This window comes from Chanodichthys erythropterus, chromosome 24 (assembly GCF_024489055.1).
Source record: "Chanodichthys erythropterus isolate Z2021 chromosome 24, ASM2448905v1, whole genome shotgun sequence".
Lineage (NCBI taxonomy): Eukaryota > Metazoa > Chordata > Actinopteri > Cypriniformes > Xenocyprididae > Chanodichthys > Chanodichthys erythropterus.
The window spans coordinates 503,485-575,573 of NC_090244.1; the positions used below are offsets into that span (position 1 = coordinate 503,485).

A 72,089-nucleotide genomic window follows, 5' to 3' on the forward strand; every position below is an offset into this window, starting at 1 on the left:
ATGAAGCCAGGTTCAACACTTGTTGACATTTTAGAATTAAAGGTTTTTACTGAAGGGATTTTGGATTTCACTTTTTTATCACTCAATAATTCAGAAAATACTGTCAACAGACAGGGAAAAAAAACATTTTCGCCTTGTTTTTAGGAATAAAATGCTGTATAAAATCAGTTAAATGACATAAGAACAAACCCCACAGTAAAAACCTTCAGAATATAGATATGAATAAAACTGTAAGTTTTGATGTTTGTAAGTGCTGCTGAAGTGGAGAAAAAACTCATTTTGTGAAAACAACCTTTAACGATATGTATTGAAATATACAGACGCAAACAGATAAAGTGAAATAAAACAAACACTTAATATTTTTTTAATGTTTTCCTTCTACTAGTCTGAAACAACATGTTATGAAAAGCAAAATAGCCCAAATATTTGCCTGTAGTGTCTTTTAAAGTGAAAAGACCTGCTGTATTATAGTAGTAATAGTTCGATAGTGATGTTAATGTTAGATAATGAAGTTCTTAAAGCTGACCAGTTTATCTGTTAATGCTCTTCAAGAGAATCTGAACACTCTCTTACCATCTGAATCATTTCAACATCACAGTTCAGCTTGTTTCTTTAGCTCACAATTGAACCGAACCTTTCAAGAGCTTCTCTGACAGACGTCCAACCTTCTGATTGTGAGTCTTTGTGGAGTTTGTAAAGTTTCAGCTCAGAGGTCAGAAAAATGAACTTGCACTCATGCATGTTCACATCGGCACTGGTGTGATGAGGAAAAGCTGTTCTTGTGAACATTTTAATATTTTTTGTGCTTCTCTTCACAGAACTGAGGCTTTATTCCAACACTTCACCAGTCAGACGATATTCATGTTCATGCCTAAAATTCCAGATTATGAAGCAGAAGGACATCTGAGCAAGTAGGTTTGTGCAAATAAATATGTGTGACCTTTCTAACATATGTAATGTGTGGAGCATCACAGAGCAGTGCAAGATGAGCATTTGTGGTTAAAGCGTTCACTAAATGAAGCAAGGGTGTTATAATATCAAGCTATTTTAAGGCATGATGAAATTGTTGACCACAGGGGGATTTAAAATACATTCAGTTTATTAGAGGGACAGTAAAATATCTATATTTCTCATAAATATGAAGGACTACCCTAATGAAGAGCACAGTTTAAACTACTCTAAGGTTTCAGGTGATGGTCCCCAAAACCAAGCTAAAATGTCTGTGAATGTTCTGATAATAAGTTCACATGTATAAACAGCATCTCAGTGCGTTCAGTGTGTTCTCTCTTCATTAGCATCTTCGCATTTCATATTATACTTAGTTTTTTTGTTGTTTAGTCATAAATAATTCATGTTCGCGCATGTGTCTCTGTGGGTGATGGAATGTTTTGCTTGAAATCGCTGCACTGCAAATATTTTGAAACGCTGAACTTTTGAGGAACTTCAGTCTCAGGAGCGGAGCGCGACTCAGAGGGGTTTATTTATTCATGTTCAGTCTTTGAGTCCAAATCTGTGTACAAGAAACTTTCCTAATATTGTATTAAACAAGGACAAAAGTCAGAAGTTCATCTGTAATACAGCATCCAGACCGAGGTTTGCATTGTTTTTTGTATTTAGAGTTACTCTAATTAAACCCTGCTGGAAAATCCACTGATCATCTGACTGAGTCTTATTCATTATTACTTTTACTTTTACTTGATGAAAATCAGTGCAGATTTAACAGAAACACACGAGCTGAAGGACGTTTGTACAATTACACTAAAAGACTTTTACTTGATAAACAGTCTAAACTATCAAGAAAGCATGGAGTATGACCTCAAAGTTTTGATCACAGAGGCCTTAGAAATGTGCTGATATGATGCAGGAGGATTTATACGGCAGATGTGTTTGGAGAATAGTCATTTTGGGCCAGAGCTACTGCTGTTTTTAGGAAGATTATTGCTGGTCAACCAGATAATGACCAACTTCAGCTGGATTGGGGCTGTTATCAAACTAAAGCGGCTGTGGCGATTCTGCAGTCTATCGGTTTCCTCCATGTGTGACGCGTTGACCGCATGAACGTCCACACACACTGGCCATTAGGAAGCACAAACCCCTCGGGCTGAACATGGAGATGCAGGTCTGCTTCCTCCGAACGCTAGCACACGGACAGCTGTTTAATTGAACTGGAGAAAATGGGAAACATTTCCCGTCTGTCTCAGTGGGTTTGTGTGTAATTTGTGTCGCTTGGTGAGACTCAGTCAGAGGTTGATTCGTTGAGCGCTGTTAGCTAGTAGCCATTATTTCATACAGCAGTAAAGCCATCCGCGCTGTGAGTTTTTGCTCTGAGTTTTCTGTGAAACACACACGTCTGTGAGTTTGTTTTCCAAGGAAATAATCTTTAGCTAACAGCTCTGTTATTTGGGATCGACAGCTCGATCACTGTCCTCTTGATATTGACATTTTTTGGGCCTGCCCATGATTTACATCACACTGGTTTCCTTAACAAAAACCCAATTTCATTTTTCCATTAGTTTTGGATAAAGCTCTGTGACTGACAAAATGATTCTTACATGTTTTGCTCATTGTAATCTTCACAATAAACACAACTTTTATGAAGCCTGAATACAATCGACAGAAGTCGAAAGCTAAACGTGTGGGCTATAAACGAGCTACACCATGGTCACATGACTTCAATGTTGTGTATTTAGCTATATATTCCATTTCAGATAAGAATTCTGCAAATTTCTTCAATCTTTTAAGTCATCATTTTCATTTAGTATTTCAGAATTTTGACTTTGTCATAATTTTGATTTTGTATGTCACAGTTATGACTATGTCAGTTTTAATTTTGTCATAATTTCAGTTTAGTAGGTCATAATCATATTTTTCACTTTTAATCTCATAATTGACTCATAATTTTCACTTTATGTCACAATTATGACTTAATATGTAAGTTTTAAATTTTTATCATAATTTAAATTTAATATCTCATAATTGACTCAATTTTCCCTTTTTGTCATAATTATGGCTTGGTATGTCATAACTTTGACTTTTTATGTCATTATTTCAGATTTTTAATGGGTAAATATAATTTACCCATTTAAAAGTCATTTCGATTTGCTATTTCATAATTTCAACTTTTTATTACTATTTTGACTTTTTATGTCATAATTGACTATGTAATAATTTTAACTTTTTGTCATAATTATAGCTTAGTATGACTTCAGATTTTTAATGGCATAAATATGACTTTTTAAGTTATCATTTCAATTTTGTATCTCATAATTTTTTACTTATTTTCAACTTAATTTCGTTATTATATTGACTGTCATAATTGATTATGTCATCATTTTAAATTTTGACTTTTATGTCTTTATTTCAAAATTGCATAATTGACTTTTTAAGTCACAATTTCGATTTGGTGTTTCATAATTTTAACTTTTTATTATGTTGACGTTTTATGCCATATTTGACTTACTATGTAATAATTTTGACTTTTATGTCATTATTTCAGATTTTTAATGGCATAATTATGACTTTTTAAGTCATCATTTCGATTTAGTATTTTATAATTTCAACTTTTTGTTATTACTTTGACTTTTTATGTCATAATCGACCCAGTATGTCATAATTGTTGTCATAATTTCAACCATAATTGCAACTTTTTGTCACAATTTGCATTTTTAATCTCTTTTTATCTCATAATTATAATTTTATTTAATTATTACTTATTTTGACCATTTTAATGTAATTTTTATGACTTTTCAATGGCGTAATTATGACTTGTTAAGTCATAATTTGGACTTAGTATTTGATAATTTTGATTTTTTATGTCATAATTTTGACTTACCGAAGCATGATTGTTTGATGTTGTGTGGCAGCAGTGAGCTCATGTCCTGCTGTGAGCGGAGCTGAAGTCTTCTCACATCTATATTGAGACGCTGGAAGTGCTTTCGCTGGTTGTTTTCACGCTCTCCACTATAAGCTGCTGACGGTGGCAAACATGCGTGATGTCAGACGCGTGTCGTCTCCTCTGAAGTTCATCTGACGGAGGAGCGTCTGATGTTTGTAGGTCACAGATGAACATGTTTTACAGATGTTTTCAGGAGGGATTTAAACAACCTCAGCAGCATGTTTGATTATTATTTTATCTTGTTTATTGGAGAATGCATTCAGCAGAAGAAATACAGTATATCGTCTGCTTTATGCGACAGCTTTATGCTCTTTCTGACATTTTCACACAGATATCGATTCAATATGACTGCGTTTACTTCTGTCAGACAGTCTCATGGTAACACGAGTAAACTGTGAAGGATTCATGGAGTTAGTGTGATCATGAATGAGCTTCTTATTCTTTTACATACACTGATCAGGCATAACATTATGAGCACCTTCCTAACATTGTGTTGTTGCTAAAACAGCCCTGACCCGTCGAGGCATGGACTCTTCTAGACCCCTGAAGGTGTGCTGTGGGATCTGCAGATGTTAGCAGCAGATCCTTTAAGTCCTGTAAGTTGTGAGGTGGATCATCCATGGATCTGACTTGTTTGTTCAGCACATCCCACAGATGCTCGATTGAATTGAGATCTGGGGAATCTGGAGGCCAAGTCAACACCTCAAATTCGTTGTTGTGCTCCTCAAACCATTCCTGAATCATTTTTGCTTTGTGTCAGGAGCATTATCCTGCTGAAAGAGGCCACAGACACCAGAGAATACCATTCTGATGCTCACGTGTCACTGCTGGCTCTTTCGGCGGTGGGCAGGGGTCAGCATGGGAACCCTGACCGGTCTGCAGCTATGCAGAAATATGTTTGTTTCTCATGTTTTGCCTGCAGGCTGTTTAAGAAAAATTAAAGCCAGCAAATCCAATAATTTTCTCCCAAAGGGAGTGGACTGATCGTCAACTGATTGGAGCTCCTTTACTTTAACAGTGTGTGTGTGTGTGTGTGTGTGTGTGTGTGTGTGTGTGTGTGTGTGTTGAGCTCCAGGGCCAATTACTGAACAATTACCGCTGGTAAATTCTGTAGCATCTCTTGTCGTCTGACACAATCACACCTGCTGTGACGGACACGCTGATGTTCTCCAGCTCATCGTCTGGACGTTTCATTAAAGGCGAGGCAAACCGATTTCAATCCACATCTTTAAAAGCCGTGAGTTTGTGGACATTATCATGTGCATTAGTGTCAACTCTGTTTCATTAATAGTATAGATTTATACGATCAGCCATAAAACTGAATCACTTTCATCAGTTATTGCTGTTGGCTAAAGCGTGCACAGTACTCATATTTCATGGATCATAAAATGTATGTATGGATGTGTGTGTGCAGTCTCTGCAGATTGGTGACCTACTTTGCTTTTTGCATTTTATGTTGAAAAGCTTCTGATCAATTCCAGGGTGAGCTGCTTCTCCCCAACCAACCATAAGAGTTTAAGACCAAAAACCACTTAAAATCTCTGCGCGTTATTGTGCAGCCTGACACAAAAGAGCCTTATTGTCTCAGCCCAGACTCCTCCCACCCCTGTAGCCACACCCCTCTCATGCATATCGCATCATTATTCATAGGCTGAGCTGCTGAAGGGGGCGTGTCCGCGTCTCAGAGAGAGAGAGCGCGAGCGAGCCGCTGCTGTCAGATGCCAGAGGCTGCGCGCGTGCATGCGGTCCGCGCGGCGACACACGGATGAGAGGGAGAGCCGCGAGCCGCCGCGGGGAGAGCGAGACGGCTGCCGTGTCCCTGAGCTCGAGGATGGGCTGCAATCTGTGTAGTTTACAGAAGAGAGAGGAGCACTACAAACTACTGTACGAGATCTCACAGGTGAGACACACGTCACTTCCCTGAGACAGACGGACAGCTTCAGAGAGTTTCTCATGTGCAGGAAAGTAGAAAAGACTTGGTACTATGGTAATACCATGTTTGCATTGTTATTTGTATCATGGCAGTAGCGCTGTTTTTTGGACATGTAACATGGTTTTAGACTCCTTTTCTCCTGATAATACGATGCATATTTGATTATGGTGGTTGTTTTTCACATTGTTATTTTTTTCCATATAATACTATAGGTTTTTCCTCAATGATACCATGTATTTTTGGTCATGGTGCTTACTGTGGTTGTTTTCCACGTAAAACCACAGTTTTTGGACATATACCTTGTTTTTACTCATACTATATCATAATGGTATCATGGTTTTACACTTGATTTTAATGATACAATTCTTTTTCTGATCATGATACTGTGCTTGTTTTTCAATCGATACCATAGTTTTTGCTCATGTATCATGGTTTTACAATGGTTTTTCACATAATACTGTAGATTTTGGACATGTATTGTGGTTTTACAATATTTTTTCAGGTAATACCATAGTTTATGGACATATATACCAGAGTTTTCTATGGTTTTTCCCCATAATACCGTAGTAACTGAACATGCATCATGTTTTTACAGCATTTCTCCACATAATATCATAGTTTCTGAACATGCCTCACGGTTTTACAGCATTTTTCCACATAATACCGTAGTTTCTGAACATGCCTCACGGTTTTACAGCATTTTTCCACATAATACCGTAGTTTCTGAACATGCCTCACGGTTTTACAGCATTTTTCCAAATAATACCGTAGTTTCTGAACATGCATCATGTTTTTACAGCATTTTTTTCACATAATACCGTAGTTTCTGAACATGCCTCACGGTTTTACAGCATTTTTCCAAATAATACCGTAGTTTCTGAACATGCCTCACGGTTTTACAGCATTTTTCCAAATAATATCGTAGTTTCTGAACATGCCTCACGGTTTTACAGCATTTTTCCACATAATACCGTAGTTTCTGAACATGCACCATGTTTTTACAGCATTTTTCCACATAATACCGTAGTTTCTGAACATGCACCATGTTTTTACAGCATTTTTTTCACATAATACCGTAGTTTATGAACATGCACCATGTTTTTACAGCATTTTTCCACATATTACCGTAGTTTATGAACATGCACCATGTTTTTACAGCATTTTTCCACATATTACCGTAGTTTCTGAACATGCACCATGTTTTTACAGCATTTTTCCACATAATACCGTAGTTTATGAACATGCACCATGTTTTTACAGCATTTTTTTCACATAATACCATAGTTTATGAACATGCACCATGTTTATACAGCATTTTTCCACATAATACCGTAGTTTATGAACATGCACCATGTTTTTACAGCATTTTTCCACATATTACCGTAGTTTATGAACATGCACCATGTTTTTACAGCATTTTTTTCACATAATACATTTTGCTCACAGTTCTTACTGTGGTTGGATATAGTACCATGGTTTAACTCTGTTTTCCCCACATAATACCATAATGTTTTTATCATGGTTTTATACTGGATTTTAATGATAATTCAGTTCCTTTTTTGATAATGGCTTTTTACTGTAGTTGTTTTTTAATCAATACTATAGTTTTGGATATTTACCATAATTTTACAATGGTTTTTCCAAATAATACCATAGTTTTAGACATGCGTCATGGTTTTACACTATTTTTTTTCATGATAATACTATGTATTTTTGCTCACAGTGCTTACTGTGGCTGCTTTTCACACAATACCATAGTTGTACCATGGTAATGCCATTTTGAGGCTTGGCATTCTGGTTGTCGAACACTATAATGCTGCAATAAAATCATGGTGTTTTGGACATGTACCATGGTAATACCATGTCATATTTTGCCATATACCATAGTTTTGGAATGGATATACCATGGTAGTTTCATAGTAGCTATTCTTTGGAGTCCATTTATAAGGTAATCATTTTGGACCAAATGCCATTGAATATATCAAAGTACCATGGTAAAACCATCATAGTAGTTGTGTAGAATGAGTTCTGTTGTGCAGTTGATGATTTCCTTGCTGATGAACAATCAAACGATGAGTTTATAAGAGACTAATGAATCGCTGTTGAGCAGAAGGACGATCTTCTCCTGTAGTTCCTGATTGATTCTCTGCTGAGTGTTTCATTAACTCTTATGATGCTGAAGGGCTTTAATGGCTCCGTTTCACACACACACACACACACACACACACACACACACACACACACACACACACACACACACACACACACACACACACACACACACACATGTTTGTTTTTGTGAATTGTGGGGACTTTCCATAGACTTCAATGCATTTTACACTGAACAAACTGTACATTCTATCCCCCTACCCTGCCCCTACCCCTAAACCTAACCCTCACAGGAAACTGTGCAAACTTTTACTTTTTCACAAAAACTCATTCTATATGATTTATAAACCCATTTACATTGTGGGGACCGCTGGCTGGTCCCCACGATGTAGGTGAACTCAGGTTTATATTACATCATGGGGACATTTGGTCCCCACAATGTAATATAAACAAAAGCACACACACACACACACACACACACACACACACACACACACACACACACACACACACACACACACACACACACACTCGTCACGTTCACGGCGGTCTCATTAGAGCTCGTAGAAATGATTCCAGGTCTTAATAAAACGTGAAACGTTCCGCTGTGTGTGTGACGGGAGATTCACTCGGTTAATTGCCGCCGTTGTTCTGTAACGAGGAGTTTTGACGAATGTCCTCCGGCTGGATCGTTTTAATCAGGCCGATGAAGATCAAGCTTCTGTAGGTCACGTTTCTGCTCACCAACAACACTAAATTAATAGAATTAATCCACAGTAAAATGTCTCGGAGAACTTCTGTGTTTAACAACATTAACTGCTGCGGTTTCAAATCTATTTCTTGTCATCGCTGGAGTTGATTCCTCTTCTGCTGTGGCTTTTGACTTTATCTTCCCAATATGTTGTGGGTTTATTCTTCAGCTTCTGAACGTGGTCTTCAGCTGGATCAGATCTGGAGTTTATTGATGTGTGTGTTTGATAACAGAAGCTGGTCTCCTGTGAGAAGACACCTTCACATAAGTGAATATTTGGTTTCTTTCTGCCTCTTATAATCACACAAGCTCTGCTGCTGTTCCTTTAAGACCTAATGATGTAATTCCGGCGCTCCTGAACATCTGCCATTGAGATGAATGGGAATGCTAACGGATAGAGACTCCAGGTGTTATATTGACCTCCTTTTTACTTCATAAAGAGAATTGCAATGCATTCTGGGATTGCTTTGTGATGGACACAGGTGAGAAAGTGTCTGAAACGTGGTGTATATGTATAGTAATTCAACAAGACACATCTATAATGAAGATTATTCAGTGCGATGTTGTCTTGTGTGTGATTCGGGAGCAGTCAGACTCGATGGTGTGTGTCGTTCTCTGCTCTAATTAGTCCTTCTGCAGATGCGTGTGCAACACATCGCTGCACAGGAAGTGACATTTCCATCCTCGCCGGTGTTTGTGTTCGTACGCTGCGCTGTTTAATTGTCTGCTGATGGTCTATAAGCCCCATAATGCCGAGCCCATGTCTCCAGAGACTTGAGGTTAAACATGCTTCAGTTTATTCTGCAGTGCAGGTGTTGAAGACAGAGCGCCCCCTATAGACAGCTGAACTGGTGTATATATATTTATTATTGAGACATTTTCCACTATTTAAGCTTCCTTTCCTGGAATATTTTCCATTTCGCTCAGATAACGCAGTGAATCATTTGGTGGTTGGTTCATTCAGATCTATTTGATTCTATTGACTCATTCAAAATTTAACGTTTTTCTAGTTACGCTATAAGCTCTAGCTATTGAAATCACTGAGTGCGAGTCTCTATTAAAGGGGTGGTTGATTATGATTTGACTTTTTTAACTTTAGTTAGTGTGTAATGTTGCTGTTTGATCATAAACAACATCTGCAAAGCTACAAATTTGCATAAACCCCGCCCCCGAGAACACTCAACAAAGGGGGCGGGGCCATGTTGGGCTGCTTTAGAGAAGAGGAAGAGTTGTTGTAGTCGAGTGTTGTTGTCATGCCGTCATTTTACGCCGGACTGCTTCACAAACGAGGGTCAATTCAACACAAAAGATGAACATGACGGCACATGCTAGTGGATGAGTTGAATCAACTCCACAGCAACTACATCAATTTATCCACTAACCATTCAGAAACGTCTAAAAGTTGTAACTTCTTCCTGAGTCTCTCCATCAGTGTCGACTCCGGTTTGAACAATGTAAGGCTGAACACTTTCATCATTTTGGCTGCGTGAGATTCTCCAGCTTTGTTGTTGTTGAGCTGTTAAAGCTCCGCCCTCTTCTGGAAAGCAGAGCTCATTTGCATTTAAAGGGACACACACAAAAACAGCGTGTTTTTGTAAATTTGACAAGCTATAATAAAAGATCTGTGGGGGATTTTGAGCTGAAACTTCACACACACATTATGGAGACACCAGAGACTTATATTACATCTTGTGAAAGGGGCGTTATAGGTCACCTTTAAAAGATTTTAAAAACCATATACTGTCCATTCGTCAAGAGCTACTGGGAAATTCAGGGAAATGCATTGTTTGGCAGGTTGGGTCCATTTGGAGCTCAATAGTGACTTCATGAAGTGTGTGTGTGTCTTTCTGAACATGAGAAGTGGACAGGTGTGTTTGATTAATGAGTTTCATCTCTGCTGGGATGTGTGTGTGTGTGTGTGTGTGTGTGTGTGTGAATGGCCTGAGGCCCCGTGACCGGACTGGACCGGACTGGACGCAAATGTCCCAATCCATCTCTCTGTCCGGCCGCCTCTCGCTGACTGATGGCCCACAAACATCACAGCTGGAAGCGGGAACAAAAGAGGAGAAAAATGAGTCGTTTGATTGATCTGGTGTCCACAGCTGCCGGATTACCTGCAGAAACGCGGAGAGAGCCAGAGGTGCTCCGTTCCTCTCTGAACCCCACAGACGGAGGATTCTGGCTCTCCTGATTGTTTCTCTGAGCCTCTGTTTGTGTATTAAAATGGCTCGGTCTGAGAGCATATGAAATAATAATCAGAGAAATCAACATCAGGCTTTTATGGCTCATATTTTCTGATATAGTGAGAATATGGAAGAAAAAACAGCTAAAACTAAGCTCAATTTGCTTCAGATTCTGATATTGAAATGAAATTCTGACGCTTGTAATGTAAACTAATGAGATCTCTATAACAGTATAGAGCATGCTGACATAAAATGCAATGTTTTGATCATTTAGAGGCCTTAGAAAAGACCTTATATGGTTAAAAGAGGGAATAATAATGTTTTATTCCTCATTCCGAATCTGTATCTGGTGGGATTGTGTTTAAATATGAGCCTTGTTTTCCGTGAGCCTCCAGAAAGGCCGTTGCTCCGATGGAAAGCCGGAGACGTGAGTGAATGTGTTGGGGTTCAGCGGGATCGAGCCTCCGGCTGCTGCTGACGCAATCATTTTTCCAGCTCATTCCGAGCAGGAATATGAAAAGGGAATATTTACGGACCCCCAACAGACTGAAGCTTCACGGCGGCGTTACATAATCACACGTCTATTAATAATGCATGTGTGAACGTGTGTGTGTGTGTGTGTGTGAAATGACACATCATAATCTGCCGTTTTCAGCATCAAATATTTTGACTCTTGATTAGTAAGATCTGAATATTTCCATCATTTCTCCCTGTATGAACTCGTCTCGGATCCAGAGCTGGCGTGTCTTTTGATTGACAGCTGTCATTTGTCATCCTCCAGGAGGGTCTGACTCCCGCTGATCCTCACAAACACACGTGGATCTGATGTGATTTACTCTGGTGTCATCCTCATCTCCATCTGTAGATTGACCTTTAACACGCGCGACTTCAGACGCTTTGACCTTTACAGATCCTGACGGAGGACAGAGTCTTATCACCTGAGCACAGGTGAACACGCATCACGAAGAGACACACTTTATGTTCGTGGTTTGACTGCTGGACTGATGCATTATGGGTAGATGATATAATTGGGCTGATAGATTTGGAGATTTATGAGTCGATATTGTGTTTTGGGTGATTATTCTTCTGCTGAGTTGATGAGTGGAGTATAGCGTGATTTCATTGGTAATGTAGTTCACAGCAGTGATCCGCCTCATTTACGTAATGAACTGTTTGGCTTCAGTGTGTTTGTGTGAACAGCTTGAGCTTTTGTCTTTGTGTGAATGGAAACACACACGCTGGCAGTCATGTGACCCGCTCCGTCCCGAACAGAAGGAGAGCTGGTTAATTGACTTCATCATTGAGACGGAGCCGTTAGAGGGAGAATCTGGAGCAGATCCACTGCTGGAGGATGAATGATGGGAAGAAAGCGTTTAACGCCCTAAAACATTTGTGGCACTTTCAGAACGTTCATCTGTTTGTTCGAGCAGTTATTATTATCGCTGACAAACTAAAACTGTTAAAAAAACATTCTTGTGAATTGAAATAAAACAAAATATAAAATCTGAAATGAATTATAAAAGACACATTTTATTTTAGTTGTTTGCCAAGGCAGCATTTCTAATTTCTGTTTAGTTTAAGTTGAAATATTAAAATAACAAACTGTTAAAAAAAAATTAAATATTAAAAAAAAAAAAAATTTATAATAAAAATTGAAAAGAAAAATTTAAATAAAATACAATTATAAATAAAATAAAATAAAAAAAATGTAAAAAAAAATTACTTTAATAAAATATAAAAAACTTAGTTGCCAAGACATTTCTACTTTTTGTTTAGTTTAAGTTGAAGTATTAAAATAACTAAAACTGTAAAAAAAATCGAAAAAAAAAAAAATTGAAAGAAAAAAAAAATGATGAATAAAATAAAAAAATTGAAATTAAATATTACTTTAATAAAATATGAAAAACTTAGTTGCCAAGACATTTCTATTTAGTTTAAGTTGAAGTATTAAAATAACTAAAACTGTTAAAAATATTAAATAATTAAAAATAATTTATAATAAAAATTGAAATAACAATTTTTAAATTAAATATTGCTTTATTAAAATATGAAAAACTTAGTTGCCAAGACATTTCTATTTAGTTTATGTTGAAGTATTAAAATAACTAAAACTGTTAAATTTAAATAATTTTAAAAAAATTATAATAAAAATTGAAATAAAAAAATTTAAATTAAATATTACTTTAATAAAATATGAAAAACTTAGTTGCCAAGACATTTCTTCTTTTTGTTTAGTTTAAGATGAAGTACTGAAATTGCAACAACTAAAATTGAAATAAAAATGTATGAAACTAATAAAAATGTTTTAAAAAAAACAACAAAATTACCAAAAAACTATCTAAAATTAAAATGAAAAAAAGAAAATATAAAAATAAAAACTATAATGGTATATTACCAAAATAATGCTATCGAACATGTAAAATTCGGACTGTTATTAGTTATTATTTTAGCTGTTATAGTATCGTTAAAATACTGTAGTAGTTTTATTAATATTTCAAATTTTTAATTTAAGTTGGTTTGTTTTTGCCATTTTTTTTAAATGTCTGTAGTTTTATACTTATTTCATAGTAGTTATAGTAGTTATACTTATTTCAGTTTTAGTTTATTTTTGTACATCAAGTTAAATGAAAATGAGAAATGTTTCCTTGACAACTAGCTTAAATAAAATAAGTTTTTATATTATTTCAGTAAACGTTTATTTCATTTGAAGAAAGAAATTTTTATTTTTGATGTATTTAGTTTTAGAAACCTGTGTGAAGACAGTCATTATGTTTGGTTTAGTGACTTCAGTCATGTGATTCTCTGAGATCTCTGGTGTTTATGTATTATTTAAATCACGTGTGTTTGTGGGCGGGACTATCAGTTTGATTGACGTTTGAGAATCCTGTGTGAAGACAGTCATTATGTTTGGTTTAGTGACACAGAAACACACATACTCTGAGATCTCAGGTGTGTTTGTGTGATAACAGACGAGTGTCGCGCGTCTCTGTGGGATTCTCCAGGTTTGTTATTAAGCAGATGGTCCGTGCTGTTCGCTGAGATATCTGCGCTTCAATATCCGCTCTGACATTTCCTCAAACGCGGGGGTGATCTGAATAGAGGTGCGTTATCACCTGTTAGCGGCGACCGTCTCCCGTTGGATGTCGGGATACGGGAACACAAAGCGCCCGTCTCATCCGTGAGAGGCTCGTCCGCGTGTTGCGGCCCGGGTCACGGCACAGGCTCTCTGCGGCCGCCCTGATAAGACGGAGGGTGACAGAGGGCATGATGGGACGCGTCTGGCTGGAGAGGATGATAAAGGAGGAAGGACAAAAGCAGAGCTGAATCCATTTACATTCACCTCTCCATCCACACAAGAGCTGAACCCAACTCCAACACATGACCGTAACTGAATGAAAGTGAGACATGGTTTCTTGGTAACTAGCTCAAATACAATAAGTTCATTTGTTTTGATTTTAAGTAATGGAAATGTTTTTTTAAAAGATTAAAAAAATTCTAGTAAATTTTGCAAACAATTACAAAGAATTGGCAAGTAAAACATTGAATTAAATGTGAAATATTGAAGTTGAAAGACTGAAATAGTATTTTTTTTTTGTAAAACATTCTCCAATAATCTTTATTTACAACTTAAAAAAATTTTTTTTTTTAAAGTGTAGCACATTGAAATTTCATTATAGTATTTTTGTAAATATATTCAGTCTGAATAGGCAGATCAGAAGTGTTTTTGGTCATTCAGGGCATGATGGGATTGTTTTGTCATAAAATGCAGTAATATCTACATCAGAGTATTAATTAGCTTAATTTCACTCAGTTTTTCTGTATATAATGAACCATCTGGCAGCAAAAATCAGTAAAAGATCAGATCATGTTGTTTCAGACCTGTATGAATAACATCAACAGTAAAAATTAAGCACGAAAATACTTGTAAAGGACTGTTTTGGGATTCAAAAACACTTCTCTCACATGCACAGTGTCATCTTTACTTATATTTACGGTCTTATGAACGTGTGCATGTTTATTTACGCTTAACGAACTGTTCATTGTGGAATATTTATTAAATATTTAAAAACTTCTGAAATAAATGCTAGTTTGTCATCAAGGGAAAAACGATGCTTGCAGTGGACATTATCAAAATTTCTTCTCAGATATCAGAGAACAAAGTTACGAACAAACGTTCTTCCAGTAACATTAATAGAACGTTCGTTCAAAGTTATCCGGTCTTTAATAATGTTCTCAGAATGTTTTCTCAAAGTTCTTCCATTAACGTTAATAGAACGTTCGTTCAAAGTTATCCGGTCTTTAATAATGTTCTCAGAATGTTTTCTCAAAGTTCTTCCATTAACGTTAATAGAACGTTCGTTCAAAGTTATCCGGTCTTTAATAATGTTCTCAGAATGTTTTCTCAAAGTTCTTCCAGTAACGTTAATAGAACGTTCGTTCAAAGTTATCTGGTCTTTAATAATGTTCTCAGAACGTTTTCTCAAAGTTCTTCCAGTAACGTTAATAGAACGTTCGTTCAAAGTTATCTGGTCTTTAATAATGTTCTCAGAATGTTTTCTCAAAGTTCTTCCAGTAACGTTAATAGAACGTTCGTTCAAAGTTATCTGGTCTTTAATAATGTTCTCAGAATGTTTTCTCAAAGTTCTTCCAGTAACGTTAATAGAACGTTCGTTCAAAGTTATCCGGTCTTTAATAATGTTCTCAGAATGTTTTCTCAAAGTTCTTCCAGTAACGTTAATAGAACGTTTGTTCAAAGTTATCCGGTCTTTAATAATGTTCTCAGAACATTTTCTCAAAGTTCTTCCATTAACGTTAATAGAACATTCGTTCAAAGTTATCCGGTCTTTAATAATGTTCTCAGAACATTTTCTCAAAGTTCTTCCAGTAACGTTAATAGAACGTTCGTTCAAAGTTATCTGGTCTTTAATAATGTTCTCAGAACGTTTTCTCAAAGTTCTTCCAGTAACGTTAATAGAACGTTCGTTCAAAGTTATCTGGTCTTTAATAATGTTCTCAGAACGTTTTCTCAAAGTTCTTCCAGTAACGTTAATAGAACGTTCGTTCAAAGTTATCCGGTCTTTAATAATGTTCTCAGAACGTTTTCTCAAAGTTCTTCCAGTAACGTTAATAGAACGTTTGTTCAAAGTTATCTGGTCTTTAATAATGTTCTCAGAACATCAGCACAAAAACGTTACTTAGGAAAAAACATTTTTAAAACATCTACAAAGTCAAGGTTTGGAACATTCCGAAAACGTTTTCATAACGTTGGCGAAACGTTCTTAGAACATATTTTCGTCAGCTTTGTTTCTGAACTCGGCGACTGAAGTTTTGTTGGCAGTTCATGTAAACGAATGTGAATCGGATTGTAACTTTCACAGTTGATGATATGAACAACTTTCAGACTCTGAAATCAGATCAGAATTATTCAGATTAACGAAAATCAATGTGTGTAAACAGACTTTCAGTTACTAAATGAAGCTGTTTACTGGCATTTTAATATTAATTAATATTCATGAGATGAGGTTTATAATCGATATGTCAGATTTTGACATGAATAGTTTTTACCAGTTTGTGCAGTCAGTTCAGGTGTGTGTGTGTGTGTGTGTGTGTGTGTGTGTGTGTGTGTGTGTGTGTGTGTGTGAATAGATTCCAGTCCTGAACAAAAGAGATTTGGTAATAAGGTGTGATATGAGTGATATGAATATGTGCTGATAGATACACTTTAATGAGAAGCTTCTCAATGCAGGCAGCACAAAGGCTTCTGGGACGGCGAGCTTTTGTCCGATCGAGATCGATTGTGCTCGGATCAGCTCACATGCGTTAGTAATTAATTCAGATTACAAAATCCATTCAAGCCGCCAATAATATCTGACACACGGGCCGCTTACGGCTGGAATCTTTAATAAACGACCCGTTTGTGTCGGATCTCATTTCACCAGGAACAAACGTCCTTCCCGCTTCCCTTGTTCCTCGTCCGGCCCGCAGGAAGAGGAAACGGTGGCTGTGGAAACTGGATGTAATCAGTAAACTGTGACATCACAGCACAGCTGTCAATCACAGGAATGATTGACAGGCAGGAGCGTTTCTGATTCATTGTCTGGCTGTGGTCCTCAACACTATATTAAATTGAATTTATTCCAGATTATATCACACGATTACTGGTGTTTTATGTTAATGAGCCGAACAGAGGAGGTAGATACGTCAGGTCGGCCCTCAGAGAGCGAGGTGAGACACACCTGAGTCTCTACAGGAGAAGCAGCCGTAATCAATAGCAGAATCAGACACGTGATGAGCAGACAGATTCGTCTCCTCTGGCAGGAGTCGATGTGGACGAAAGGTCAAAACTCTCCAGACGAGATCTGAGCTTCAGGGGTGAGGAAACACCTCCCCACCTCAGAGGCTCATGGGAAACCTCTGCATCTGCATCTGTCTGACACACCTGCAGGGGATTCTGGGAGAAGAACCATATAACCCCCACTACATATAAATAGAGATATGAGCTCCCTGCTGCAGTCGAGATCAGGGTCCGGGGGGAAATATAAAAAATAAGTTAAAAAAATGAGACTGACTAAATAACCAGTGAACTAACTAAATCTGATTAAAATAGAAAATAAATAAAAGTAACAAAATGTATCAGAATAGATAATATATATATAATTTTTTTATTATAATATTTAATTAAATATCATTATATTTATTTATATTAAAGATCTATTATTTTAGTATTTATTTTAATTTATTCAGTTTTCTATTTATTTAAATTATCATATTATTAATATATGTATTTATTTATTCTAATACATTTTGATATTTATTATAATCAAATGTATTTATTTAAAATAATGGTAGTATAATATTTTTGATTTATTATTTAAATTTGATAATTACATATTATATTTATTTATTTAAATAAATTATATTAAGCTTATTAAATAATTGTTTTAAATAAATAATGATTGCAATCAATGCAATTTGATTAAAATAAATATGTAAATAAATAAATAACATTGATTAAAATAATCAAATAAATAAATATGATTATATTTAATTATCAAATTAAAAATATATTTAAATATTATAATAAATTCAATTATTTAAATAAATACATTTGATTAAATTAATTAACAAAATGTATTAAGATAAATAAACACATAATATAAATAAAATTTGATTTGAATAAATAGAAAATTTTATAAAATAAAAATTGATTTAAATAAATAAATTTGATTAAAATAACAAAAAATCTTGATACAAATAAATATATTTAATTAAATATCAAATTAAAAATATGAAATAAAATAAAATATATTATAAATATATATAATATATTACAAAATATATATTAATAAACAGTTATTTTAAATAAATACTTTTTAATAAAATAAATGCCAAAATGTATTCAGATAAATAAATACATACATACACAGAAGTATATAAATATATAAATAAAATATTTACATACATAGAAAATTGAATAAAATTACATTTGATTTAAATAAATAAATAAATTTGAATAAAATAAATAAAATGGATTCGTATAAATAAAAAAATATATTCAATTAAATAAAAAAACTAAAACAACTAAATTATTTAAATAAATTAATTCAAATAATTAAAATGTGAAATAATACATCTGATAACACAGTTCTATAGTGAATAGGGTAAAAAAATCACTGATTTTCACATTTTTCCAAATAGACTAATATTGTAAACGCATGAATCGGGCCTTTACAGATGTCAGGATGAGGGTCCGTCACCTGAGGATGATATTTGGGTTCCTGATCTGAGTTTATGAGCGACTCAACAGTCAGATAAAGTCACAGTGTGTTTCCACATGATTTCTGCGCGTTGCATCACGTCTCTGCACAGGTATCATCTGAACATTTACTGGTTTACCAGCTTAATGCCGTCACGACACGAGTCCGCCTCACGCGAGCTGACATTGTTTTGCAGTGTACGAGTTCTGCTCTATATGTTTGACGTCACATGATGTGAAACAGAGTCATGCATCACTAAAAGTGGCGCTTTGCATTGGTTACGACACACGCGAGCATGAGTGTTTCTGGGTGAACTGTCTCTTTAAGATCACACTTGAACAGACGCTTTACTCCAGAGCGGTCAGGCTCATGAAGGTGTGAAACACTGGATGATTCGGAGCAGATGTCTGCAGATCATTCACGGATCTTCAGAGAGTCATTCACACTGATTCGTTCGTTTGTGTGTCGTCTGAACATTGACTCAGACCCTGATGGACGATCGTGTGTGTGTGTGTGTGTGTGTGTGTGTGTGTGTGTGTGTGTGTGTGTGTGTGTGTGTGTGTGTGTCATGGACGGGTTAGATCACCACGCATGTGTTCTCCTGGAATGAGCGTGAGATGGATGGAGTTTGAGTTGATCGCCGGAGGAGCATCGTAGGAACTCTTTGTTTACATGCTGTAATTAGTTGTGCATTGTGGGTAATTGCTGCTTTGCTCCAGTCAGATGTGGTTTATTTCCTCCAGCTGAGTTTGTTTATCATCATCAGAGGAACTTTTAGGATCTGTTGTGTGTTTGAGGAGCGATGGAGGAGCTAAACTGATTCATAAAGACATGATCTGTGAGAGTTTTACCGTGTTATTTCTAGATGTACCACAGTATAGTAAATCCTCAGATGTGATCGTCCTCATGCGAGGATGCGACCCCATCCTGAAGTTTAAAAGGCAGTTGTGTATTTTAATGTATGAAGTCTCAATGCAGACTTGTTTAAATGGGTGTGCTTTATACTAGATCCATTTAAAATATTATTTCAAAAATATTTAGTTTATTTTAATTATTTAGTTTCTATTAAATTATTTTTTAATCCACTTTAGTACTATACTGTTAATGTATTATTTATGCATTTTAATCTATTTTTATTTACTTAATTTTATTAATATTACTTAATTAATTATTATAATCTATTATTATACTACTACTATTATATATAATTTTATTATTTTATAAATGTAATTTAATATATATATTTTTAATTTTAATGTAATTTCTATTGTTTACTTATTTATTTTAATATTTTTTATTTTTATTTATTTATAATTATTTAAAAAAGTAAATAATTTTTTTATGTATTTTATTGTTGTTTATTTTTTTGATAATTATTTCAATATATTTATTTGCTCATTTTAATATAATTGTTTATTTAATTATATATATATATATATATATATATATATATATATATTTACAAATTATATATATATATATATATATATATATATATATATATATATATATATATATATATATATATATATATTTACAAATTATATATAATTTGTAATTAATTGTTTTAATTTTATTGTTTACATATTTATTATTTATACATTTTAATGTAATTTTTATTGTTTGCGTATTTTATTATTTTTATTTATTTAAAATTATTTAAAAATGTAAATTATTTTTATTTATTTTTATTTTTATTTATGTATTTTATTGTTTAATTATTTATTTTAATATACATTTATATTTGTATGTCATATATATATATTACTTATTTAAATTTTATTGTTTACATATTTATTATTTATACATTTTAATCTAATTTCTATTGTTTACTTATTTTGTTTTTATTATTTATATAGTTAATTATATTTAATATAATATTAATATTTATTAATTTATTATTTCTTTATTTTAATATATTATTGCTTACTTTAATATAATTTTATTTTTTGTATGAAATTAACTAATACATTATTCTTTTATTTCAGTATCATTATTTATTTATTTATTTACTCTTTAATATAATAATTTATGTATTTATTTTAATATAATGTTATTTTAATTATTTATTTATTTTTTCATTATTTAAATGTATTTCTTTATTTGAATCTTTTTTCTTTTTAAATCAATTTGAAACTTTTCCCCGGGTTGTTATGTACAGCAGTGTTTTGTCTCGTCCGGCGGCGTGTTTCTGTTTTCACGGTTAATCAGTGAACTCTAATTTCCCCGTGAGGATCTGCTGACAGAGACGCGGCGCTGAATTAAACACAGCCCAGCAGCTGATGAGCGACACAGATGGACACAGACTCAGAGCGAGATGGAGGACGCTCGGTAATGAAGCACAACAGGTTTGTTGACGCCGTGAGACGAGAGTTTGTTTAGGCTTCGGGCCGAGAACGCTTCAGTTTAATGGAGGAGCATATCTGTGACCTGAAGCCTTCTTCTGTCTAACTCCAGCATCTACTGTTGAGTCGGATCTACAGACAGAAACTTCAGCAAACCACCCAAAAACACCCTAGCAACCACACATAGCAACACTGAAAACACTCTTAGCAACCGCATAATGCCCTGGCAACCACCTAGAACAGCCTAGTACCATGGCAGCGAGTTTTCAACAGGTAAACATCAGGAAATGTAAAACATGAGTTTGGAATAGTGCACAAGCTTCATACTGCAATCTGTACTGCATACTACTTTCATGCAGCAACCATAAACATTGTATAAGTACATGCATTAAATGTAAAAGATTGGAAAATATAAAATGTAAATGTAATAAATAAATAAATAAATAAAATGTAATAGAGAACTTTAGTTTATTACTTGGAATACTAGCTTAAACTTGCTAAATACTGCAGTCCATACTGCATACTACTTTCCCTGGATATTTATTAAACATAAATAAGTTGCAAGAACAAGAAATGTAAAAGTTTGGAGTAGAAAATACTAGTTTATTACTTGGAAAACTAGCTTAAAGTTATATCCATACTATATACTGCATATTACTTTCCCTGGATATTCATTAAACGTTATATAAGTTGCAAGTGTAACGATATAAAAGTTTGGAATAGAAAATACTAGTTTAATACTTGGAATACTACCTTAAATTTACAGAATACTACAGTCCGTACTATATGCTGCATACTACTTTCCCTGGCTATTCATTAAATGTATGTTACAATTACAATTGTTACAAATACTTGAAATTCAGGCTTAAACTTGCTGAATACTGCAGTCCATACTGTATACTGCATACTAATTTTCTTGGCTATGCATTTAATGTTATACAATTGACAAGTACAAATATATTACAGTTTGGAGTAGAAAATACTAGTTTATTGGAATACTAGTTTGAATTTATATCCATACTATATACTGCATACTATTTTCTGTGGCTACTCATTAGGCATTGTACAAGTTACAAGTACAAAGATATAAAAGCTTGTAATGTAGATTATTAGTTTAATACTTGAAATACAAGCTTAAATATACTTAATACTGCAGTCCGTACTATGTACTGCATACTAGTTTCTGTGGCTACTTATTAAACATTGTATAAGTTACAAGAACAAGAAATGTAAAGTTTGGAATAGAGAACTTTAGTTTAATACTTGGAATACTAGCTTAAATTTACAGAATATTGCAGTCCATACTATATACTGCATACTACTTTCCCTGGATATTCATTAAACTTTATATAAGTTGCAAGTACAACAATATAAAAGTTTGGAATAGAAAATACTAGTTTAATACTTGGAATACTAACTTAAATTTACAGATTACTACAGTCCGTACAATATGCTGCATACTACTTTCCCTGGCTATTCATTAAACGTATGTTACAATTACAATAATTGTACAGCATACTTGTTTAATACTAGAAATACAGGCTTAAACTTGCTGTATACTGCAGTCCATACTGTATACTGCACATTACTTTCTCAGGCTACTCATTATGCAAGTGTCAAACAGTAGTATGCTGTACTGTGACCTCATCACATTGCATGTGAGTGCGAAGTTATTGTGCAAATTGCATATTTTGCATGTTTAATTTAATTCGATACATTCATCACACTATGTATGTCGAAAATGTGCATACTGTGCACAGCAAATAAACTACACACTGCAGCTCTTATTTTCACCCTTCACTAATCTTCACTTTATTGGGTGGGAAATAGTGTTAAATTATGTCCTGTTTTACTCCGTCACTCTCTTTCGGTTTTAATCCAATCAAATCCTGATAGATGCAGTTATTTTTTTTCCCACTGAATAATCATTTTCACTTGGGAATATGTTGCATAATGGCAGTGAAGTGTGCTGTGAATGTTTAAGTTAGTGTTTGTTTGCTGTAATCTCTGTATTCAGATGGCTGAGTGTGTTTGGTCTGAGGGTGTCAGAAGAGGAATTGAAGCAGAAAATGGTTGAAATTGGTGTAATGTGTCTGGATGTGGCGCTCCCGCGGAGCAGAGTGGCTCCATTAAGGTGAAAAACAGCCGCCGGTGATGTTCAGAGGTGAAGGTCTGCTGTTAGCTGCTCGTGTCGCTGTGTGAAAGGGACGGTCAGATTTCCCCGGTGGTCCGAATGCTGTTTTATATCCCGTCCGTACGGCCGATCCGTCTGTCAGAAAAATGATTTATGAACTCATAACGTCTGTACAGTGCCTAGTCATATTTTAGCCTGACACTTATTATTGAAATGAGACATTTAGCCCGTGTGAACGGGAACAGAGAGCCGACGGGACACCGGTTACTCTCACTCCCCTTCAGCGGCTGGAATTACATTTTTGGGAATTTAATGGCACTTCCCGGCTAAGTGCACAGCTCCATATTGGATTGTGTTTATGAAAATGTAGATTGATTCCTGGCACACAAAGGGCTGAGCCAGTGTTTGTGGAGTATATTAGTCTGTCCGTCTAGCAGCCCTTTCTTGTGTGCCGTTGAAATGAAAGCAGGTTTTATCATGTGACAAACCTCATCTTATTTAATGGTCAAATTTGAGTATATATTTGAATTGAAATCATACAAATATTGCAAATCATAATATTGTACCCACAAATTTATATACACCACAAAAATAGATTATTAAAGATAAAGTATTACACTTACAACAACATGCTCAGAAATTGAGAAAATATGAGTTCACTGTATCTTAAATAATATTATTCTTGTAACATATATTCTTCCAGCTCACCATTGATCAGTTTGATGGAGAGGACACACATGGATTCAGATTTAGTGTGATGCTCATTGGTCACAGTATATGAAATACTAATTCACTCACTATCAAGTGCTCGGCGTCATTTTAAAGCCACTCAAATGTACTTGAAAGATGAGAAGCTGGAGAACGGGAGCAGATAGGTTCAGAGACGAGGCGTCAAAACAATCTTTATCTCCTTTATTTATGAGCTGCTTGTTTAAAGTGGCTTTCAGTGTGTGAGAGAGAGAGTAAACCTCGAGTCTTTCCAAGCGCAGCTGCTGTAGATCCATGTGCAAACAGACACAGACGCTCGTTCAGCTTTATCTGTCTGACTTCACCTGCTTCCAGAATCACAGTGAAGATCAGCAGCAGCCCTTTCACCACTCAACTGAGACTGTGCTTGATAATACATACATACATACATATATATATATATATATAATGTAATTTTGGCTGATACTTATAATTCTTTAATTTGAAAGCCGATAACCGATATATTATTCTTAGATACTGTTTTTTTTTTTTTCTTTCCAATCATATTTCAAGCAATTCATAACAATCAGTGTGCATCTAAAGTGTCTCAGCTGAAGGAAATAATCCATTATCGCATTTAATACATCTGCCCTCATTTTTTATCAGACCGATAACATTAAAAATGAACATATATCAGCCGATACCAATAACGATAATCTTTATATTTGAAAGTCAATAACCGATATATTAGCCGATAAATCTAAATTCAGATTTTTATATAATTTTTAAAAGCCCAATTACAAAAACAAAAGTTTCACCATTAAAAGCCGTGTCCCAATCACACAATTATGTTCTAATTATCATATTATGTAGTCTATATGATGAACTTGCACTGTACATGTAACTGCATTTTCCTTTTTGAAGTGATTTCAATCCTGATTCTAGCAATTTATAACCATCATGGCAAACAGTGCGCATCTGAAGTGTTTCAACTGAAGGAAACAATCCATTATTTATCGGCTTTAATATATCGGCCACATTTTCTTATCGGACTGATAATGGTAACATTAAAAATGAACATATATCGACCGATAACGATAATTCTTTATATTTGAAAGAAAATAGTCCATATTTATCAGCATTAATATATCGGCTAAATTTTCTTATCCAACCAATAATGGTAACATTAAAAATGAACTTATATCAGCTGATACTGTTAACCGATAATTCTTTATATTTGAAAGGAAATAATCTGTTATTTATCGGCTTTAATATATCGGCCACATTTTCTTATCGGACTGATAACTGTAACATTAAAAATGAACATATATCAGCTGATACTGATAACCGATAATTCTTTATATTTGAAAGAAAATAATCCATTATTTATCAGCTTTAATATATCGGCTAAATTTTCTTATCTGACCAATAACAGTAACATTAAAAATGAACTTATATCGGCCAATACCGATAACCGATAATTCTTTATATTTGAAAGGAAATAATCCATTATTTATCGGCTTTAATATATCGGCCACATTTTCTTATCGGACTGATAACTGTAACATTAAAAATGAACTTATATCAGCTGATACTGATAACCGATAATTTTTTATATTTGAAAGGAAATAATCCGTTATTTATCAGCTTTAATATATCAGCTAAATTTTCTTATCCGACCAATAACAGTAACATTAAAAGTGAACTTATATCGGCCAATACCGATAACCGATAATTCTTTATATTTGAAAGAAAATAATCCATTATTTATCAGCTTTAATATATCGGCTAAATTTTCTTATCCGACCAATAACAGTAACATTAAAAATGAACTTATATCGGCCAATACAATAACCGATAATTCTTTATATTTGAAAGGAAATAATCTGTTATTTATCGGCTTTAATATATCGGCCACATTTTCTTATCGGACTGATAACTGTAACATTAAAAATGAACATATATCAGCTGATACTGATAACCGATAATTCTTTATATTTGAAAGAAAATAATCCATTATTTATCAGCTTTAATATATCGGCTAAATTTTCTTATCTGACCAATAACAGTAACATTAAAAATGAACTTATATCGGCCAATACCGATAACCGATAATTCTTTATATTTGAAAGGAAATAATCCATTATTTATCGGCTTTAATATATCGGCCACATTTTCTTATCGGACTGATAACTGTAACATTAAAAATGAACATATATCAGCTGATACTGATAACCGATAATTTTTTATATTTGAAAGGAAATAATCTGTTTTTTATCGGCTTTAATATATCGGCCACATTTTCTTATCGGACTGATAACTGTAACATTAAAAATGAACTTATATCAGCTGATACTGTTAACCGATAATTCTTTATATTTGAAAGGAAATAATCTGTTTTTTATCGGCTTTAATATATCGGCCACATTTTCTTATCGGACTGATAACTGTAACATTAAAAATGAACATATATCAGCTGATACTGATAACCGATAATTCTTTATATTTGAAAGAAAATAATCCATTATTTATCAGCTTTAATATATCGGCTGATACCAATATGGTGAGATTATACAGATGCATGACATATCGGCCACCATATTGGTACCGGCAGATATATGCTCATCTATAATGTTATCATTATCAGTCCAACAAGAAAATTTGGCCGATATATTAAAGCCGATAATGAATTATTTCCTTCAGCTGAGACACTTCAGATGCAAGCTGTTCATCATGATGATCTTAAATTGCTTGAAATGTGATTGGAAAGTGACAAAAATAGTATCTAAGAATAATATATCGGTTATCGGCTTTCACACTGTACGGTCATGTGTGATAAAATTCCTCTTGTTTTTTACTTTAAATTCTCTGAAATTCTATACGTGCTTAGCTCATTGTTTATGGAGATATAGAGGGATGAACCTCTGCTGGTGTCAGGGTTAGCAGGTGTTGTCCTCTGTAGGTTCCTCTCCTCATTAGCACTTGTACCGCAGCATCATCAGGACTGGCCTGAATGTGGCCGGTCGGCAGATGCCCACCGTGGCAGGAATAATTATTATTCACATCCTCAATTGGGATTAATTGCTCCATCTGGCTCTCATTTAAACAATACGGCGGAAACTCCTCCAACACCTCTTTCTCGTTCTTTTAGCGGGGTTTCTTTCATTCATTCAGCACCGCTAATGCCTCAAATCTGCTCGTTTTTCTCGCAGCCTGTCATGAGCCACGGGCGAGATCATTTATCTACCCATGATCCTTTGTTTTCCCGCCTCTCAGTTCCTCCACCAAAACAGAAACTACCAGCATGTTGTTTGACTAAATAATCATGATTATTTGCTGTATTTAGGTGAATCTAATATTATTTTCCAGTGTCTGTCCATTAATTTCCCTTCCATACAGTCTCTAGTGAGCCGCTGGAACAGCAGCATATATTAGTCTGTGTTGGCTTGACCGAATTAGACTGTAAATGGTGAGATTCACTGGACTATTTCATCATGATTGTTCTCTCCGCGGGCCAATTACTGAGCTAAACGAAGCTTCTCCTCGTCCGTACATATGCACGGTTCATTCACATTCAGTCAGCAAACACACGCTTGAGTCGTTCCAACAGCGAGTCTGATGAAAGCATCAATATTATATGACGTCAAACAGCGTCTCATCTGCATTGAAACGGTCTCCGTCCCAGCGGCGCACGTTCATCTGTAATTTATAGCGTTAAAGGAACGCTTGTAATTGCTCTATTATTCAGAAAGCTGCTTTAGCAAGGATTTCTCTGATATTTATATGATTTGCATAGGGATTTAGAGTGTATATTTAATTTTGTATTTGAAATTATTATGAATGTAGACATTTAAAGGTGAAGTGTTTTATTTCTGCACCACCAAATGGAAAGTAATGACAGTTTACATTGAACACGCCCCCTGTCTGTCATTGGCCGGTTGGTCCGATAGCCCCGCCCCACTCTCACTCCATTGGCTACTTCAGAAGTTGACATGAGCTGCTCGAACAGCAGAGAATCAAAAGTTGTTATTTTCAGAGCTGTAAACTCATTTCTGAACTCTTTGAAATAATCCAATAAAACATACATGAATCTAACCAGTTCTCGAGATCAAACTCCCATCATTTGGACACAATCGTCTGATCGCTCTTCACTGTGATGGATTCAGACACTCTCATGTATGATTTACTTTAGATTGAGAGACGCACACCTCTCCAGATCACATCTAAATGATTCTTTGAAAGGTTTCCCAGCGGCGGCCGCCGGATGATATAATGTGTGTCATTAATAGCCAATCAGTGTCCTGTGAGACTCAATCTGCTCAATTCATTCCCTGAGAGTTTAATTACAGATTACTGATGAATAGACATGCATTCGCTCTGTTGTTCTGTATCAGTCTGTGCTTGTGTAAAGAAATAGTTACATCAATGCAGATATTTAGGCCTAAATTATTGCATATAAATTTCCATCCATTTGGTAACACAGTTTTAGCATAAACAAACTGACAAACACGAAATCAGGCGTTTAGCAGGATGTTCACGCTGCTCTTTTCTCTACAGTGATGCTTTAAAATGCGATGAAATCAGTGTGTAAATCATGGTTTCTCGCCGGTTACAGGTGAACGGGAGGGATCTGTCGAGAGCGAGCCATGAGGAGGCGGTTGAAGCTTTCCGTAGCGCCAAAGATCCCATCGTGGTGCAGGTGCTCCGGCGGACGCCTTTACCCCGGGGTCAGGGGTCATGCCAGGACGTCCAGGTGGTGGACGTGTGCACGCAGACGGAAATCACCTTCGAGCACATCATGGCTTTGGCCAAACTCCGTCCTGCCACACCACCCGTGCCGGACATCTGCCCGTTCCTCCTGTCGGACAGGTAAAAACAACACCATGGGGTTTCCTCGAAAACAGTGCAGAAATCTTTCCTAATTCTCTCTTTCTTGTTGTGGAGTTCGTCTCTCTGGAGAACCAAAGCAGGAACAAGATAAAGTTTAGCATGAAGAGTATCTGGGTTTCTCCCCTGGAGACGGAGGAACTGCAAAACAAGCTGCGCAGGGGATGCTGGGAAGTTAATTGAAAGCATCTGAAGCGCAGAGAGGGTGTTAGGGAGGTAATTAATGCTGCACAATGGCCCATTGATAATTCATAGTCTAAAATTTGTCACTCGCTCAAGATCCGTGTTTTGTTTCTAAACTCCCTTCGGTGAGTCGTATGCTGATTCGGATATTTTAAATCCTTCTGAAGAAAAGCGTTCCGGAATTCTTAGTGGATGTTGTTGCTGGGATGGTTCCTGGAAATATGGATCAATCAATAATTTAGTCTCATCTGGACTGTTTGCCATTTATGAACCAGCTGACTGTCCTCCGGAGGATTTATCAGGTTGTGCATGTGAATGCCTTTTAAATTTCAGTTCAGTTCATGAATTTGCATTTGAGTTGCAAACAGGATGCAGAACTGCAATTCAAAATTTTTATTCAAGGAGGTAGAATTAGGAATTTAAATTCAAAGAAATTCATACAACTGTATTTTTTTTTAACAGAAAAGTGTTAACTATGAATTAAAATTACTTTGAAGTTTGAAGGAGCAGAGATAGATAGATAGATAGATAGATAGATAGATAGATAGATAGATAGATAGATAGATAGATAGATAGATAGATAGATAGATAGATAGATAGATAGATAGATAGATAGATAGATATGGAGCAATGGATGGAAGAATAGACGGATGGATGGATGGATGGATAGATTGATGGATGGATGGATAGAGCAATAGATGGATAAATGGATAATAGAGCGATTGATGGATGATGGATGGATGGATGGATGGATGGATGGATGGATGGATGGATGGATGGATGGATGGATGGATGGATGGATGGATCGATAGATAGAGCGATAGATGGATTGATGGATGGATGGATTGAGTAATAGTGCAATAGATGGATAGATGAATGGATGGATGGATGGATGGATGGATACAGTGATGGATAGAGCAATAGATGGGTGGATGATAGAGCAATAGATGGATAGATAGAGCAATAGATAGATAAATGGATAATAGAGCGATGGATGGATGGATGGATGGATTGAGTAATAGTGCAATAGATGGATAGATGAATGGATGGATAGGGTGATGGATGGATGGATGGATGGATGGATGGATAGATAGAGCGATAGATGGATTGATGGATGGATGGATGGATGGATGGATGGATGGATGGATGGATGGATGGAGTAATAGTGCAATAGATGGATAGATGAATGGATGGATAGGGTGATAGATGGATTGATAGATGGATGGATACAGTGATGGATAGAGCAATGGATGGATGAATAGACCGATGGAAGGATGGATGGATGGATAGAGCAATAGATAGATAAATGGATAATAGAGCGATGGATGGATGGATGATGGATGATAGATGGATAGATGGATGGATTGAGTAATAGTGCAATAGATGGATAGATGAATGGATGGATAGGGCGATAGATAGAGCGATGGATGGATGATGATGATGCAGTGATGGATAGAGCAATGGATGGATGATAGAGTGATAGATGAATGAATGGATTGATAGAGGGATGGATGAATGGATAGAGTGATGAAAGGATTGATTGGTGGATAGAGCAATAGTGCAATAGATGGATTGATTGGATGGATGGATAGTGCAATAGATGGAAGGATGGATACTGTGAAGGATGGATGATAGATGGATACAGAGATGAATGGATTGATAGAGCAATGGATGGAGCAATAAATGAATGGATGGATAGATAGAGTGATGGAGTGATGGAAAGATGGATGGATGGAGTGATGGATGGATAGGTGGGTCACACTTCCAGATGTTTGAAATGTCACCCATATAAGATCATATTTGTTTGTTATATTTCAGCATATTCCCTAAATGAGCTTCATTTACGAACTAAACGAACACTTCATTCCCACTTCAGCATATTTCTTTGGATCTGAGTCCAAACGAGTGGATCAGATCAGATCAGTTCAGCATCAGCTGCTCCGTAAGTGTTGAGCTCGTCTTACAGACTCAACCAACACTGTTCCCTCAGAGTCCCAGAGCAGACCATAAACCGCTGGATTGTTCCAGAGAAACGAATAGAAACGGATCTGAAACAGAGTCTTCTGAACCATGATCACGCACACAGAATAAAGAATAATACAGATAACAGACACCTCGAGGGCAGCAGATGTGATTTATGAAGATGAATTAGACACGGAGCCGCTCTCTCGTCACATTATCAGCAGCTGCACATGACAGGAGATTCATTTCATGAACACGCGTGTGCGGAGACGCTCAATTCAATTCTCCTCTCTACTGAAGACGCATTGTGTGTGTTTGTGCCTCTGCTGACATCTGCAGTCTCTGCTCTCGTCCCTCACCGGCCTCCGGTGCTTCTCCAACACCTGATGTTGTGGAATGACACATTTTAGATCATTCTGTTGGTGCGTTTCATGAAGTGTTACTGTGTCTATTTTTGAGGAGTTTGATGAATTATAGAATTAAAGCTGATGTTAATGAGGTCATGTGATTGTTCTCTGCAGCTGTCACTCTCTGCACACGATGGATCAGGAATACTTCGAGGGCAGCGAGTATCTCTCCAACATGGCGGCAGATGGCGAGAGGACGGATGACTTTGAGTACGAGGTGAGACTTTCTCCTGACGCTCTCCTCCATTAATAACCGCTGACACGCCGTCCGTTATAATGGACCCGTCCCGATCCGAGGAGCCGTCCCGCCCGTAATAGAGTCTCCCGCGGGCGTCTGCTGACAGATGATGCTCGAACCGCTCACCGAAACCATGAAAACAAGCCTTAATATCATCAGCCATTTTGTTTCTCCAGCAGGCATCTTGATTTCAGAATGTTATTGCTGGACAACAAGAGTTTCAGTGTAAAGCTGTAGGCTGTTCCAAACTACAGTTTTGATGACTTTGTCCTGTTGAGCAGCTTCATTTGTCACTGTCAGATGATGTCAGATTGACAGATGATGTCATCAGCCTCCTCAATAGTACATGAAGTGCTGTGGATGAACACGTAATCACACCCCGAGTCATTTTAGGGCAGAGGCATTGTGGGAAGGAGCAGTGTGTGTCAGTAAAACATGTCGCTTGAATGCAATGCCTTCACTTTGGATGAAAGCGTGTTGCAGATGCATGTGTTCGCTGAGGTCGTGTTCTCCTCACGGGAGACTTGCGTGTGTATTTGTGTTCTCTGTCTGTGCCTATTAACGCAGAGCAAATGTAATATATTAGACGGCGTCGTGCACGCTTCATTCTCAAACGCTAATGCTATTACAGCCCGTGCACTTGTGATTTCATGCTTGAGGAAGTGAACGCAGGACTGAGTTACCGCCACTTAACACACTCCTGTGAAATATCTTCACACGCTGGAGAGAGAGCAGAGTGCACAGGAGTGATGCTCATTATTCAGATACAGAGAGAAACAATACGTGTGACGGTCTGTCAATGAGAAACACTCGTGAGAGAGGAGGAACTACAGAAAACACGATGTTAAAAAAATGATGTTAAATAGTTGTTTTCTTACATTTCAAAGATGACAGTCACAGATGTTTACATTTTATGAAGAATGTGTTGTCTGCCCTTGCTGAAGCTGCTGCCATGAAGCATGTGTGTTTTGTGGTTACCAAGGCGTTGCTATGTGATTGCTAGGATTCACTTGGTGGTTACTAGGGTATAGGGAGTTGCTATGCTATTCTGAGTGGTTGCTAGGAAATTGCAATGGTGTTCTAGGTGGTTCCTTAGGAAGTAGCCATGCAGTTGCTATAGTGCTCTGATTGGTTGCCAGGGAGTTGCTATGCTGTTGATTTGGTGTTCTGGGTAGTTTCTAGGGAGTTGCCATGCAGTGAGTGGTTGCTAGGAAGTTGCTATGGTATTCTGGGCAGTTCCTTAGAAAGTAGCCATGCAGTAGTTATAGTGCTTTCATTGGTTGCCAGGGAGTTGCTATGCTGTTGATTTGGTGTTCTGGGTAGTTTCTAGGGAGTTGCCATGCAGTGAGTGGTTGCTAGGAAGTTGCTATGGTATTCTGGGCAGTTCCTTAGAAAGTAGCCATGCAGTAGTTATAGTGCTTTCATTGGTTGCCAGGGAGTTGCTATGCTGTTGAATTGGTGTTCTGGGTAGTTGCTATGGAGTTGCCATTCAGTTGCTTTACTGTTCAGAATGGTTGATAGCAAGTTGCTATTGTGTTCTTGGTGGTTCTTTAGGAAGTAGTCATGCAGTGGTTATAGTGCTCTGATTGGTTGCCAGGGAGTTACTATGCTGTTGATTTGGTGTTTTGGGTAGTTGCTAGGGAGTTGCCATGCAGTTTCTATACTGTTCTGAATGTTTGATAGTAAATTGCTATGATATTCTAGGTGGTTTCTTAGGAAGTAACCATGCATTTATAATAGTGCTCTGGTTGGTTGCCAGGCATTTGCTATGCAGTTGATATGGTGTTCTGGGTAGTTGCTATGGAGTTACCATGCTGTTCTGAGTGGTTGCTACTAGGATGTTGCTAAGGTGGTTCCTTAGAAAGAAGTCGTTCAGTGGTTATAGTGCTCTGATTGGTTGTCAGCGAGTTGCTATGCAGTTGATTTGGTGTTCTGGGTAGTTGCTAGGGAGTTGCCATGCAGTTTCTATGCTGTTCTGAGTGGTTGCTAGGAAGTTGCTATGGTGTTCTAGGTCGTTCCTTAGGGAGTAGCCATGCAGTGGTTATAGTGCTCTGATTGGTTGCCATGCAGTTGCTATAGTGCTCTGGTTGGGTGTCAGGAAGTAGCTGTGGTTGGTTGCTAGGGGTTTGCCATGCTGTTGCATTTGAGTTGTAGGTTGTTGCTAGGGTGTTCCAGGTATATTCTAGGGTATTCTGGGTGGTTGTTTACTGTCTTTTGTGACAGCTATGCATCACTATGTGGTCGATAGAATACTCTTGACTGTTGCTAGGGAGTTGCTATGCTGTTGATTTGGTGTTCTGGGTAGTTGCTAGGGAGTTTCCATGCAGTTGCTATGCTGTTCAGAATGGTTGATAGGAAGTTGCTATGGTGTTCTAGGTAGTTCCTTAGGAAGTAGTCATGCAATGGTTATAGTGCTCTGATAGGTTGCCAGGGAGTTACCATGCAGTTGATATGGTATTTTGGGTAGTTGCTAGGGAGCTGCCATGCAGTTTCTATGCTGTTCTGAGTGGTTGATAGTAAATCGTTATGATATTCTAGGTGATTTGGTGTTATGGGTAGTTGCTAGGGTAGTTGCTAGGGAGTTGCCATGCAGTTTCTATGCTGTTCTGAGTGGTTGCTAGGAAGTTGCTATGGTGTTTTAGGTCATTCCTTAGGGAGTAGCCATGCAGTGGTTATAGTGCTCTGATTGGTTGCCATGCAGTTGCTATTGTGCTCTGGTTGGGTGTTAGGAAGTAGCTGTGGTTGGTTGCTAGGGGTTTGCCATGCTGTTGCATTTGAGTTGTAGGTTGTTGCTAGGGTGTTCCAGGTATATTCTAGGGTATTCTGGGTGGTTGTTTACAGTCTTTTGTGACAGCTATGCATCACTATGTGGTCGATAGGATATGCTTGACTGTTGCTAGGGAGTTGCTAGGCGGATGCTATGGTGTTTCTTGGTGGTTACTAGGGATTTGCCATGCAGTTGCTATGGTATTCTGGGGGGCTGTTTACTGTCTTGTGTCTATATGTGGTTGATATGATATTTTTGGTTGTTGATATAGGGAGTTGCCATGCAGTTGCAATAGTGATTGTTCATATCGCTGCTAGGGAGTTGCTAGGCAATTGCTGTGGTATTCTGGGCTACTAGGGAGCTATGAATTTGCTATGGAGTAAGAGGTGGTTGCTTGGAAGTTATGTAGTTTCTGTTGTGTTCTATGTGATTGTTAGGGAGTTGCCATGCAGGTACTAGAGTTCTGGTTGGTTGCCACGGAATTGCTATGGTGTCTTGGTTAGTTGCTATGGTCTTCTGGTTGGTGTTTACTGTCATGTGTGATAACTTTGTGTGATTCTCTATATATTCACTTTTTTTTTGTTATCCAGTATTTCTGGGTTGGCACATTGCATGTGTATATGAGAGTGTGTGAGTGTGTGTGTGGATCTCATCAGTGATTTTGCTCTCGACTCCTCCTGAAACACTCAATTAAAGATCTCATCTGGATGACAACAATGACACAATGAGTCAGACGATAGTTTTCCCCGTCGGTCCACTGAGAGTCATTATCAGCGCTGGACTCTGAGCCGGCGGCTGCTGGAGGATCTCTGGAGGATCTCAGGGGTCTGTGACTCACAGCTGCAGGTGTTGCACGTTTCTCCTCTTTTGTTCTTGAGGGTGTCGTGACACTGAGGCATGTAATCAGTCAGTCGCTAGACGTCTGTGGATGAAATATAGAATCTCTGACCTCTCCGTGACCCTGACCGCCAGCCATCCGTGCCTTTCACCTGCTGGGATGTTCGGCACAAAGTCAACGGCGTGTCTGAAATGCACCGCAAAAAAAAAAACAGTATTTTGGTCTTGTTTTCCAGTACAAATCTAAACATTCTTATTAAGTCTTGTTTTCTGGAAAATGTATCAAAATGAAGTGAAGAACAAATATCCACCAACGGAGTCAGAAAAATAATCTTAATTCAAAGGGAAAACAAGATTATTTTTCTGACACCGCTGGCAGATATTTGTTCTCGTTTCATTTCATTTTGATTTTTTTTCCAGACTTGATATCTCAAGTAAATGTGTCTTGGATTAATGTGAGTAAAAGAACTTCATAAAGAGATTGTTTTGTTGGTTTGTTGTCGTCTCTGAGCTCATGTTGAGAATGATTCTTCAGTTTTTACAAACAGAAACAGCACATGAATTTTTCATCCCAATCGCCGGGATTCACAGCGATTCCGGCTGAATGACTGAATAAATTAATGCTCATTAACATAATTACAAACTTATTTACAAAATAAACATCCGCTTTGGTGAAAACGGCGCATTGCAAATGGACTGATTTCCTTGGAAGAGGCTTCAAAGTGCTAATCAATATTTGACGTGTTGGGAAACTGGGAGAAACTGTCACACGGTTGAAGATATTAAGATTTATTTTCGCTCCTATTTTGATTTTTGTTACCATGAAATTTGCTAGTAATTCTTGAGTTCTGTTTTCAGTGCAGATTCACAAAGTCCATATGAATATCAACAAGCATTTCTCTTGTGGCTGCAGTCTCTTCACGGCGTCTTTGTTCCCTGCAGGAGGTTGAACTGTGTCGGATGAGCAGTCAGGAGAAGCTCGGCCTCACGCTGTGTTACAGGACGGATGATGAGGACGACATCGCCATCTACGTCAGCGAGGTGAGTCCGTTCACACCCGAACACCGGCTCCAGGTGTTTAGAGACGCTCCGTCTGCTTCAGTTCACTGCAGAATCAATCAACAAACAGACAAGGAATCATGGGAGAGCATGAGGAACCCAAAGCAAACATGAGTTCATTAAGTGACGTTTGATTCAATGCTCCTCTTTATGTGCTTTTGTTTTGCTCACTTTAATATTAGACATGTTTGTTTTCATGGTACAGAAAGTGATGAATTAGTCATTAGTTTCCATTCAGATCAGTTAAACCTTTATTAGAGCCACATAAACCCTGTTTATAAACCCTGAAAATCTTTAAAAATGTCTTTGAAAACGAATTGTGAGTTCATTTACCTTTTATACTGTGTAGGAGACACCGGGGCTAGTTGTCACACATCACTCCAGTGAATAGTGAAGTCAGTTTCTGTTTATAGACACAAACTTTGAAGTCTTGACTATAGGAACACACACCTTTGAACATTTACACTGGTAAGGCATTCAAGCCATTTAACTCCCAACTGCGGGGCATGTTGTCACATATATGAGGTAAGTTGTCACAGTGCTATCTTTAATTTAAATAAAATGTTAAATAAAATACAATCTATAGTAAAAATCAGCTAGCCCCGGTGTCTGTGTACATCTATGCAAATGTTATCCCGTGCATATACACACACATATACAGAGTAAGATCTATGAATGGTCCTTTAGTTTCCTGTCCGTGTGTTTGTGAATAGAGCTGATGTGTGTTCAGTTCTGGGCTTCATTAGAAGTCGTCTCAGATTCATCAGGTCTCAGCGGCCGCGTGTGCGTTTGAATACAGATCCGTCAGCGCTTACAGGCTTATTAAAATCTCCACTCCATAAAATTGAAGAGCAGAGAGCCGTGGCATCAGCGATATTACAGCGCGGCGGTGATGAACGGCGCCGTTATACCGGGAAAGAAAGAAAAGCTGTAACAGAATTATGAGATCCGAGTGAAACACAGAGAGATTCGCATTCATTCATGCGCTTTATTTTATTAGTTAGTAGATGTTCACGATGATAAATCCTCAGTTAGTGTCAGTCTCAGAACTGTAACAGAGTCACGTTCAACCGGAGGGATTTGGTGATCTAATGAAGACAGATAAACTCAACACTGTGATTGGACGGAGTCTGACAGCCATTGATTGATTGGCTGTTAAGAACGGCCTCCATAGAGACCAGCAGAAGTAAAAATACCATTCATTTTGTCCATAAAGGAATTGATTTTGAACTTTTAAACCATTATAAACAGACCTACTGTGAGATACGAGGTTGTTAATGTATGTTGAAGACATCAGTTTGCATTATTTAAACCTATTTTGTAAAGATTTGTGCTAAACAGCAGAATTCCTGGTGAAAAACTACATTACCCATGATGCTGTTCAAAAATTCCACCAATCAGAGAGTTTGGGTGAGAACACATGTTCTTCCCCAATATTTTTATCTGGTTGGATTTAAATTAAGACTTTTAAAAATACCTATGAGAAAAAAAGTGGGTGGGCACTAAACCAATCAATCAATCACAGATGAGCACAGGATTGGCTGGAGTCTTGAAGCATCAGCCAATCAGATTGAAATGATCCAGAGCAGAATTCCGAATAACAATCGCTAATTTGAATAATTTGCTTTCGTTCTCAGATCGAGCCGAACAGCATCGCCGCCCGAGACGGTCGAATCCGAGAAGGAGACCGTATTTTACAGGTAACTTCACCTTTGACTCGTTAAACGTCTGTGTTTCTGCACATCAGCTATTGTCTCGCACCCAGCGGCTCATTAATGTTTAATAGCGGCACATTAGACCTCAGAGGAACGGGCCCGCGGCGGAGAACCGGCTTCTGATGAGACCCGAGGGGAAGATCACCTCACAGACCTTCCTACAGGACCTGAAGGAAAGCAGGGGTCCTGTCGGGGTCATTACTCTGATGGAATCTGCTGGCGTATTTTTAGCTGCAGTCTGTCAGGAAAACATGCTGGAGGTGTTTCCTAATAAAACCATCCACAAACTCACAAGCTTCAGGATGAATCGTGCTGTTTCTGCGGCACCAAATGAAATCGAAAAACTAAATAGAGTCTAGTGAGAGAGATGTTGAGATGTTCATGTGTGTTGCACTGCAAAAAAATGATGTATTTTTGTCGTTTTCCAGCATTCTAAACATTCTTAAATCAAGATACATTTACTGGAGAAACAAAATGACTGAAGATATTAAGTTGTGTTTAATGAAAAATGCATCAGTTTAAGCCTAAAACAAAACTATCTGCCAATGGAGTCAGAAAAATAAACTTAATTCAAAAAGAAAACAAGATTATTTTTCTGACCACATTAACAGATTTTTACGGATTTTTTACGTGCACACGATTTAGCTAATTGAAGGAACGAAATAGTACATCGTCTGCATGATTTAGCAAATCGAGGGAACGAAATAGTAAATCATGTGCACGATTTAGCAAATCGAGGGGACAAAATAGTAAATCGTATGTACGATTCAGCAAATCGAGGGGACAAAATAGTAAATCGTATGTACGATTCAGCAAATCGAGGGGACAAAATAGTAAATCGTATGTTCGATTTAGCAAATCGAGGGGACAAAATAGTAAATCGTATGTACGATTCAGCAAATCGAGGGGACAAAATAGTAAATCGTATGTACGATTTAGCAAATCGAGGGGACAAAATAGTAAATCGTATGTACGATTCAGCAAATCGAGGGGACAAAATAGTAAATCGTATGTTCGATTTAGCAAATCGAGGGGACAAAATAGTAAATCGTATGTTCGATTTAGCAAATTGAGGGGACAAAATAGTAAATCATGTGCACGTTTTAGCAAATCGAGGGGACAAAATAGTAAATCGTATGTACGATTTAGCAAATCGAGGGGACAAAATAGTAAATCACGTGCACGATTTAGCAAATCGAGGGGACAAAATAGTAAATCGTATGTCGATTTAGCAAATCGAGGGGACAAAATAGTAAATCGTATGTTCAATTTTGCAAATCGAGGGGACAAAATAGTAAATCGTATGTTCAATTTTGCAAATCGAGGGGACAAAATAGTAAATCGTATGTACGATTTAGCAAATCGAGGGGACAAAATAGTAAATCGTATGTTCAATTTTGCAAATCGAGGGGACAAAATAGTAAATCGTATGTTCAATTTTGCAAATCGAGGGGACAAAATAGTAAATCGTATGTACGATTTAGCAAATCGAGGGGACAAAATAGTAAATCGTATGTTCAATTTTGCAAATCGAGGGGACAAAATAGTAAATCGTATGTACGATTTAGCAAATCGAGGGGACAAAATAGTAAATCGTATGTACGATTTAGCAAATCGAGGGGACAAAATAGTAAATCGTATGTACGATTTAGCAAATCGAGGGGACAAAATAGTAAATCGAATGTTCAATTTAGCAAATCGAGGGGACAAAATAGTAAATCGTATGTACGATTTTGCAAATTGAGGGGACAAAATAGTAAATCGTATGTTCAATTTAGCAAATCTAGGGGACAAAATAGTAAATCGTATGTTCGATTTAGCAAATCGAGGGGACAAAATAGTAAATCGTATGTACGATTTAGCAAATCGAGGGGTCAAAATAGTAAACGTATGTCCAATTTAGCAAATCGAGGGGACAAAATAGTAAATCGTATGTTCCATTTAGCAAATCGAGGGGACAAAATAGTAAATCGTATGTACGATTTAGCAAATTGAGGGGACAATATAGTAAATCGTATGTACGATTTAGCAAATCGAGGGGACAAAATAGTAAATCGTATGTACGATTTAGCAAATCGAGGGGACAAAATAGTAAATCGTATGTTCAATTTAGCAAATCGAGGGGACAAAATAGTAAATCGTATGTACGATTTTGCAAATTGAGGGGACAAAATAGTAAATCGTATGTTCAATTTAGCAAATCGAGGGGACAAAATAGTAAATCGTATGTTCAATTTAGCAAATCGAGGGGACAAAATAGTAAATCGTATGTACGATTTAGCAAATCGAGGGGACAAAATAGTAAATCGTATGTACGATTTAGCAAATCGAGGGGACAAAATAGTAAATCGTATGTTCAATTTAGCAAATCGAGGGGACAAAATGGTAAATCGTATGTACGATTTTGCAAATTGAGGGGACAAAATAGTAAATCGTATGTTCAATTTAGCAAATCGAGGGGACAAAATAGTAAATCGTATGTTCGATTTAGCAAATCGAGGGGACAAAATAGTAAACCGTATGTACGATTTAGCAAATCGAGGGGTCAAAATAGTAAACGTATGTCCAATTTAGCAAATCGAGGGGACAAAATAGTAAATCGTATGTTCCATTTAGCAAATCGAGGGGACAAAATAGTAAATCGTATGTACGATTTAGCAAATTGAGGGGACAAAATAGTAAATCGTATGTACGATTTAGCAAATCGAGGGGACAAAATAGTAAATCGTATGTACGATTTAGCAAATCGAGGGGACAAAATAGTAAATCGAAGTAGTAAATCATGTGCACGATTTAGCAAATCGAGGGAACCAAATAATAAATCATATGTACGATTTAACAATTCGAGGGGACAAAATAGTAAATCGCGCACAGGATTATCTGCATTTACTTGTTTTTTTCTTGCATGTCATGTGCAAGGGCTCGGCAGATTTTTCTTCTTGTTTCTCACTTAATTTTTATGAAATATTCAGTCATTTTTCTTCTCCAGTAAATGTATCTTGATTTAAGAACGTTTCGATATTTGTGCTGGAAAACAAGACAGAAACACTGAGGAAATGTATTTTAATTTTTTGCTGTGTATTTTTTCTAATAAACTATATGCTGCTTCTCATTGGCTGATGTGTGTGATTGACAGATCAATGGGCAGGACGTTCAGGACAGACAGGAAGCTGTGGCTGTTCTAACTAATGAGGAAAGCAGGAATATTGTTCTGCTGGTCGCCAGGCCGGAAATGCAGGTATGAGCACACAAACATACACATATACAGTTGTAAGACTTACCTGCAAATTGCACTGTCCAACTTGCACTAAGTTTACTTGAGTAACTCATATTTGTGTTTAATAATATCCGTCCTCACACACACAAACCTCCATCTACAGAACACAAAAACGTTGACATTTACTTTGATTTAAAGTGATTCAGATGGTCAGATGTGTAGCACATTCACATCATCATGGTCGATTTTCATCCACTTCCAAACAGTAGCCAATAAAAACGAACAGCTTGTTGACATTGCCCGGGTTCAGTCCTCGGGTTACATGGGAACCCAGACAGCATGTGAGAACATTAACGGCTCTAATTAAACACATCCATACAGATGAATGAATGATGTTTGAGGCTCATTCGCTGTGTTTGTTGTGTCCGTCCGCTGACCGCTCTGGTTCATTACGCAGCGCAGACGCCTTCAAAGATCTGCAGAGAACATTACTTCCCATAATGTGTGTGATGTAGACGTCATAAAATGTGACACAAATGTAATGCGTTTCTCACATCAGAGACGTAAAACACAATGAACAGCTGAGTGAATTTAATGAAGAAATGGTCAGCTCATATTTTAGTGGAAAAGAAAGAAATGTAGCCTATTTTTGGGACCATTACCATTCTCCAAGGGAATTTTAATAGATTTTCATATTACAGTGCGGCAAAAAAATTTAGATTTTCATTACAGTACTATGGAAATTTCTGGGTGAAATGTGCTTAATTTTCATACATTTTTTTGCCATATAGTACAGAAAATCATTCTAAAAATAACGTTCTTCCTCAGTGTTTCTGTCTTGTTTTCCAGCACAAATATCTAAACATTCTCAAATCAAGATACATTTACTGGAGAAGAGAAATGACTGAAGATACGAAGATGACGAGTGTTGTTTACTGAAAAATTTAAGATATTAACATATCAAAATGAGGCTTTTGTTTAAAACAAGAATAAATTTCCACCAATGGGGTCAGAAAAATAATCTTGTTTTTCCTTTGAAGTAAAATTATTTTTCTGACTCCATTGACAGATATTTGTTCTTAATCTAACAATAGTTTTAAGCATAATATTTAGTCAATTTTTAAGTTTTTTCAGTACATTTTTTTGCCTCTCAAGTAAATGCATCTTGATTTAATAATTATATATATATATTAAATCAACAACAATTAGAATCAAAAACAACAATAGAACTAAAGTCTCTGTAAGTATGAGAAGCTTATAACAAATATTCAGCTAAATGTACAGTATATGTAGTTTGAGAGTTTTGAGAAACTTAATACATCATTCGCAGTGCATCATGGGAGTGATACTGTTAATTCAGATTCCTGTTTCCATAGTAACAGTGACAGATTGGTGCTTCAGGATAATGAGTTGTGCATTTCTTCACTATAAATCATGTTCAGTTTGTTTAGATGAGGTTGAAATCACTGACTTCAGGCTTGTACAGAAACAAATATCATCACAGAATGTCACAATGCATTTACTTTATGCATAATGTAGATTTTGGAGTGAAATGAATGGTCTGCAGATGTTTGTTGAGATTCACCCACACCTGCTGGCGGTTTCTGCTGTTTCAGGAGGAGCCGTGGCTAGATGATGAACACAGCGAATTCTTAGAGGAGCTGAAGATGGAAATGCTGGAGGAACAGAGGAGAGAAGAGGAGGAGGAGATGAACAGAGCGGCCAGGGAGGAGAAAGAGAAGGTGAGAACAACCAGAAAACAGCTCATACTTCATGGGGTTTGAGCTTTTGGAAAACTTTCTTTTAAAATGTTCACACTGCAAAAAAAATGTTCTTCCTCAGTATTAAGAACATATAAACATTTACTAGAGAAGCAAAATTACTTATTAAGTCTTACTGGAAAACAAGACAGAAATACAGAGTAAGTGCATCATTTTTGCAGCGCATTGCTTGTGTTAGTAAATAAAGAATAATAGAAGAACATTCTGAATCGTTTCTTGTTCTATATGTGCCAGTTTGACCATTCAAAAAAAAAGCAGATAAACATCCATTCCTACAGTCTCCCAAATTAACTTAAAAACTCATTTATGAAGCCTCAGTAGATTCTGGTTCCACTTGAATAATTCTCACTCAAAATCCCCCTGCAGGCCAGAGGAGCTCCAGAAGAAAACATCACAGCGTCCTGCTCCTACAATCACCAGAAGATCAGTCCGCCGGACGGATCAGAGAAGAACGTCCTCGCTCAGATCCAGAAGAAACTGTCGCGGTGTCTGCGTCAGCGGCGAGACGCCGCCGGTCAGAGTCATGACGGCTTGGCATCCGAACGCGGTCTGGAGAAGGACGCTCCTGAAGGAGACCGATATCAGCAGCTGCTGGAGCTCAAGTGTCAGATCCGCAACAGCGGCGAGTACGACCTCTTCTACACGCGCAGCAGCACCATCGAGTGCAGTGGTGTCGAACACGAGCTCCGGCTGCTCAACGAGGAGCTGCGCAGCATCGAGCTGGAGTGCCAGAACATCATGCGGGCGCATCAGCGGCATCCGAAGAAGCTGGCGGACATTAGCGAGCATCCGGAGAAGTCGGACAAAGACAGTTCGAGCGCATACAACACTGCCGAGAGCTCACGCAGCACACCGCTCGCGATGGACCGATCGCCGGAGCACAGGATGATCAGTCTCACCAACCAGAAGAACCTTCGCGGCTCGTCCATCAGGAGCGGCAGTCCCGACCACAGCAACCCTTCGGAGTCTCCAGCGGAGGATGAGGGATCCCTGAGGACTCGGATCGCCGCCTTATCGAAAACATCCGACGTCCACTCGCGACAGTACCAGAGCTACGTGCACCTGGTCCAGCAGCAGTCGGCCGTGGAGTTCGCCCACGGTCTGCTAGGCATGAGTGGTCCGCAGGTCGCCCGGCCTTCCGAACCCAAGATGGAGTGGAAGGTGAAAGTCCGGAGCGATGGAACCAGGTACATCACCAAGCGGCCAGTCCGTGATCGTCTGCTCCGGGAGCGAGCCCTTAAAATCAAGGAGGAACGCAGCGGCGGTATGACGACCGATGATGACGCCATGAGCGAGATGAAGATGGGACGCTACTGGAGCAAGGAGGAGCGCAAACAGCATCTCCTGCGGGCCAAGGAGCAGCGTCGGCGGCGGGAGTTCATGCAGCGGAGCCGCTTGGAAAGTCTGCGAGAGAATCCGCTCAGCAGCGGAGAGGGACGCAAGGAGGTGAGCATCATCGAACTCAGCCAGCGCAAGATGATGAAGAAGCGCAACAAGAAAATTCTGGACAACTGGATGACGATTCAGGAGTTGATGACGCACGGGGAGAAAGCGCCAGAAGGATCCAAAGTGCACAACGCCTTCCTCTCGGTTACAACTGTATAGATTCACATGCAAGCTGTCAAACTTTACCATTTACCCATGTGGTACGATCTACTCTTGCCTCGTTCAATGTGGCAATTTTTATGAGAAAAGACCAGAAGAATATTTTTCACACTTTGTTAATGTTTTCTAAGCAATTAAACAAGTTTCATTGCATTTTTTTTACAATTTTTGTTACTGTAATATTTCAAGGAAGGTACCTAATGGAATATTTCACTCAAATATGCTCTCATAAGTGATTTATTCAACCCAAACCTGTGACTTTCTAAGCCTCTAAGTGGACATGATGGAAAAAATATGAAAAACACTATTTCAGTGTTTTGTGTTAATACAATAGTTTCAAACATTTTAAAATTTTGAATTTGCATTCACTCCTTACTAAATGTTTGCTTTTGCCCAAGAACATTTTTCATGTTCTTGTCCATGTTTTTGTCCATTAAATTGGAAAAAAAAAAAAAAGAATAATGTAATATTTTGAATTTGAACTTTGTATTCACCCTTTAACTGACAGAAGTTTTGCTTTCATCCAATAACATTTTTCAAAATTTTGAATTTGAACTTTACTTTAGCCCGTTAACTCACTACAGTTTTGCTTTCGTCCAATAAAATTTTTCAAAATTTTGAATTTGAACTTTGCATTCACCCTTTAATTGACAGAAGTTTTGCTTTCATCCAATAAAATTTTTCAAAATGTTGAATTTAAACTTTACTTTAGCCTGTTAACTCACTAAAGTTTTGCTTTTGTCCAAAATTTTTTTTCAGAATTTTGAATTTAAACTTTACTTTAGCCCGTTAACTCACTAAAGTTTTGCTTTTGTCCAATAAAATTTTTCAAAATTTTGAATTTGAACTTTGCATTTACCCTTTAACTGACAGAAGTTTTGCTTTCATCCAATAACATTTTTCAAAATTTTGAATTTGAACTTTGCATTTACCCTTTAACTGACAGAAGTTTTGCTTTCATCCAATAACATTTTTCAAAATTTTGAATTTGAACTTTGCATTCACCCTTTAACTGACAGAAGTTTTGCTTTCATCCAATACAATTTTTCTAAATTTTTAATTTGAACTTTGCATTCACCCTTTAACTGACAGAAGTTTTGCTTTCATCCAGTAAAATTTTTCAAAATTTTAAATTTGAACTTTGCATTCACCCTTTAACTGACAGAAGTTTTGCTTTCATCCAGTAAAATTTGTCAAAATTTTAAATTTGAACTTTGCATTCACTCTTTAACAGACAGAAGTTTTGCTTTCATCCAATAAAATTTTTCAGAATTTTGAATTTAAACTTTACTTTAGCCCGTTACTCACTAAAGTTTTGCTTTCATCCAGTAAAATTAATTTTTTAATTTTAACTTTACATGAGCCCATTAACTCACTGAAGCTTTGCTTTCGTCCAAAACATTTTTAAACATTTTGAATTTGAACTTTACTTTAGCCCGTTAACTCACTAAAGTTTTGCTTTCATCCAATAAAATTTTTCTAAATTTTTAATTTGAACTTTGCATTCACCCTTTAACTGACAGAAGTTTTGCTTTCATCCAGTAAAATTTTTCAAAATTTTAAATTTGAACTTTGCATTCACCCTTTAACTGACAGAAGTTTTGCTTTCATCCAATAAAATTTTTCAAAATGTTGAATTTAAACTTTACTTTAGCCTGTCAACTCAGTAAAGTTTTGCTTTCGTCCAAAATTTTTTTTCAGAATTTTGAACTTAAACTTTACTTTAGCCCGTTAACTCACTACAGTTTTGCTTTCGTCCAATAACATTTTTCAAAATTTTGAATTTGAACTTTGCATTCACCCTTTAACTGACAGAAGTTTTGCTTTCGTCCAAAATTTTTTTTTTTCAGAATTTTGAATTTAAACTTTACTTTAGCCCGTTAACTCACTAAAGTTTTGCTTTTGTCCAATAAAATTTTTCAAAATTTTGAATTTAAACTTTACTTTAGCCAGTTAACTCACTAAAGTTTTGCTTTTGTCCAAAATGTTTTTTTTAAATTTTGAATTTGAACTTTGCATTCACCCTTTAACTGACAGAAGTTTTGCTTTCATCCAATACAATTTTTCTAAATTTTTAATTTGAACTTTGCATTCACCCTTTAACTGACAGACGTTTTGCTTTCATCCAGTAAAATTTTTCAAAATTTTAAATTTGAACTTTGCATTCACCCTTTAACTGACAGAAGTTTTGCTTTCATCCAGTAAAATTTGTCAAAATTTTAAATTTGAACTTTGCATTCACCCTTTAACTGACAGAAGTTTTGCTTTCATCCAGTAAAATTTGTCAAAATTTTAAATTTGAACTTTGCATTCACCCTTTAACTGACAGAAGTTTTGCTTTCATCCAATAAAATTTTTCAAAATGTTGAATTTAAACTTTACTTTAGCCTGTCAACTCAGTAAAGTTTTGCTTTCGTCCAAAATTTTTTTTCAGAATTTTGAACTTAAACTTTACTTTAGCCCGTTAACTCACTACAGTTTTGCTTTTGTCCAATAAAATTTTTAAAAATTTTGAATTTGAACTTTGCATTCACCCTGTAACTGACAGAAGTTTTGCTTTCATCCAATAACATTTTTCAAAATTTTGAATTTGAACTTTGCATTCACCCTTTAACTGACAGAAGTTTTGCTTTCATCCAATACAATTTTTCTAAATTTTTAATTTGAACTTTGCATTCACCCTTTAACTGACAGAAGTTTTGCTTTCATCCAGTAAAATTTTTCAAAATTTTAAATTTGAACTTTGCATTCACCCTTTAACTGACAGAAGTTTTGCTTTCATCCAGTAAAATTTGTCAAAATTTTAAATTTGAACTTTGCATTCACTCTTTAACAGACAGAAGTTTTGCTTTCATCCAATAAAATTTTTCAGAATTTTGAATTTAAACTTTACTTTAGCCCGTTACTCACTAAAGTTTTGCTTTCATCCAGTAAAATTAATTTTTTAATTTTAACTTTACATGAGCCCATTAACTCACTGAAGCTTTGCTTTCGTCCAAAACATTTTTAAACATTTTGAATTTGAACTTTACTTTAGCCCGTTAACTCACTAAAGTTTTGCTTTCATCCAATAAAATTTTTCTAAATTTTTAATTTGAACTTTGCATTCACCCTTTAACTGACAGAAGTTTTGCTTTCATCCAGTAAAATTTTTCAAAATTTTAAATTTGAACTTTGCATTCACCCTTTAACAGACAGAAGTTTTGCTTTCATCCAATAAAATTTTTCAAAATGTTGAATTTAAACTTTACTTTAGCCTGTCAACTCAGTAAAGTTTTGCTTTCGTCCAAAATTTTTTTTCAGAATTTTGAACTTAAACTTTACTTTAGCCCGTTAACTCACTACAGTTTTGCTTTCGTCCAATAACATTTTTCAAAATTTTGAATTTGAACTTTGCATTCACCCTTTAACTGACAGAAGTTTTGCTTTCGTCCAAAATTTTTTTTTTTCAGAATTTTGAATTTAAACTTTACTTTAGCCCGTTAACTCACTAAAGTTTTGCTTTTGTCCAATAAAATTTTTCAAAATTTTGAATTTAAACTTTACTTTAGCCAGTTAACTCACTAAAGTTTTGCTTTTGTCCAAAATGTTTTTTTTAAATTTTGAATTTGAACTTTGCATTCACCCTTTAACTGACAGAAGTTTTGCTTTCATCCAATACAATTTTTCTAAATTTTTAATTTGAACTTTGCATTCACCCTTTAACTGACAGACGTTTTGCTTTCATCCAGTAAAATTTTTCAAAATTTTAAATTTGAACTTTGCATTCACCCTTTAACTGACAGAAGTTTTGCTTTCATCCAGTAAAATTTGTCAAAATTTTAAATTTGAACTTTGCATTCACCCTTTAACTGACAGAAGTTTTGCTTTCATCCAGTAAAATTTGTCAAAATTTTAAATTTGAACTTTGCATTCACCCTTTAACTGACAGAAGTTTTGCTTTCATCCAATAAAATTTTTCAAAATGTTGAATTTAAACTTTACTTTAGCCTGTCAACTCAGTAAAGTTTTGCTTTCGTCCAAAATTTTTTTTCAGAATTTTGAACTTAAACTTTACTTTAGCCCGTTAACTCACTACAGTTTTGCTTTTGTCCAATAAAATTTTTAAAAATTTTGAATTTGAACTTTGCATTCACCCTGTAACTGACAGAAGTTTTGCTTTCATCCAATAACATTTTTCAAAATTTTGAATTTGAACTTTGCATTCACCCTTTAACTGACAGAAGTTTTGCTTTCATCCAATACAATTTTTCTAAATTTTTAATTTGAACTTTGCATTCACCCTTTAACTGACAGAAGTTTTGCTTTCATCCAGTAAAATTTTTCAAAATTTTAAATTTGAACTTTGCATTCACCCTTTAACTGACAGAAGTTTGGCTTTCGTCCAAAATTTTTTTTTTTCAGAATTTTGAATTTAAACTTTACTTTAGCCCGTTAACTCACTAAAGTTTTGCTTTTGTCCAATAAAATTTTTCAAAATTTTGAATTTAAACTTTACTTTAGCCAGTTAACTCACTAAAGTTTTGCTTTTGTCCAAAATTTTTTTTTTAAATTTTGAATTTGAACTTTGCATTCACCCTTTAACTGACAGAAGTTTTGCTTTCATCCAATAAATTTTTTCTAAATTTTAAATTTGAACTTTGCATTCACCCTTTAACAGACAGAAGTTTTGCTTTCATCCAATAAAATCTTTCAGAATTTTGAATTTAAACTTTACTTTAGCCCGTTACTCACTAGTTTTGCTTTCATCCAGTAAAATTTTTAATTTTTTAATTTGAACTTTACATTAGCCCATTAACTCACTGAAGCTTTGCTTTCGTCCAAAACATTTTTAAACATTTTGAATTTGAACTTTGCATTAGCCTGTGTTTTGCAAAAAACAAAACAAAATTTGCTTACTTTTGAAGTTTTCCATCCCCCCGAAACCCTTTGTTTGCTCACAAAAAATGCAAAAGTTTTGCAAGTGAATGCAATGTTTCTTGGGGTAATGCAAAACTTTTGCAAGAGAACATAAATGCATTGAAAAATACATATTTTTTCTTTCATCTCATATTTTTTCCATCACCAAGTCCGTTTGTAACTTTCTTACATGGAAGACAAAAGGTGAATTATTAAAGTGTATCATTTCCTCTTTTCCATAAAGAAGCTTTACATCAGCTTTGACATCAATGACATTTGACCAATGACTGAAAACCTGGTATATCACATGGGCCACTTTCAGGTTTGGGACATCATGAGGGCGAATAAATGAATTTATTTTTAAGTGATTTATTCCCATAATGTTTAATTTATTTATCATTCCTCACAGGATCTGAAGTATTTTTCAAATAATGTTTACATTTCAGCAAAATGTGAATTATTGTGCAATCTCCTGCCTTTAATCAAGCTTGCTGAGTCTGTTTTTCAGATGTTGTAGGATTTGTATTGTTTGTTGTTTCAACTCTCTGCACCAAACCAGCTCTCGAGGACTCATAACCGGGCCAGCTCTACCTCTACCTCAGACATACATACACGCTTCCCAAAGTCCATATTAAACCAGCCAACGTTACTGAGAAAAGTTTCAATGCCCAATTTTGATTATTTGACCGGCAGCTGTCTATTAGTAATCAAAGTTCAGAAAGGAAACCTGTTGGTGATGTAGTTCTGCCTGATGTGAAATTAAAAGTGGGAAGTGTCGGGTTGAATCCATGCTTGGGTTATTTGTTTGAGAGGTGCTGGTTAACAGAACACCAAACATACCAGCGTAAATCTAAAAACACGCTTCCTGTGGTTAGAATGCTTTCTGAACAATTGTAAGGTTTTTTAATCAGTTATTTATGATCTAGTCCTGCAATTTTAAAATCTTTTCAGAAACATTTCACACAGCAGTTTGTTTGTATGCAGAACCAGTTTCAGTTTTTCTCAATCTGGTTTTTATTTCTATTCGTTTGGAGTAACAGTTGTACATTTGAATTGTAAATTTCTGTACTTGTTCTGACTCAGTGTTCTTAGTCTTATTTGAATAACCTATAGTTGTCTCTTTTGGCCAGGTGAATGTGTGGTCATTGTGATATTTTGACACTGAATAAATCTTTTCTTCAAAACCTCTGTGGTTAATGTAGCACAGGCTCGCTCTTCCAGAAAGAGACAATTCTGTCTGTTTTAGTTCATGTTTGCATTAACCTCGATAGTGTTCTCATAAAAGATGACAAACAAAACTTTAAGCAGATATTCATGTTTAAGGGGTGTGGAAAATGTTTTGATTTTGAATTACAGTATTGAGTTATGACAAAAATTTAAATGCAAAAAAGTCTTGTTGGCCCAAAAATAAGATTCATCTGCTTTTTTTTTTTCTCATTCAATCTTGGGGTGAAATATAATAATCTGAACGCAAATCCATTTGGTAGTTGAAGCTCAACCACATGATGAAACGAGACTGCAGAGGTTAATGAGTTCATCTTCCTTGGCTTCATTCTTCTAGTTCCCAGCACTATTACTCCATTCACATCCATCAAGCTCATTTCTACATCATTCAGCTGGTGTGGATTGGTGTAATTAAAGCGATTCAGTGACAGCGCTGGCATTTGTCACCAGCATCCACTGATCAGACAGCAGAAATGTCACCCAGATAACGCCACTCAACGCTCACCTCGTCCTCCGTTCAGTTCATCATCGCCGCTTCATCGATAACCTTTAGCAGCTCCTGAGCGGACAAAACTCCCTCTCATTATGTGCTCTGAAGGGAGACTCCAATCCCAGCGAAGGCGTCTTTAATAGGCCGGTCGGTATAATGAGTCTGGCGATGTCACTTCATATATTTATGGAGCAGATGATCTTTGATATGCTAATTGAAGTGCGCGTTAATGGGTCTCCATGACGCCGGACGCCACATTATCTTGGCAGATTATCTGAGCTGATGTCTTCATCAAGCCAAGCGGAGGAACATCTATTTTTATTATGTGAAGCTCTGAGCACAGATTAATACACTAATTCAGCAGCTGTTCTCAATCAAGAGTTCATAAGAAAGGGAAGAATCCATCATCATTTTCTCATGTTTTCTCTTCTGTGCATCACAAATGTATGGAAGCACAAATCTGACACATAAGAAAAAGAATCATGCTTTGTTACAGTCGGAATCATGACATTAAAAGTTACATTAAAATTATTACATGAAGTCATAACTATGAGGTCAAAATTAGGATATAAAAGTGGAAATTATCACGTATAAACAGAAAGTGGAAATTAAAACTTAAGGTGAAAATGATTATATAAAGTCATAATTATGACAAAAGTGGAAATTATAACAAAAAGTGAAAACTGACAAAATTGGAAAATATGTAAATGTGGAAATTATTACATAAAGTCATAATTATGATAAAAGTGGAAATTATAACAAAAAGTGAAAACTGACAAAATTGGAAAATATGTAAATGTGGAAATTATTACATAAAGTCATAATTATGATAAAAGTGGAAATTATAACAAAAAGTGAAAACTGACAAAATTGGAAAATATGTAAATGTGGAAATTATTACATAAAGTCATAATTATGATAAAAGTGGAAATTATAACAAAAAGTGAAAATTATGACAGTCAATTATGACATAAAAATGGAAATTATTATGTAAAAGTGGAAATTACAAAGTCATAATTATGACGAGTCAAAATTATGACACAAAAAGTGAATATTAGGACAAAAGTGGAAATGATTATGTAAAAGTGGGAATTTTCACATAAAGACAATTATAATTAGTCAAATTTATGACATAAAAAGTGAAAATTTTGAGTAAAAATTGACAAGTGGAAACTGACATACAAAGTCAAAATTATGACAAAAGTGGAAATTATTAGATAAAATGTCAATTATGGCAAGTCATAATTATGACATAAAAAGTTGAAATTGACATACTCGGTCATAATTGTCATACTAATTCATAAATGTGATTAAAAAGTAGAAATTGACATAATTATGAGGTTAAAAAGTTAAAATTATGAGATAAAAATGTGAAATGATGAATAATTTCCAACTTTATAATGTTATAATAATTTCAACTAAGTATATAATAATTATGCGTTTTTGACTTTTCATCATAATTTTTGACTTTATATCCTAATTCTGATTAACAAAATCATATATATGGCAGAAATAGGCTTCTATACTAACAGATGTTTAGCAAATTGCTATTTTTCATAAATAGTTCATAGTCCATTTTTCAAGAAAAAGGTTGAATAAAAGTACTAACAAGGTGTAACAGGACCGTGAGAAGCAGACAGAGCTTGATCTGAGACATGAACTAGTTCACAGTTTCCCCGGAGAAGATGCAGGTGTGCTGAGAGTGTTATAAAGAACACTGATGAAGAATGTGTGTGTAATCTGGGCTGAAGGTTGTTCCAGCATTACAGATGAAATCATCAGCGCATGCTCTCTCGCTCCTGCCTTTGATTTCAAATGCTCTGATACAACAGCTCTTAGACATCCAGCCCTGAATACAGCCGGCCTGCGGCGCGCTACACTCACACTACACCCGAAGACTGAAGGAAATCCTCTGGATATTTGACTTCTAGAGCATGTAAATGAGGCAGAAGTGCGGCTGCAGCAGGACTGAGAATGTTTGGCTGCGGGCGGCGACTGCTGCTCTCAACACGATTAAACTCATTTCACTAAGTGAGAGAATGATCTCATCCACATCTACTAAGACTTGAGGTGAGCTAATTCACTTATTTACCAGAATTACAGTCTCAAAGTGACCTCAGTAAACATCAAGCGTGACGAAGAGTATTAATGTTCACAACTGAAAATGAAACTCAGTCTCACTAACTAGGGCTTTTCTATTTCTGTCTCATAAGAGGAAAAATCATGCTTTAGTAAATCATAATTATGACATGCTAAATTAAAATTATACCATTTAAAAAATCTAAATTGACATGATATTCTTATCTCATAATTATGACTTTGAATGTCATAATTTGACTTTTTATCTCATAGTTTTGAATTTTTGTCCATTTCTAATTTTTAATCTCACAATTATGATTTTGTAGGTTATAATTTAAATTTTGTCATAACTTCAACTTTTCAATTATAATTTTTTATTTGTCAATTTTTACTTATCTCATAGTTTTGACTTTTTATCTCATTTCTGATTTTGTTATAATTTTGACTAATTTTTAATCATAATTTTGACTTTTTTGTAAATTTTGACCGTTCATGTTATAATATAACTTTTTTATTATTATAACTTTTGTCTCATAATTATTTTTAATGTCATAATTTAGATTTTTTTATCTCATAGTTTTGACTTTTTGTCAACTTATAATTTTTTAATCTCATAATTATGATTTTGTATGCTATAATTTTGATTTTTTTTGTCATAACTTCAAATTTTTAATCTCATAATTAGTATTTTGTAGCATAAATTTCAACTCCTATCCACATTTGTAATCATAATTTTGACTTGTATGTCAATTTCGACCTTTCATTTTATAATTTCAATTTTTTAGTCTCATAATTATGACTTAGTATGTCATAATTTCTACTTTTTATGTTGTAATTTTGACTTTTTAATCTCAGTTTTGACTTTTTGTCAACTTCAAAATTTTAATCTCATAATTATGACTTATAATTTATAATGTCATAACTTCAATTTTTTTATCAGAATGTTTTGTCAATTTTTAAATGTTTATGTCATAATTATGACTTCATATGTCATAATTTCTACTTTTATATATATATATATATATATATATATATATATATATATATATATATATATATATATATATATATATATAATTATAATTATAAATTATAATTATAATTATATAAGTATAATTTTACCTTTATTCTTATAATGATTTAGTATGCCACACTTATGACTTTGAATGTCATAATTTCAACTTTTTATCTTATACTTATAAATATAACTTTATTTATTTATTTATTGTACTTTTTGTTATATTTATGACTTAGTATGTCAATTTGGACTGTATATTTCATCTTTGAACACTAACAGTCTGAACTCAAAATCAGCATCAATACGCTTCTATGAAACATGATTAGACTTTAATGCTTCTTTACTGACCATAAAAGCCCCAAAATCCCTTATCTGAACATAGAGAATCATCCAGATGGGTCATATACTGTATTAATCTCATTAAAGGAATAATTTCCCTGAAAATGAAATTGACTCGCCCTTGTGTCGCTCTAAACCCATATGACTTCCTTCACAAAGGCAGATGTTCAGCAGAATATTAAGAGCTGAACATCCACTTTCATTGATTTTTCTCCAAACAAAGAAAGTGAAGAGTGATTCTGTGATAATATCAATATGATCTGGACATTCATATGCAGTTATTATCACTGAGTCAGAGGAGTGACTGCAAAGAAGGCTTCTTTTAATTCTTATACAACATTATTATTATTATTATTATTATGGAGGTATTGTTCACATTTTCTCTTTTTTATCTCTTTGCAATACAATTTATCTGTTTTATTATTTCATTTCCTTTCCTTTCATGAAAATATTGAGCAGAGGAGAGTTAATGAAGCTCAGATGTTCTTCATATATCTTCTGCAGTGGGATCAGGGGTCGCTGTTATGACTGATCTGGGATCAGCTGCTCTCGCTGTAATGCTGTTTTGTGCGTCTCATTTCCGTCTCTATTGTCATTCATGACAGAGATGCATTTCTCTTCATGCCTCTCTCTTACACAAAAAGCATCTCAAAAATGATATTTTACTCACGGCATTGTGATGCAAATATATCTCTCACATGGACAGGTCATGTGACATCCTCAAAAACCCTGAACAAAACAAGATAAAAACAAAATATTGTCAAATTTATTTGTATACATGCAGTTAATCTTGTATATATGTAGTTTTGTTCCGATATGATATTTAAATGTTAGTCGGTTTTCTTCCATTAAGAGATTTTACTTTTGGTCGGTTTTGGCTTGTTAAAGAGATTTAAATGTCTGACGGTTTTGTTTCATTAAGTTGGACATTTCATTAAATGTTGGCCATTTTTTGTTCCATTACAATATTTAAATATTGTACGGTTTTGTTTCGTTAAGAAATTTAAATGTCAGGCGGTTTTGTTCTGTTCAGAGATTTAAATGTCGGAGGTTTTTGTTCCGTTACAAGATTTAAAATGTTGGATGGTTTTGTTTCGTTTCAAGATTTTACATTCAGACGTTTTTGTTGTTTCAAAATTTGAATATCGGTCAGTTTTCTTCCATTACGAGATTTAAACGTCAGAAGTTTTGTTCCGTTATGAGATTTAAACATTGGACGTTTTTGTTGTAACAAAGTTTTGTTTTGTTACGTGATTTAAATGTTGGAAGTTTTTGGTCCGTTACAAGATTTAAATGTCAGAAGTTTTTGAACCGTTATGAGATTTAAATGCTGGACTTTTTTGTTCCGTTACAATATTGAAATATCGATCAGTTTTGTTTTGTTACAAGATTTAAATGTCGGAAGTTTTTGTTCCATTATGAGATTTAAATGTTGGACGTTTTTGTTCCATTACAAAATGTGAATAACGATCAGTTTTGTTTCATTATGAGATTTAAATATCGGAAGTTTTTGTTCCGTTACAAAATTTGAATATCGATCAGTTTTGTTTCGTTCTGAAATTTAAATGCCAGAAGTTTTTGTTCCGTTATGAGATTTAAATGTAGGACGTTTTTGTTCTGTTACAAAATTTGAATATCGATCAGTTTTGTTTCGTTACAAGATTTAAATGCCCTAAGTTTTTGTTCCGTTATGAGATTTAAATGTCGGATGTTTTTGTTCCGTTACAAAATTTGAATATCGTTCAGTTTTGTTTCGTTACAAGATTTAAATGTCGGAACTTTTTGTTCCATTACACGATTTAAAATGTTGGACGGTTTTGTTCCATTTCGAGATTTAAATGTCAGCTGATTTTGTTCAGTTACAAAATTTGAATATCAGTTAGTTTTGTTCCGTTTAGAGATTTAAATGTCAGTAGTTTTTGTTCCGTTACAAGATTTAAAATGTTAGTCAGTTTTGTTCCATTACAAAATTTAAATGTCGGATGTTTTTGTTCTGTTAAGAGATTAAAATGTAGGACGGTTTTGTTCAGTTACAAAATTTGAATATTGGTCAGTTTTTGTCCATTACGAGATTTAAGTGTTAGTCAGTTTTGTTCTGTTGATTTTAAGGACATTTTTTATTTAATAACAAACCATTTAGATGCTGTGTTTAGCCTGAAGCAAAACTAGTTAAGAAGCACTGATCTAAATCAGTCCTAATTCAGCTTAGAAACGCTCAGTCAGATCAAGGCGTACAGATGAATCACACTGAAAATATAACAATCAATCCCGCTGAGGCTGCTGGGAGTTTATGAACACACTCACAGATCTCCTGACCTTCTGTGCTGCCGGTGCTCTGGTAGACGTCAGCGGTCATTTGCATGCGGCGCTCTTATAGAGGTTATATTTCAGAGCGTGTGGAAACCCCACGGGAACATGGAAACAAACACGTTATCATGCTAGTTAGTGACAGCTTTAGGAGGTTTTCCTCCGCCGCTCGGATCTGTTCACGAGGTGTGAGATTAAAACGGGTCAAACGCCTCAGGCGCAGAAATAGAGCGCGAGGAACGGCAGAGAAAGAGAAGGAGATGTTGTCGTCTGGTTCTGTGAGGGGAGACGTGCGGAGCTTTCATGTCAGAAAACACATTTCTGTTTCGTGGTTTGTGAAAGGCTGTGAAATGAACACAACACAGATGAGAACATGCTGACAGTTTTACTAGAACTATTTACTGATGAAACAACAACATCAACAAACACACAGTCTAAGACGATTTGCTGGTCCCAAAGAACATCAACACAGACCAGACTATTTGGCCTGACCAGCTAACCACATTAGTCTGGTTGAAGCTGGTTTTTCAACAAAGTTGTGTGACACATTACTCATTTCATTCAGCACAACACATGAGACCATACTGATCGTTTACTTGTAATTAAACCATTGTTGATGACATAAACACAACTAGTCGAAGATGGTTTGCTGGTCCCAAATGAGCCCAAAAACCATAATACAGACCAGTCTAACAAGTTTAATCATGTTGGTAGACCAGCTAACCACCTCATGCTGGTTTTGCAACAAAGTTGTCAAGTCAAGTCAAGTCAAATTTATTTATATAGCGCTTTTACAATTGGTAATTGTTTCAAAGCAGCTTTACATATTAGAAGCACAGAAAAAAAGGGAAGTGGTTAAAACTGTACAAACAAGCGTGGTAATATGTAACATATACAAGATGGTGCTACATTAAGCCAATGTCGGCTGACTTCCAGGGGTGGAAAAAACCCCCTAGGAGAAAAACCCAGCGTGCTAGCACTGGGAAAAAAGTCCTAGGAGGGAAAAAACCCCTTGGAAGATATATATATGTAAATGTATATGGAGATCAAAATCTGAATTGTACATTTTTATTATAGAGATTAAAAATCGATTATATATAAATATATGCAAGCGGATACGGGGATCCTGGGCTACGTTGTAGTCAGGTCCAGACGCAGGTTCTCCATCTGACCTGGATACGGCCTGGATCCAGCACCCGGCAAACCTCAGGATAAGCAGAGAGACAGATATTAGCGTAGATGCCATTCTTGTTCTGATGTACAGGTATATCTAGTGTTATAGGAAATGTTCTCGGTTCCGGCCGACCTAATTATTGCAGCGTAACAATCCTTTAACGGATTTGAAAAATGTTAATGTATTGATGATGTGTTATGTGTATGCAAGAGCAAAGAGATGTGTTTTTAGTCTAGATTTAAACTGACAGAGTGTGTCTGCTTCCCGAACAATGCTAGGAAGATTGTTCCAGAGTTTAGGTGCTAAATAGGAAAATGATCTGCCGCCTTCAGTTGATTTTGATATTCTGGGTATTATCAACTGGCCTAAATTCTGAGATCGCAATAAACGTGAAGGACTATAATGCATTAAGAGCTCACTTAGGTACTGGGGAGCTAAACCATTTAGAGCTTTATAAGTAAGTAGCAAGATTTTAAAATCTATACGATGTTTAATAGGGAGCCAATGTAATGTTGACAGAACTGGGCTAATATGGTCATACTTTCTGGTTCTAGTAAGAACTCTAGCTGCCGCATTTTGAACCAACTGTAGTTTGTTTAAAAGCCGAGCAGAACAACCACCCAGTAGAGCGTTACAATAATCTAGTCTTGAGGTCATGAATGCATGAACCAACTGTTCCGCATTTGTCATTGAGAGCATATGTCGTAATTTAGATATATTTTTTAGATGGAAGAAGGCGGTTTTACAGATACTAGAAACATGACTTTCAAATGAAAGATTGGTATCAAAGAGCACACCCAGGCTCCTAACTGAGGACGAAGGTTTAATGGAGCACCCGTCAAGTGTTAGAGAGTATTCAAGGTTTTTTCGTGAGGAAGTTTTTGGTCCAAAGATTAGGAAATCAGTTTTTTCTGAATTTAATAATAAGAAATTTCTTGTCATCCAGTTTTTAATGTCAGCTATGCATTCTGTTAGTTTTGTGAATTTGTAGGTTTCGTCAGGGCGCGAGGAAATATAGAGCTGAGTATCGTCAGCGTAGCAGTGAAAACTAACACCATGCTGTTGTGCAGTTGTGCAGCATATACAATATCAGCATATCATTTTATGTAAAATACTTTTTACCAGATGTTTGGGTTTGCATAGCTGGTCTCTCAATAAACATTAAAATACATTTAAATGATTGTCGGTTTTGTCCGTTAAGAGTTTTAAATGTGGGATGTTTTTGTTCCATTACAAAATTTAAATATCTTTCGATTTTGTTCCATCAAAGACATCCATTGTCAGTTATGTTCCGTTAAGAGTTTTAAATGTTGGATGGTTTCGTTCTGTTAGGTTCCGTTACAAAATTATGAAATTTAAATATCGGTCAGTCTTGTTCCATTAAAGAGATTTAAATGTTGGACGGTTTTGTCCATTAAGAGATTTAAATGTCTGTAGTTTTTGTTCCATTACGAGATTTTAATTTTGGTCGGTTTTGGCCTGTTAAAGAGATTTAAATGTTTGACGGGTTTGTTTCGTTAAGAGATTTAAATGTTGGCCATGTTTTGTTCCATTACAATATTAAAATATTGGATGGTTTTGTTTCGTTAAGAATTTTGTTTCGTTAAGAAATTTAAATGTCAGGCGGTTTTGTTCTGTTTAGAGATTTAAATGTTGGAGGTTTTTGTTCCGTTACAAGATTTAAAATGTTAGATGGTTTTATTCCGTTGTGAGATTTAAACGTTGGACGTTTTTGTTGTTTCAAAATTTGAATATCGGTCAGTTTTGTTTTGTTACATGATTTAAATGTCGGAAGTTTTTGTTCCGTTACAAGATTTAAATGTCAGAAGTTTTTGATCCGTTACGAGATTTAAATGTCTGAAGTTTTTGAACCGTTATGAAATTTAAATGTTGTATGTTTTTGTTCCGTAACAATATTTGAATAATGATCAGTTTTGTTTCGTTACAAGATTTAAATGTCGGAACTTTTTGTTCCATTACAAAATTTGAATAATGATCAGTTTTGTTTCGTTACAAAATTTAAATGTCGGAACTTTTTGTTCCATTAAACGATTTAAAATGCTGGATGGTTTTGTTCCATTTCGAGATTTTAAATTCAGACGTTTGTGTTGTTTCAAAATTTGAATATTGGTCAGTTTTGTTTTATTACGTGATTTAAATGTCGGAAGTTTTTGTTCCGTTACGAGATTTAAATGTCAGAAGGTTTTGAACCGTTATGAGATTTAAATATTGGACGTTTTTGTTGTTTCAAAATTTGAATATCGATCTGTTTTGTTTCATTACGAGATTTAAATGTTGTTGTTTTTTTTTTCGTTATGAAATTTAAATACCGGTCAGTTTTGTTCCATTAAAGATATTTAAATGTCGGATGGCTTTTTCTGTTAAGTTTGGTTATAAGATTTAAATATCGGATGTTTTTGTACCATTACGATATTTAAATATTGGATGTTTTTGTTCCATTACAAGTTTTTAAAGTCAGCCGTTTTTGTTCTGTTACAAGATTTAACTTTCAGCCATTTTTGTTCCAAAAAGAGATTTAAATGTCACATGGTTTACAGGTACAGACACAAGACTTGATGACAAAAACACAAATTAAACCGGTCTAAGATGAATTGCTGGTCCTAAATGTGCCCAAAAAACATGAAAACTGACCAGCCTATTTGGCAGACCAGCTAACCACATTAGGCTGGTTTAAAATGGTTTTTCAACAAAGTTGTGCAGCATTTACAATTACTCATTTTATAGAACACACCATTTGCCAGATGTTTGGTTACGCATAGCCGGTTAACCTGCCCAACCGTGCAGTAAACAGGTCATTGTTGTTTTTCCAGCATGTGTGCCGTACATAAAAGCGCTGACGGAGGTAATTCCACCACATCCTGCTGTTATTGTCTCCGATCATCTCCTCCGTCTGTCAGATCAAATCCTCTGTCAGTCTTTCCTGACAGTGAGAGAGATGTTATAGCTCCTGAATCATAGATCAATAGTCACGCTCATATTCTCCATGGGAGGCCATCATAACACAGCTCATTAAAACGGGTTACGGTTGCCACCATATGCCGAACACACACTCACACACACGTGACGGCGTGGAGTCAGGCGTTCGCGGCGTTAAGCGTGCCAGGCTGTTCACTGCACACTTTGATGGAGGCCCATCAAATATTGATATGTTCCCAGCTGTCTTTGTGCTGCCGTTATTTGACATGTCACCGGCGTCGTCGCTCTTTTAATAACCTTCCTGTGTTTTGTCTTGTTTGTCCCTTCGAGGTGTCTGTAATCTTTTTCCATTATTAATCTGGCAGAACGGAAATGTCACTCCTGGAGGATCTCACTCGCCGTGTTTAATGCGAGCGCTCTCAGCGGGAACAGGTTTAGACTCACTGCGAGTCTCCACACAATCAGGAATTTCCATACCAAATCATGACAAACTTCCAGAGAAGAATCAAACGTCTGTTGTGACTCTCACACTTAAGCCTTCAGAGGAATCATCTGATTTCCACAGACAACTGTTCACGCTCGTACCTTGCGCTTTGTTTTGTTGACACTTACAATGAAAGTATCTCAATGAACATTAAAACACAGGTACAGACACACGACTCAATGACAAAAACCCAACTTAAACCAGCCTAAGATGGTATGCTGGTCCCAAAAGTGCCCTAAGACCAAAACAGACCAGTTTAATCATGCTAGTAGACCTTAGGCTGGTTTAAGATGACATATATCATTTTATAGAACATACTAGTTACCAGGTGTTTGGTTACACAAAGCTGGTTAAGTATCTCAAACTTTAAAACAGACATGGTTTAAAGACACAAGATTTCGTCTTTGCTCCACAATTTTTGTGAGAAAATGGATGTGTGGCGCGTCTCTGATCAGTGTTTATTTGTGAATAAAAGCCTTGAAATCTGTAGTATATAAAATGATCGTGTCTCAGCAGACGACTTGGATTAAAAGGCTACGTTCACATATTTATTTAGCACCAGAGTTTTGGGTGAATAGATGGACAGAAATCTCTCAGAATTCATTAAAATATCTTCATAAATCAACACAAGGGTGAGTTTTTGGGGTGAACTAATAACCCTTTAATTTCAGTTTAAAATAAAGCATTATTCTTTATCAGTAGCTGTGGGATATTATTGACCTGTCACAGGGCTGTTGTGAGTTTCTGTCTGTAATATCAGGCCGGTTGGGCTGGAGAGAATCGTCAAGCGCCGCCGTTCACCTGCAGAAAATCATCAATAAACAATCGCCTAAAAGACAGACTTCAGGATAATATCGTCTTCACAAGCCCAGACCTCTGAAATACGGGAGCTCAACGCTGCAATATAAAGATGAATCTGCCTCATTTCACTTTAAAATCGAGAGAGAACGGCGAGTCAGCAAACGGCTGAATAAATGAGTCTTTCTCTAGCGGCGCGATTCTTTCTCGAACGGCCGTTAAAATCCATCAGTGATGGGGTAATTCTGACATAATCGCTTCGTATTTCACAGATGACTGTTTAAACGATACGACACTCTAGAGTTATTATCCCATTAACCGACTTCAGTGAAGTGGGTCACACCGACAAACTGAACGAGAATTGATTCAAACTGATGGAGTTCAAGAGGGAATCGCGAATCATTTTGATTCAGAGAATTGGCTCATTTGTGAGCTTTGCATCAACAATCTATAAACTACAAAAGACAGACACAAAAATTGTCAAGCATGATCATCAGAAATGAATCCTGAACCTTTGAGTCTCACATGTTTATTATCAACACTGAAGACGTTAGAGCCTCTGTATGTAATGAAACGAGTGCAAATGCACCAAGGCAAAGGCCTCTAAAGCTCAATAGTGAAGGAATGAGAACATACAGCCTTAACAATCCTCTATGAAGCCCTAAATCATTCAAGAGCCTGAGGGAAATCAGAAAGATACACGTGTCCTGACTTTTACCAAAGTAAGAACAGAGTAAGATAACCAGAGGAATGGCCTTCATCACGACACAGTGTTTCAGAGGAACCTCAAACACGTCCGACTCGTTCAAGAGAACTGGATTCTCATTCGAGCAGCCGAGCCGAATACAGCTGAGCAAACCTTCCTGCATACAGAATCACACACTGTTTCAAGCTTCAAAGTCCACGATCTTCAGCTCAGATCCACCGCAGAATAATGATCAGTCTCGACTCAAGAGTTGGTTTAATTGGTTCAACATGACGAAGCTTAAAGTCTTCTGAAGTTAAAGTGAGAACTTCATAATGAAGTCACTTTGGATACAAACATCTGCCAAGTGCATAAAATAAAATATACAATAAAAGCATGAGCCTGGAGGAACAATGATGCGGGAAAACACTGTAAACTATGGAAGGGATTTGTAAAAACTGTGATAAAATAATGGCAGGACTTTAATTGAACTGTTTTTTTTTTGTTTTTTTTTTTATTAATATACTCCTTTGTTGATGTTATTATTTGTATTGCATTGTATTGCCAACAGTCTGCAAATGCCACAGAGGAAAATACATATTTTAGTTTATGATTGATATTCCATAGGTTCTTTAACTCATGCTCATGGCTGTTCCATTCATTTTCCATTTTCTTAATGGGGTCACGAGAACGACAGGAAAAGACCTTCTATAATCCTCACGAGGACCGCAGGGAATATTTTCAGGCATGTTTGTCCGCCACATTCTCTCAGAAAGGACCTGACAGAAAACATGGCATCATCCAATTATGAGATTTCTCCATTCTGACAGAAGCTTGTACAGGGACGCGAGGAATCTGCGCAGGTTTAGCATTCACGCATAATCTATATGCAAATGCAGAGTTATCCCGTCTCTTCCCTCCAGCCTGTCCTTGGGCGGCTCACTTTGGCATAATAGGCAGCATGCTGTTATTAGGCTGCCAGAATTGGATAATGATGAACCGTGATCAAATCATTTTAAATTGCATTACAACAAAGCCCCACATTTCCCTAAAGCCCGGACCCGCGGGGCAGGAGGACACCGTCCCGCCGTGGGTCGCTCCGCAAAATTAAATCACAGAGATTCTGGATCTACAAGCATGTGGAACATCCTCAAACTCACAAGCACTGCAATGCATGATGGGAGCATCAGCAGAAAATAAAATAAAATAAAATATAGGTATATCTTGAATGCAATATAAGTTGCTTTGGATAGAAACATCTGCCAAATCCATTGCATAAAAAAATTAATTTAAAAATAATAAATGTATTTCTTGAATGCAATATAAGTTGCTTCGGATAACAGCACCTGTCAAATGCATAAAATAAAATAAATAAAATAAAAGCGTCTGCCAAATGCATAAAAAAAATAAATAAAATAAAATAATAAAATAAAGTAAAATAAAATCATGGATAAAAGCACCTGCCAAATGCAAAAAATAAAAAATAAAAAAATAAAAATAAAATAAAATAATAAAATAAAGTAAAATAAAAACATGGATAAAAGCACCTGCCAAATGCATAAAATAAAATAAAATAAAATAATAAAATAAAGTAAAATAAAATCATGGATAAAAGCACCTGCCAAATGCAAAAAAATAAAATAAAAATAAATAAATAAAATAATAAAATAAAGTAAAATAAAATCATGGATAAAAGCATCTGCCAAATGCATAAAAAAAATAAAAAAAATAAAATAATAAAATAAAGTAAAATAAAATCATGGATAAAAGCACCTGCCAAATGCAAAAAATAAAAAATAAAAAAATAAAAATAAAATAAAATAATAAAATAAAGTAAAATAAAAACATGGATAAAAGCACCTGCCAAATGCATAAAATAAAATAAAATAAAATAATAAAATAAAGTAAAATAAAATCATGGATAAAAGCACCTGCCAAATGCAAAAAAATAAAATAAAAATAAATAAATAAAATAATAAAATAAAGTAAAATAAAAACATGGATAAAAGCACCTGCCAAATGCATAAAATAAAATAAAATATTAAAATAAAGTAAAATAAAAAACATGCATAAAAATACTTGCCAAATGCATAAAATAAAATAAATAATAATATAAAATAAAAGCATCTGCCAAATGCATAAAAATAAATAAATAAATAAATAAATAAAGTAAAATAAAAACATGGATAAAAGTACCCGCCAAATGCATAAAATAAAATAAAATAAAATAAAAGCATCTGCCAAATGCATAAATAAATAAATAAAATAAAATAATAAAATAAAAACATGGATAAAAGCACCTGCCAAATGCATAAAATAAAATAAATAAAATAAAATAGTTGATAGATATATTGCAGAACATGATCCTGGTGGAACAGTGTTATTATGGGAAAACACTGGAATCTAGGAGGAGATTGAGAGAGTGTTAAAACGAGGAAGAGGTTTTTAGTAACTTCTCAGGAGAAATCAGATCATAAAAACACAGCAATTATAACAACACAACGCTCAGATCTGTGAAGACTTTCATCGCTGAAGATTCTCAAGATCCTGAACAGTCTGGAGAACATCATCAAATCATCCGGGAGCCGAAGAATCACAGCAAACCTGAACAGCGTCGCTGTTATTCCTTCAGTTGTGTTTAAACAGAGATTCAGAACAAACATCTCACAAATCTCAGAAAAGAATGAAGGGGAAACATGATAAAAATACAGAAAGTCGAGTCCCGGCGGAGCGAGTTTCAGCTCTTTGAAGTTCTTTCTCTCAAATATCTGCGAGAGCTGAACCGACGCTGTGTTTCTCTGCAACTACACACACAAACACGCCGATGAGTGTGTTTAATGATCTGTTTGTGTGCTGCTGAACGCCACTCATTACTGAGTTTGCACTAGTTAATTAGTCTGACGGATCAATATTTGTGTTTGACCTCTTCTGACCTCAAACAACAGCAGTACGAGCTCTGGAAATCAAACCATCCTCAAACGCATTGAGCTGCAGTTACAGGTGCTTCGTTACAGTCACATGATGAATATCAATGCATGAATTATTGCATTTCATTTGGCCAATGTTGCTGCTGGTGAATACAAAACACACACTGCAAGACTGAGGTTCTTCCTCTGTATTTCTGTCTCGTTTTCCAGCACAAATACCTAAACATTCTTAAATCAAGATACATTTACTGGAGAAGAGAAATGAATGTGGATTTGAAAAGTGAATTTGTGCTTAAAACAAGAATATCTGCCAGAAAAATAATCTTAATTGAAAGGGAAAAAAAAGATCCCAGCCAACTAAAATATGCTCTATGAATGTTATAAAATTTCTGAATGTTCAAAACGTCCACATTTTCAAACGTTTTTTTCTTGGTTATGTGAACATAAAGTGAACATTACATTGTATCATTCTTCAAACATCATGTGAACGTTACTTTTGAATGTTCTCTGAACGTTACGAAACAAGTAGCAACATTTAAATAACGTTAGACGAACGTCCAATTAAAACGTTCCATGAACTATGTAAAATAATGTTTTTGTGCTGATGTTTTGAGAACATAATTAAAAATAATGCTGAATGAACGTTCTATTAATGTTACTGGAAGAACGTTCATTCATAACGTTGAGAGAACCTTGATAGAAGGTTCTGAGAACGTTCCCTGTTAGCTGGGATTCATTTTCTGTTCTTGTATTAAGCATAAACTTAATTTTGATGTTTTTTGCAGAAAACAAGTCTTAATATCTTAAGTAATTTTGTTTCTCAAGTAAATGAATTGAGATTTCTGGATTCATTTGGACCCCGTGGAACGTAATCTTATAAAACAGTCATAACTTAATATTTTGCAACTAAAATCATATTGTATCTGGTCAATAACTTCTCATTAATAAGAAAATGTGCAAAGTTTTGAATGTTACCATGTTTTTGTTACTACATTCCCCCCCTTTTGTTTCATTAAAAAATTGAGAATTTCTTTGAAATTTACAATTTTGAAAGAACTACAGCAGAAACAAGTATGATGCAAAAAATATATATATTTTTATCATTATTTATGAGAAATTTTATTTAAATATATCATTCGATGGAATTTCTAAGAACATATAAAATGAGAATTAATGCATTTAATTACATTCCTTTGAACTTAAAACTCATGATTGACTATGTATATTTTGACAGTCTTAACACATATGCTTGCCCTAAACATAATCTATTTTTTTAGAAATTTCTATATACCTCTTCAGGAGCATGCAATAGAAGAGTTAAGAATGTTTAGATATTTGTACTGTATCATTTTTCTTCAGAAGTTTCAGAAAACATCTCAATAATTATTCTGATTTGCTCAAAGATCTCAGAACGAACTCAAGCATTTCTCATCAAATGATATAAGCTGATATTTTATAGATCTATAGACTCAAATCTGCCGGTTCATCTAAATCCCAGTGGATGAATAACAGTAATTATGAACAAACACACAGAAGATAATCAATCTATCTGTGGCTTTATTGTTCACGCTGCACTTTAGAAATAATTGGCCGTCCGTCATCGAGGGCAAACGGCCCTGCAGATATCTTTATTAAGATCGTTAAACAGATATATGTGGCAGATCGTTTGCTAGTGTAGTTATCCTCCGAACATCACGACCGTAAACAAGCGGCAGAGATGAAAACGATAGACCTGTAACCTCTGAAAACACTCGTCACATCACTCACATCTGAAGGGTTTCAGTGCAAAAGCTGGATCAAAATCATTCAAGCCAAATATAACTGAGAAATCGGGATGCTTGCAGTATTTCTATCCTCTCGTCTTTTGGAGAAAGTGTCTGTAAAACACAAGAATGATGCTTTACATAAAATTCATGAGCTTTTATTGACCCATATTCTCCATTCTTCACAGACAGATTGTGCGCTTATGAATGTTTAAAAAGATGATTAAAGTTTCAGAACCACAAGCTTCTGGACAAAAGAAAAAGACTGCAGCAAAAAGATTCATCGCTTTAAAATACAATGAATATTCACAAAATATGTGCAAAATTAGGCAACATTGTGATTATTTAGCATATCTGATTTGAACTTTAGTAGTAGAATTAAAAAAGAATCAATTCAAGACTTTGATACATTGAATCAAAGTTCTTCAAACAAAAAATGATGTTCTTCCTCAGTGTTTCTGTCTTGTTTTCCAGCACAAATATCTAAACATTCTCAAATCAAGATACATTTACTGGAGAAGAGAAATGTCTGAAAAACATTTCTTCCTCCTTTGAATTAAAGGATTAGTTCACTTTCAAATAACATTTTCCTCATCATTTACTCACTCCCATGTCATCCAAGATGTTCATGTCTCTATTTCTTCAGTTGAAAAGAAATGAAGGTTTTTGAGGAAATCATTCCAGGGTTTTTCTCCATATAGTGGACTTCACTGGGGTTCAACGGGTTGAAGGTCCAAATGTCAGTTTCAGTGCAGCTTCAAAGAGCTCTACATGATCCCAGACGAGGAATAAGAGTCTCATCTAGAGAAACCATCGGCCATTTTCTAAAAAATAAATAAATAATAATATACGTTTTAACCATAAATGCTCATCTAGAACTAGCTTGCGTATTGTATATGACAATTTAGTTCAAACTTTGACCTGAGGAGGGCAGTAATACACTTATCAGCATCTACACTGCTGGAATTCAAGAAGAAGAGCTTGTTCAAGATGAGCATTTATGGTTAAAACGTATATTATTATTTATTTATTTTTTAGAAAATGAGCGATGGTTTCTCTAGATCAGACTCTTATTCCTCGTCTGGGATCATGTAGAGCTCTTTGAAGCTGCACTGAAACTGACATTTGGACCTTCAACCGTTTGGGCTCCATTGAAGTCCACTATATGGAGAAAAATCCTGGAATGTTTCCATCAAAAACCTTCATTTCTTTTTCAACTGAATAAAGAAAGACATGAACATCTTGGATGACATGGAGGTGAGTAAATTATCAGAAATATTTTAATTTGAAAGTGAACTAATCCTTTAAGCTGATTTTTCTGACTCCATTGGCAGATATTTCTTCTTGTTTTAAGCACAAACTCACTTCATTTCTCGGTAAACAAGACATTTTTCTTCTCCAGAATGTTTAGATATCTGTACTGAAAACAAGACAGAAGGAAGAACATCATTTTTCTTCAGTCCTCCAGAGGTCCGTCGGTTCAATGAGAGCGTTTGATTTTGAACACAACATTCGCTCCCTGAAGACGAGCCGATTAAACGTCGTCTGAGTTTTCTTAACCCTTCAGTGTTTGGTCCGCAGGGACCGTTGAAGGAAAACATGTTTCCATTCTCCTGGGGAATTTGGTGAAAGAACATAAACTCAAAGCCTGGCGCTATCAGAAATGAAATCGGACGCGGCGTCGCTTGAGAACAGACACATTATGAGATTTTCCTTGAGTAAATCCGATGAAATGTCAGAGCGAGCGACGGCGCGAGGGTAAACTGGGAAGAGAAACACTGATGATTTCTCGAGAGATGTGGCCTAAACGCACTGGAGAGGGTTCTGATGAGATGGTTTCTCTCGCAGGTCAGCGCAGATGTTTCTATTCCCAGGTCAGTTCATGCCGTCCGCTTTATAAATCGGGTAAATATCAAAGACAAGACTTCAATTTTAGGTGGAAACGCCTGAGGGCAGATTGAATTACTAACATTTATAATCGACCTGTGCGAGATCTCCACACACTCAAGACTGAATCTCGGCCTACATTAAGAGTTATGGATTTGAAATGGGTTACACGGTTTTAACACATTCTAACTGATCCGATTTACAGATGATCAAAATTATGAGAACTCCCACAGACTTTCACTGAGGGGGTGAAGACTTTTGCACATTAAGACTTAGAGAGTATTTAAGCTATCACTAGAAAAACTGGGGGCATATTACAGAAAGATCTTAACTACAGAATCCTATCTTATCTGTTTGGTAACCATGGTAATTTCAGTTAGGACCTCATTTAGGACAAACGCTATTACAGAATGTCATTTCTTAAGTGCATAATCGTATCTTAACTATGGATAGGAAACGAGTATTACAGAAGCATCCTAACTCGACAAAAAAATCCTAAAAGCTGTCTTAACTTTAGGATAACCCCACTGGTGTCTTAACTTCAAACCTATTTAAAATCCAATGGTAAAAATCACAGTACAAAAGCCTTTTTTGAGAATGGTGTTACATTTATTAATTTTACAAGAGGAAGAGCAGCGATGTTTAATGGTGGAGAGACTTTTGGAGGACCCAGAGGATGTGCTGCGCTTTAATGATAAAATATTTCCTTATCTTCGTGAGTGAGCGAAGGTGAAAACTTGCTGAATAAAACAGGCTTTTTAACTATGACGAGCAGGGCGCGCGAGAGCCATGAGAGAACGGCGCGCGTGATAATGAGCGTCAGCTGCGCGTTTCATTGGTCTTGCGCCGTTCTCTCACGGCTCTCGCTCTGCTCGTCACATTAACGTTACCTTTTCAACGGAACTTTGAGTCTCTGCCGCACTGGAATTAAAAGCGCGTCGTTGTTTCTTCATTTTGATTTTAGGTTTACCTCAGAAGCGGTTTGCGCGTCTTTGGTTGCTTGGTAACAGGCCTGACAGTTGATTACCGAACTCGATGGAGCGGTTTAAGATTTCTACTACAGATAAGATAAACTACAGATAAGATGAGATTTTGTAAGATAGGATAAGAGTCCTAAATCAAGTTAAGATTTGCTTCTGTAATGCGAATTTGTGAAAAATCCTAAATTAACTTATCGTATCTTAAGTTAAGACCTAAGATAGAAATGTTCTGTAATACGCCCCCTGATGACTATTTTAGAACAACATGCTAGTAACTTGCTAATTAATGCTAGCAAAATGCTAATTCATACTAGCAATGTGCTAATAATGCTAGCAATAGCCTAGCAACATTTTAAAACATGCTTACAATGTGCTAAGTCCTGCTAGCAAACATGGTAGCAATGTGCTAGAACATGCTACCAATGTGCCAATTCAAGCTAGCAATGTATTAAATCATGTTAGCAAAATGCTACAACATGTTAGCAATTGTGCCAAATCATTTTAACTTGTTAAATCATACCAGCAACATATTAACATGATATAAATTACTAAATCATCTTAACAAAATGCTTAAACATGTTAGCAAATGTGCCAAATCATGTTAACATGTTAAATCATACCAGCAACATGTTAACATGATAGAAATTACTAAATCATGTTAACCAAATGCCAAACATGCTAGCAATGTGGTAAATCATGTTAGCAAACATGCTAAAACATGCTAGCAATGTGTCAATTCAAGCTAGCAATATATTATATCATGTCAATAACATGTTAAATCATGCTGACAACATGCTAACCCACGTTAGCATAATTGCTAAATCATGTTAGCCACGTTAACATGATAATCATATTAGCAAAAACATGCTAAAACATGCTAACAGTGTGATAAAAAATGCTTACAACATGTTAATCATGTTAGCAATGTGTTAGCAAACATGCTATGCTAGCAAACTTGTTAATCATGTTAACAACCTGTTAATCATGGTAATGTTAAAACATGATAGCAATGTGATAAATCATGTTAACGTGTTAAATCGTAATAGTAATAGTAATAATCATGTTAGCAACATGCTAAAACATACTAACAATGTGTTAAATAATGCTAGTAACATGTTAAAACATGCTAGCAACATGATAATCATACTAACAACATGCGAAAACATGATGGCAATTTGTTAAATCATGCTAGCAAAATGCTAAAACATTTTTGTTTTACTGTAAAACTTTCAAACTTCAAGCTTTTCAAAGTCATTATAATTTTCAGACCTGTCTTTGTCAAGCCAAACATCAAAGTTTGTCATCAAACTTTACTCATAGTAAATAATTAGCATCTTTTAGATTTGATTTAAATTCTCATATTTTCAAAACGCATTTATTCAGATTGCTTTGAATCAGCGTAAATCTGTATAAATTGTGAAAACAATTAAATTTACTCAGTTAAAAGTATGAAAGTGATTAAAATATGACTAGCTGTGGAACGAGCAATATTCAATTAGTTAAAATGTATGAGATTAAAACAGATTGGGTTTACTGATGATAAATATATCAAGTGTGTTTAAAACACATTCAGTTTATTAGTACAATTACAGACATCTGACCTGTTTTATGTATGTATGACTGACAAATATATGCATCACATTCTT

At 35.6% G+C, this 72,089-nt stretch overlaps 1 long non-coding RNA gene and 1 pseudogene across 1 annotated transcript; one reads left to right on the forward strand and one right to left on the reverse strand.

Moving 5' to 3' along the window:
• The first annotated feature begins 5,726 nt into the window (after window positions 1–5,726).
• LOC137015168 (PDZ domain-containing RING finger protein 4-like) lies at window positions 5,727–44,591 on the forward strand (annotated as a pseudogene).
• LOC137015169 (uncharacterized) lies at window positions 36,020–56,859 on the reverse strand. The gene is made up of 3 exons (XR_010893928.1): window positions 56,806–56,859; window positions 55,172–55,230; window positions 36,020–36,181 (listed from the first exon to the last, which is right to left on the reverse strand). It is a non-coding gene; the product is annotated as an uncharacterized lncRNA (long non-coding RNA).
• Between the last annotated feature and the right edge of the window lie 15,230 nt (window positions 56,860–72,089).